Source organism: Aegilops tauschii, chromosome 5 (genome assembly GCF_002575655.3).
Source record: "Aegilops tauschii subsp. strangulata cultivar AL8/78 chromosome 5, Aet v6.0, whole genome shotgun sequence".
Taxonomy (NCBI): Eukaryota; Viridiplantae; Streptophyta; class Magnoliopsida; order Poales; family Poaceae; genus Aegilops; species Aegilops tauschii.
This window is the reverse complement of record NC_053039.3, coordinates 157,241,640-157,313,728: the sequence shown is the minus strand read 5'-3', so window position 1 is coordinate 157,313,728 and position 72,089 is coordinate 157,241,640.

The following is a 72,089-nucleotide window of genomic DNA, read 5'->3' as shown; positions in this document are numbered from 1 at the left end:
TGTGGGGGAATCATAGTCTCCATCATCCTTTCCTCACATCGGACAATGCTCTAATAATGATGATCATCACACTTTTATTACTTACAACTCAAGAATTACAACTCAATACTTAGAACAAAGTATGACTCTATGCGAATGCCTCCGGCGGTGTACCAGGATATACAATGAATCAAGAGTTACATGTATGAAAAATTATGAATGGTGGCTTTGCCACAAATACGATGTCAACTACATGATCATGCAAAGCAATATGACAATGATGGAGCGTGTCATAATAAACGGAACGGTGGAAAGTTGCATGGCAATATATCTCGGAATGGCTATGGAAATGCCATGATAGGTAGGTATGGTGGCTGTTTTTAGGAAGATATAAGGAGGTTTATGTGTGATAGAGCGTATCATATCACGGGGTTTGGATGCACCGACGAAGTTTGCACCAACTCTCAAGGCGAGAAAGGGCAATGCACGGTACCGTAGAGGCTAGAAAATTGTGGAAGGTTGAGAGTGCGTATAATCCATGGACTCACATTAGTCATAAAGAACTCATATACTTATTGCAAAATTTTATTAGCCCTCGAAGCAAAGTACTACTACGCATGCCCCTAGAGGGATAGATTGGTAGGAAAAGACCATCGCTCGTCCCCGACCGCCACTCACAAGGAAAGCAATAAAAGAACACCTTATGTGTCAAAATTGTCACGCAACCTTTACCATACGTGCATGCTACGGGACTTGCCAACCTTAACACAAGTATTTCTCAATTTCACAATTACTCAACTAGCACACTCTAATATTACCACCTTTATATCTCAAAACACTTATCAAGTATCAAACTTCTCATGATATTCAATGAACTCAATATGGAAGTTTTTATTATGCTCATCTTGGATGCCTATCACATTCGGATTAATTTCACAAATTAAAGCAAATTACCATGCTGTTTAAGACTCTCAAAATAATATAAGTGAAGCATGAGAGATCAATAATTTCTATAAAATAAAACCACCACCGTGCTCTAAGATATAAGTGAAGTACTAGAGCAAAAACTATATAGCTCAAAGGATATAAGTGAACACATAGATTATTCTAACAAATTCCGAATCATGTGTGTCTCTCTCAAAAGGTCTATTCAGCGAGGATGATTGTGGTAAACGATAGACAAAGACGAAAGAGGGGATGCCTTCCGTGGCATCCCCAAGCTTAAGCTCTTGGTTGTTCTTGAATTTTACCTTGGGGTGCCTTGGGCATCCCCAAGCTTAGGCTCCTTCCAATCCTTGTTCCATAATCCATCAAATCTTTACCCAAAACTTGAAAACTTCACAACACAAAACTTAACAGAAAATCTCGTGAGCTCCGTTAGCGAAAGAAAACAAAACACCACTTCAAGGTACTGTAATGAACTCATTCTTTATTTATATTGGTGTTAAACCTACTGCATTCCAACTTTTCTATGGTTCATAAACTCCATTACTAGCCATAGATTCATCAAAATAAGCAAACAACACGCGAAAAACAGAATCTGTCAAAAACAGAACAGTCTGTAGTAATCTGTAACTAACGCAAACTTCTGGAACTCGAAAAATTCTAAAATAAATTTCTGGACGTGAGGAATTTATCTATTAATCATATTCAAAAAGAATCAACTAAATAGCACTCTCCAGTAAAAAGTTGTAGCTAATCTCGTGAGCACTAAAGTTTCTGTTTTTTACAGCAAGATCGCAAAGACTTTCCCCAAGTCTTCCCAAAGGTTCTACTTGGCACAAACACTAATTAAAACACAAAACCACATCTAAACAGAATCCATATGGATTATTTATTCCTAAACAGAACCAAAAAGCAAAAAACTAAAATAAAATTGGGTTGCCTCCCAACAAGCGCTATCGTTTAACGCCCCTAGCTAGGCATTGAGATTTCAATGATGCTCACATGAAAGACAAGAATTGAAGCACAAATAGAGCATCATAAAACATGTGAAAATCACATCTAAGTCTAACATACTTCCTATGCATAGGCATTTTATAGGAAAACAAATTAGCAAGACAAGCCAGATCAAGCATATGCAAGGAAGAAGAAAGAAACAATAGCAATCTCAACATAACGAGAGGAAATTTAGTGACATGAAAACTTCTACAACTATATTTTCGTCTCTCATAATAATTACATGTAGTATCATAATCAAATTCAACAATATAGCTCTCACATAATATTGTCTCTACATGATCCATATGCATGCAAAGTTGACACTCTTCCAAAATAGTGGGAATATCATTAACTAAAGTCATGACCTCTCCAAACCCACTTTTATCAAAAACTTCATAAGATTGAACATTCTCAAAATATGTGGGATCTAAAGTTGACACTCTTCCAAACCCACTTTCAATAATATTGCAAACACTATTATTAATCTCATATTTATCATGGGGCTTAAATAAATTTTCAAGATCATAAGAAGAATCACCCCAATCATGATCATTGCAACAAGTCGTGGACATAGCAAAACTAGCATCCCCAAGCTTAGGGTTTTGCATATTATTAGCACAATTGACATTAATAGAATTTATAATAACATCATTGCAATCATACTTTTTATTCAAAGATCTATCGTGAATCACTTCATAAGTTTCTTCTTTCAACACTTCATCACAATTTTCAGATTCACGAATTTCAAGCAAAACCTCATAAAGATAATCTAGTGCACAAAACTGACTAGCAATAGGTTCATCAAAATTGGATCTCTTAAAGAGATTAGCAAGTGGATGAGGATCCATAAATTTTTAGCAAGCGAAGATGCAAGCAAAAAGAAGGCACATGGTAACATGAGCAAACAGAAGGACGAACGGAAGAGGGGCAAATAAAACGGCAAGGGTGAAGTGGGGGAGAGGAAAACAAGAGGCAAATGGCGAATAATGTAATGCGAGGGATAAGAGTTTTTGATGGGCACTTGGTATGTCTTGACTTGTGCGTAGACTCCCCGGCAACGGCGCCAGAAATCCTTCTTGCTACCTCTTGAGCACTGCGTTGGTTTTCCCTTGGAGAGGAAAGGGTGATGCAGAAAAGTAGCGTAAGTATTTCCCTCAGTTTTTTAGAACCAAGGTATCAATCCAGTAGGAGGCCACGCTCAAGTCCCTTGTACCTACACAAACAAATAAGAACCTTGCAACCAACGTGATAAAGCGTTGTCAATCCCTTCATGGCCACCTGCAAAAGTGAGATCTGATAGAGATGATAAGATAATATTTTTGGTATTTTTATGATAAAGATTAAGAGTAAAGATTGCAAAATAAACGGCGACAGAAATAAGTTGTTGACGGGAGATTAATATGATGGAAGATAGACCCGAGGGCCATAGGTTTCACTAGTGGCTTCTCTCAAGATAGCATAAGTATTATGGTGGGTGAACAAATTACTGTCGAGCAATTGATAGAATTGAGCATAGTTATGAGAATATCTAGGTATGATCATGTACATAGGCATCACATCCGTGACAAGTAGACCGACTCCTGCCTGCATCTACTACTATTACTCCACACATCGACCGCTATCCAGCATGCATCTAGAGTATTAAGTTCATAAGAACGGATTAACGCTTTAAGCAAGATGACATGATGTAGAGGGATAAACTCAAGCAATATGATATAAACCCCATCTTTTTATCCTCGATGGCAACAATACAATATGTGTCATTTCCCCTACTGTCACTGGGATCGAGCACCGCAAGATTGAACCCAAAGCTAAGCACTTCTCCCATTGTAAGAAAGATCAATCTAGTAGGCCAAACCAAACTGATAATTCGAAGATACTTGCAAAGATAACCAATCATACATAAAAGAATTCAGAGGAGATTCAAATATTGTTCATAGATAATCTTGATCATAAACCCACAATTGATCGGATCTCGACAAACACACCGCAAAAGAAGATTACATCGAATAGATCTCAGAGAATCGAGGAGAACTTTGTATTGAGATCCAAAGAGAGAGAAGAAGCCATCTAGCTAATAACTATGGACCCAAAGGTCTGAGGTAAACTACTCACACATCATCGGAGAGGCTATGGTGTTGATGTAGAAGCCCTCCGTGATCAATGCCCCCTCCGGCAGAGCGCCGGAAAAGGCCCCAAGATGGGATCTCACGGGTACAGAGAGTTGCGGCGGTGGAAATAGGGTTTTGGCTCCTGTTCTGATGTTTCCAGGGTATATGAGTATATATAGGCGAAAGAGGTCGGTCAGGAGAGCTACGAGGGGCCCACGATGGTGGGGGCGTGCCCAGGGGGCAAGCGCGCCTCCCTGCCTCGTGGCCTCCTTGTTGATTTCTTGACGTCCACTCCAAGTCCTCTGGATCACGTTTGTTCGGAAAATCACGTTCCCGAAGGTTTCATTCTGTTTGGACTCCGTTTGATATTCCTTTCCTTCAAAACACTGAAATAGGCAAAAAAACACTAATTTGGGTTGGGCCTCTGGTTAATAGGTTAGTCCCAAAAATAATATAAAAGTGTATAATAAAGCCCATTGAACATCCAAAACAGATAATATAATAGCATGGAACAATCAAAAGTTATAGATACGTTGGAGACGTATCAATACTTAATGCTATGGTTGGGTTTCACGACCTTAATGATCTTTAGTAGTTGCGGATGCATGCTAGAGTTCCAATCATAAGTGCATATGATCCAAGTATAGAAATTATGTTAGCTCATGCCTCTCCCTCATATAAAATTACAAGAATGATTACCGGTACTTCTTATCGATTGCCTAGGGACAAATATTTTTCTTGCTGACAAAACCTCTCTACTAAAATTAACTTAGTGTTGTCTTTATCTAAACAGCCCCTAGATTTTATTTACGTGCTCTTTATTATCTTGCAAACCTATCTTATCACACCTACAAAGTACTTCTACTTTCATACTTGTTTCCGGTAAAGCAAACGTCAAGTGTGCGTAGAGTTGTATCGGTGGTCGATAGAACTAGAGGGAATATTTGTTCTACCTTTAGCTCCTCGTTGGGTTCGACACTCTTATTTATCAAAGAAGGCTACAAACGATCCCCTATACTCATGGGTTATCAGTGGCCTGGGTCCAAAGTAGTAGAAGTAGCACAAAAACATTTTTTGAGTGTAGGCCTTTCCCTGCTCAAGCCTGCCAACTAGAATCGCCAGTGCTTGAAAGGAAAAGTGAAGGAAAAAATAGGAATTAGAAAGTTTCCTATGGTACTACTATTCATGCATTTGGTTCAAAGGAATGGAGCAAAGGAAAACTATAGGATTTTTTCCTTTAGTGTCTCGTTGAAAGAAAAACTGTAGGAATTTTAATATCCACTTGTCCTCCTTTTCAAATTCCTATCCATGAAGCACAAGACTAAGAGAAGTAGCATAATAGCATTATAACCGTACATTTTCTTGTGGTTTGACTTAATCTCACCATGCTTCTTTGCATTCTGTGATCTTCCAATTCTTGTGAACCAAACACCCAGATTGGCAGAAATCCTGTGTTTTTTAATTCTCTATTTTGCACATGCATTCCTATCCTATTCCTGTGTAATTCCTATCCGTGCATTGTTAGAATCCTCAAATTCAAACAACCCCTTGCACAATTACTTCTGTTAGAGATATGTGTCAAAGAAAACCTTGTGTGGTTTGTCCCGCTCCTACTGCGTTGTGTTCCACCCCAGCTCAACTGCTCCAACGATGGAAGGGTTCACCACAGCAGGGATCCGCTCTCCAGACTGTCTTTTGCCGCCTCAGATCTTCTTACCCATCGCCGGCAGCCACGACAACTGCATTACCATCATCAACTGAGCAAATGACCTTGAGACTACACGGGTCCGCAAGAGAGGTCGCAATCTTTCGTATCTGCTTACGTTATGCATCGCTTAATATGATGACATGCTACTTTATCATCGTGTTCACCTATTAGACTACGTGTCAGGTCCAAACTAATGCTGAAACTTGAGTTTTTAAATGGTTGTGGGGTACATATTGGGGCAAAAATCAGTACTACCTGTCTACTATCTGGTTAATCTCGGGTGTCTACTATGAGTTTCATGTTGGGTGCAAACAAACATTAAAAGAGACATTATTTGTATTTTTTAACTAAAGCTATTATCTGCCTGCTATCATTAGTTTTGGATCTATCCACAGTTTGCTACCATCACTCTGGATTTGTGCATGCACTCCTTACATAATCTCACTATGTTTTATTCCTATGCATGTCAGTTATTGTACACAATGGAACTGAACATGTAGAGCAAAAGAGACGAGCCTTGCGTGGGAATAAAATTTCATGCAGACGTCGCTCCATGGTGGGCGCAAAGGAAGGCCCCCCCCCACCCATTTCGGATTGTAATCAAGAGGAAGATAACTGTTTAGGGATTCAGAAGGAGAAGAACACTCCTATTTACCCCCTGAGGTCTTCACTCAAACTTGGCATGCTGATGTTGGTAATATCACGTATATGGTGCCTTGCATTTCTTACTTTATACATCAAATATGTCACCTGCTTAGTTTATACATGCTTTGTGTGAATGCCATCTATTTAGTTTCTTTATCGTATATGTGAATCATGCAATGCCATCTTGTTTAGCCAGGCATCATATATGTGAATTTTGCAATGCCACCCTGGTTAGTCAGTCATCTTAATGTGAATTATATCGTGCCATCATATTTTTATTACATATTAAATTTGTAAACAATTTTAGTACATTCAACTACTCTTCCTGTGCATCAGCCATTCGACACGGTCATGGAAAAATCTGGAGCGAAAACAAGGTCTTCAGAGCAGACAATGCTATCTGGCGAAGCACATGTCTTGCTGGTTACAAATAGCTCCTTAGAGGAGGATTCAGAGATAGATGACCAGTCCTATCCCCCCCTGAGGTGCATGCTCTAACTTGGCAGGGTTATCTTGCTCATATCGTGCGATTGGTGTCTTGCATTGCTAAGTCATTTGCTTAGTTTAGACATGTTGTGTGTGAATGCCACCTGTTTAGTGTCTAATTACCATATATGTGAAGTATGCAATGCCATCTTGTTGCAAGACTTTATATATGTGAATTATGCAATGCTATCTTGTTGCAAGGCATTATATATGTGAATTATGCAATGCCATGTTGTTTAGCCAAGCGTCATATATGTGAATTATATCATGACGTCCTTTTTTGTATTTCTCATTGCATTTGTCGACAATGTTTGTATATTCAACTGCTCTTCCGGTGCATTAGCCATTTGAATTGGTGATGGAGAAATTTGGAGTGAAAACAAGGTCTTCAGAGCAGACAATGCTACTTGCTAAAGCAGTTATATTGTTGGTTACAGATAGCTCCTCAGAGGAGGATTTAGAGGAAGATGACCAGTCCTATTATCCCCCTGAGGTGTATGCTCAAACTTGGCAGGGTTATATTACTCATATCATGCATATGTTGTATTGCAATGCTTAGTTTTTACACCATATACACAATATTGAATGCCATCTCCTTAGTTGACACATCATATATGCGATTGCCCTCTGCTTACTTGCTTAGTATATAAATCATATATTTGAATTATATCATGCCATGATGTTTACATAGACAACATGTATCTGAATTATGGCATGCCAACCCATTTTCTAAAGACATAATATAGTTATATCATCTCAGCTTGTTTACATAGTCATCATATTTTGAATTTTGACATTCTATCTGTGAATTATATCATGCCATCATGTTTCCATCAATGGCATGTTTGTGAATTATGGCATGCCAACCACTTTAATGGACACATCATATAGTTATATCATGTCATCCTGTTTACATAGTCATCATATTTTGAAGTATGTCATTCTATCCTGTTTAGTTAGCCATCATACATGTGAAATTGTGTCATGCTATCCTGTTTAATTAGCCATCATATATGTGAAATTATGTCATGCTATTCTGTTTGCTTAGACAACAAAAATGTGAATTATTTCATGCCCTGTTTTCTTCCCTACTATCGATTGCACCTGTCTATTCAATTACTTTTCTTGTTTATTAGCCATTTGAATTGGAGGGTGTGATGGTAGTATCTGTGGGAGTAAAAACACGGTCTTCAGAAAAGATTGTGCTACCTGTCGATGCAGATAGAACCACGGTTGTACTTGCCCAAGAACCAGCCCCACCACCCATAACCCAGACTCATGCAGATTGTACCCCTACCCAGTTGGACAGAGAACCAGCTACACCCCTTCTAACCCCAACCCCAGCAGATAGTTACCCAGTTCCAGTTGACACAGCACCATCTCCACCACAGAGCACCCAAACACGAGCAGTTAGTAAGGCAACTGCAGTGCCCAAAGCACGAGGACCACCACTCCAAACCCCAAGTCAATGCTTAAAGAAGAAGAAGAATTGTTCTCAGGTCAGGTTTCGTAGCTATGGTTCATAATCCTTTGCTCTTGCATCACTGTATTTACTCATACCAACTAATTTCAAATTTAAATGATGCAATTGAAACTCCAACGGTGCAACAGGTATGTTTTAAACCTGTTTTTTTAACGTGTTTGCTGTTCTAACTTGCTCTATGTTGATTTCAGTATCAATTGAATAAACAGTTATGTTCTCATGCCATGCACATTACAAGTGTTGTTATTGCTATGTAGTTTCCCACACATATTATGTCTATGCTGCTTTGTCTTAAATAGATATGATTTGAGCTGTCTCTATCTTGATTTGGCAACATAAACTAGAATGATATAGACCATATAGTGACCATACTACATAGATATATGTTTGTTTCATGTTGTTATCCTGTCCACCTTACTACTAAACTGGTTTACCAAAATGAGTTTCGTATACAACATGGTAAACCTATGATGTGTTTGTTTGTTTTTCTTTTAGAACGCGGATAAAATATTGGAGAAGAGTACCCCGTTATGCAATGGTAAAGGAAGTAATGCAGATAGGGTTCAAGATAGTGAGACATACCTGTTGGTCTCCATGAAAGCTGATAAAAAATATATTGAAGACACCGAGATAACCTCAAAGTCTTGTCTTGATGTAGTGTTCGAGTTACTAGCTACTACTGCTGGCAACCAGCTCTTCAAACTCGCTGCCTGAATCAATTCGGCTTCTTGAGTCTCAACTTCAAGTTGAAAGACATCGATCAGATGTTATGTGACAGGAAGCTAAAGGACTGAGGAAGTCCCTGCAGAATTCAGATGCATACTTTCTGGTGCAATCGCAAGTGCAGGAGGATTTAAGCGCCAAACAAGAGAAAGTTAATAAGCTTGCAAAGCATCTTGCCTTCATTATGGGTACCCAGGATATTGTTTCTTGAGCTCTTCTGAAGTGGTTTCAGTTCTGGACTTGTTTTGCTGCAGCGTTTATTTGCACTGGTCGCCAACTTTGACAACCAGTGTATGTGATATGCTGCTTTGTTCCCTATATTTGCACTGGTGGCAAACTTTGATGCCCAGTGGATGTAATATGTGTAATAGTCGTGATAGCCTAGCGTAAGTTGCTTGCTTATTTATTTCCTTGTTGTCTTGTTTATTTTTTTGCTTGTAGTCATTGCAGTTCTTTTTCCGCGGTTTGCTAGTGGCCGCAATAACCTATTTTTTAAAACTAGGCTACAATAACCATGGGCTACATATTTACTATAGTGACCCTGGGCCTCCTACGGGCCATAGAAACAATGGGCCTTCTACGGGCCGTAGAAACAATGGGCCTTCTACGGGGCGTAACATCAATTGGCCTTCTACGGGCCGTATGATCGATCAGCCAAGCATGGGCCAATAACAGACCGCATCATGGGCCGTAAACGGGATAGAGTTGGAATTGTCCGTTCATGGGCCGCCATAACGGGCCGTCGTTAATCGGCCGTATTTGATGACACTATGAAAACGGCTCAACAGATTAACGGTCCGCAAACGGGCCGATTGTAACCACAGGCTGAATTTGGCCCACAAGCAGAAAAGGCCAGTAACGGGTCGTAAGTAACTGAATGCTGGAAATGAGCCCAAGAATAAATTGGCCCTGAGAAGGCCGAAAGAATACACGGGATGGAAACGGCCCAATGGAATAATGGGCCATTAATGGGTATAAAGCGGCGTACTATTCATTACGGGTCAGTTTCACCACGGGCCGTTAATGGGCCAAGAGTTAGAAAGGGCCTCATATGGGCCAAAAGAGATCATGGGCCATACATGGGTCAGAAGTTACAACGGGCTGGAATCATATTGGACGGCCCAGATGAAGCTACTGGGCTAAATTCCGATAGGCCATAACGGGCCATGAGTTAGCAGGTCGTAAATGGGCTATATACGAACAGGTCGTTAATAGGCTTTCCATGGGCCGGCCCGTTACCTTTTGACCAAGTCAAACGGGTCGGCCTTTTCACCGGAATGGGCCACTGTTGGGCCGTGCCACGTGTCGACCTATCATAGGCGCCTCCTGTCCAATGAGTGGATGACATATGTCCCAACGGTGAGCCAACATGTGTTTCCTCCGGCCAATGAGAATTTTACACGTGGAAAATCCCCATTGGTCCGGCTGTTAATGGATTATTGGATCCAAACCGGAACCCGATAGCTTAACGGCGACCCGTTAGGGTGGATGCCACGTGTCGGTCACCCTTGACGAAAGCACTTCTGTGACGCGCAATTTATCATCATGGAAGTGGACACTTCCATGATGATAATTTTGGTAATGTCATGGAACACTTCTACGACAGCACAGTTATGACTATCTTGATTCTGTCATAAAATCGTCATGGAAGTACATGCATGACAGAAAACGCGACCTACTGTGACAAACACGTATCATCACGGAAGTTTATTTTTTTGTAGTGTTTGTCCCCGGGAAGGCCTGCTGGTGGTGATGAAGGGGAACCACAGATCTGCGCTGATAGGCGGGAAGTGGTGGCAAGAAAGAAGATGGTGCAGCGACCAGTTTACTTTGTCTGCTCCCTCTTGCAGTGGGCTAGGTCAAGGTACTCTGGAGTCCAAAAATTGATCTTCAGTCTCCTCATGGCCTCAAGGAAGCTGCGCCATTACTTTCAAGCGCACGAGATCTCCGTTGTGACTCGACTCCCACTACAGTGAATCTTGAGGAACCCCGAAGCCACCGACAGGATAGTAGAATGGGCTTTCGAGCTATCAAGTTTTTCTTTGCAATTTGAGAGCACGGCAACAATCCAAAGCAGGGAACTGGAAGAATTGATAGCAGAGTGGATGCCAACGCCTGATGAAGAGACTGTGGAAACTGCCCTCCCCGACAAGGAGGCCCCTATGGAATGGGTCATGTACTTTGACAGCCTTTCGCGCTCCAAGGTGCTGGCGCAGGAGTATTACTCATTGCGCCCACCAGAGAGCACCTCAAGTATATCATCCAAATGCATTTCCCAGGGAAGATGCCACCAATAACACAGTAGAATATGAAGGGCTCCTTGCCAGGCTCCGGTTTGCTATAGAGTTGGGAGTCAAGAAGTTAAATCATAAGTGGCGACTACCAGCTCGTTGTAAAGCAGGTTAACAAGGAATATCAGAGCCCGCTGATGGAAGCTTACGTGGAAGAGGTGAGGAAGCTGGAGGAACACTTCGACGGGGTGCAAACAAAGCACGTACCTCATGCAGAAAATAGCATTGCTGATCACCTGTCGAAGTGCGCTACACAGAAGCTTCCTGTGGAACCAGGTACATTTGTGCTTCACCTCACCGAACCAACAGTTTCTCCGTCAGCCTTGGCCAGAAAAAGAAGAAAACTCAACACCGGCAAACATTTTCCGGCAGAGCTCCCTGGAGCAGCTGGTGAGAAGGTTGCCGGAGCAGATCCTACGCTGACTGGCGAGCCACGCTCTCAAGCAAAATCTCAAATTCTTCTCATTGAAGAAAGTGCTCCCACGGCTGAAGAAATGCCTCTAGTCCTTGTCATCGAGCCTCAGTCTCTGACATGGGCCCAACACATAGTCCAATTCTTGCAAATTGGAGAACTTCCTAACGATCTAGAGGAATCTGAGAAAGTTGCCCGACAATCAAGTATGTATCAGTCTGTGGACAACATTCTATACAGAAAGAGGCCCAACGACATGAAGCTGACGTGTATCAGTCAAGAGAATGGACTAGTGTTGTTGGCAGAGATACATGGAGGCGTGCGTGGCTCTCATCATGGATCAAGAGCACTTGTCGGGAAAGCTTTCCGGCAAGGATTCTACTGGGCTACCGCCCTCCAGGATGCTACTGAGCTCGTCATCGAGTGTGAAGCATGCCAGCTCCATTCCAAGAATATCCATCAACTAGCTCAAGCCTTACAGACCATCCCTTTATCCTGGCCCTTCGCAGTCTGGGGGCTCAACATCTTGGGCCCCTTACCCCGTGCTACTTGGGGCTTTGAATTCTTGTACATGGCAATCCACAAGTTTATAAAGTGGCCCGAAGTGGAACCAGTGAGAAAGGTGACAGCACAGTCAGTTGTCAAGTTCTTCAAGGGACTGGTGTGTCGTTTTGGGGTACCCAACAGAGTAATCACCAACAATGGCACCCGGTTCACAAGTCGCGCCTTCATGCAGTACATCCAGGGCCTTGGAAACAAGGTCTCTTTTGCCTCTGTTGCTCATCCAAGGAGCAACAAACATGCAGAAAGGATGAACGCAGAAGTGCTGCGAGGGCTGAAAACAGGAACTTTTGATAGATTGTGGAAATGGGGCAAGCACTGGATTGATGAGTTGTCGGTGGTTCTTTCGTCAATCAGGACGACACCAAATCGAGCTACTGGCCAGACTCCCTTCTCCCTGATATATGGGGCAGAAGCAATGCTCCCCATGGAACTCATATACGCGTCGCCTCGCGTACTTGCCTACGATGAAGTAGCGCAAGAGCAGCTACGGCATGATGATGACATGCTCCTCGAGGAGGACTGATACGTCTCCAACGTATCTATAATTTTTTATTGTTCCATGCTATTATATTATCTATCTAGGATGTTTTATATGCATTTATATGCTATTTTATATGATTTTTGGGACTAACCTATTAACCTAGAGCCCAGTGCCAGTTTCTGTTTTTTCCTTGTTTTTCAGTATCGCTGAAAAGGAAAACCAAACGGAGTCCAATTGACCTGAAACTTCACGGAACTTATTTTTGGACCAGAAGAAGGCCATGGAGTAAAAGAGTTGGGCCAGAAGAGTCATGGGCTGCCCACGAGGGTGGGGTGCACGCCCACCCCCCTGGGCGCGCCTCCCTACCTCGTGGACAGCCCGGAGACCCCCTGACTTGTTCTCGACGCGAAAACCTCTTATATATACCCAAACTTCCAGAAAGAAACCTAGATTGGGAGTTCCGCCGCCGCAAGCCTCTGTAGCCACCGAAAACCAATCTAGACCCGTTCCGGCACCCTGCCGGAGGGGGGAACCCTCACCGGTGGCCATCTTCATCATCTCGGCACTCTCCATGACGAGGAGGGAGTAGTTCACCCTCGGGGCTGAGGGTATGTACCAGTAGCTATGTGTTTGATCTCTCTCTCTCTCTCGGGTTCTTGAGGTGGTACGATCTTGATGTATCGCGAGCTTTGCTATTATAGTTGGATCTTATGATGTTTCTCCCCCTCTACTCTCTTGTAATGGATTGAGTTTTCCCTTTGAAGTTATCTTGTCGGATTGAGTCTTTAAGGATTTGAGAACAGTTGATGTATGTCTTGCATGTGCTTATCTCTGGTGACAATGGGATATCACGTGATCTACTTGATGTATGTTTTGGTGATCAACTTGCGGGTTCCATGACCTCGTGAACTTATGCATAGGGGTTCACACACGTTTTCGTCTTGACTCTCCGGTAGAAACTTTTGGGCACTCTTTGAAGTACTTTGTGTTGGTTTGAATAGATGAATCTGAGATTGTGTGATGCATATCGTATAATCATACCCATGGATACTTGAGGTGACATTGGAGTATCTAGGTGACATTAGGGTTTTGGTTGCTTTTGTGTCTTAAGGTGTTATTCTAGTACGAACTCTATGGTAGATCGAACGGAAAGAATAGCTTCGTGTTATTTTACTACAGACTCTTGAATAGACCAATCAGAAAGAATAACTTTGAGGTGGTTTCGTACCCTACCATAATCTCTTCGTTTGTTCTCCGCTATTAGTGACTTTGGAGTGACTCTTTGTTGCATGTTGAGGGTTTTTATATGATCTAATTATGTTATCCTTGTTGAGAGAACTTGCACTAGTGAAAGTATGAACCCTAGGCCTTGTTTCAACGCATTGCAATACCGTTTGTGCTCACTTTTATCATTAGTTACCTTGCTGTTTTTATATTTTCAGATTACAAAAACCTATATCTATCATCCATATTGCACTTGTATCACCATCTCTTCGCCGAACTAGTGCACCTATACAATTTACCATTGTATTGGGTGTGTTGGGGACACAAGAGACTCTTTGTTATTTGGTTGCAGGGTTGCTTGAGAGAGACCATCTTCATCCTACGCCTCCCACAGATTGATAAACCTTAGGTCATCCACTTGAGGGAAATTTGCTACTGTCCTACAAACCTCTGCACTTGGAGGCCCAACAACGTCTACAAGAAGAAGGTTGCGTACTAGACATCAAGCAGTTTCTGGCGCCGTTGCCGGAGGTTAGTGCTTGAAATTATATCTTTAGATCTTGCAATCGAATCTTTTAGTTTCTTGTTTTATCACTAGTTTAGTTTATAAAAGAAAACTACAAAAAAATGAAATTGAGAGTGCCTCATATGCTTCATTTTTTAATATCTTTCATGAAAATGAGGATTCCGATAATTGTGCTCAATTGCTAGAGGAAGAATGCATTAGAATGTTTGGCACTAAATCTTTGAATGATGAGCATGATTGCAATGTTGTTAGTATGAACTCTTTGAATATCCATAGTACTAATGATGATTGCACTAGTCATGATGAAAATGTCTCTTATAAGCATGTCAATTTTTGTGGAGTGCATAGAGTTTGCAAGTACACACCAAATAGGGAAGATAGATTTTGTAAGAGGCATAAATATTTAGAAACTAAATGGTTGCAAGAGAGGCTAGATGCTTGTGCTGAAAATTTAAAATTTCTTTGCCGTCCTTGTGAACTTTGCAATGAACGTCATCATTTAAATCCCCAATGCAAATTGTTTTATGATCGTATCATGTCCAAAAATTGTGATGACTTGATTTCCCTTGCACATCATAATGAACTTAGTTTGCTTTTGGGTTATGAAGAAATGAAACGTATAACTAAGGATATGCCAGAATTTGTCCTTGATAAATTTCTTGATTTTGATCTAGAAGAAATTTTTCTGTATTGTGCGGTGAATTGCATTGAAAATCCTTATATTCCCAATTACAGAAAGAAAAGAAAACAAATAGAAGATGAAGAGAATACTAATGAAAAGGAAGAGATTTCCCAATATCCTCCTATTATTTATTATGATGAATCAGGTAACGAGGAGGAGGTTTCTATTCAACCAATTTCATTAATAAGGAGCTCGAAAAAGAGGGTTAAATCCACACATGATGTGAAGAGGAAAAAGATAAGACGGAGAAGCAAAGGTGAAAAGGTATCCCTCTCAAATGATGTCGCTCCTATTACTCATTGTGATGATGATAATTGCTATATTATTGGTGCTATCCATACTATTAATGATGAGAGTGATTATGCTTATGATATGAAAAGGCCCAAGCTTGGGGATGCTACGTTTGATGAGAATGACATGTTTGAGAATATATTTGCTGCAATTAATGTTTGTCCCAAGCTTGGGGATGCTATGTTTTATGAAGATGATATGTTTAGCCTCCCAAGTTTTGATGAGCAAATTTATTATGATGATAGCATGCCTCCTATTTATGATGGTTATATTGATGAAAGTGGGTTTGGAAGAGTGTCAACTTTAGGAAGTAATGATCTCACTATTTTGGAGGGTGTTTAATCTTATTGTGACAATTATGAAAGTGGATTTGGAGATGTCATGACTTTATTTAGTAATGATTCCACTATCTTGGAAGAGGTTTCAATCGATTATGATGAGAACAAAGTTGCTACTTATGATGATTATTGTGATGACACTTATGCTATAAAAAGTAGGGGTGATTATATTTATAAAACTTGTCATGATTATGATTACCCTTTTTCTGAACATTACTCTTTTAACGTGGAAACAATTTATAGTATCCGAGTCTCTTATGATACTCCCACTATTCCGATTGAGAAGAATTTTGCTTATGTAGAGAGTAGTAAATTTTCTATGCTTGTAGATCATGAAAAGAATTCTTTAGGTTCTGGTTATATTGTTGAATTCATTCATTATGCTACTGAAAATTGTTATGAGGGAGGAACATATGCTTGTAGGGACTGCAATAATATCAAGTTTCCTCTCTATGTGTTGAAAATCTTGAAGCTATGCTTGTTTTGCCTTCCTATGCTAGTTGATTATTGTTCCTATAAGTTGTTTGCTCACAAAATCCCTATGCATAGGAAGTGGGTTAGACTTAAATGTGCTAGTCATATTCTTCATGATTCTCTCTTTATGTTTCAATTCTTATCTTTTATGTGAGCATCATTGAAATCATTTTGCCTAGCAAGGGGCGTTAAACGTTAGCGCTTGTTGGGAGGCAACCCAATTTTATTTTTGTTCTTTGCTTTTTGCTCCTGTTTAGTAATAAATATTTCATCTAGCCTCTGTTTAGATGTGGTTTTATGTTTTAATTAGTGTTTGTGCCAAGTAGAACCTTTGGGAAGACTTGGGTGAAGTCTTTGTGATCTTGCTGTAAAAAACAGAAACTTTAGCGCTCACGAGATTAGCTGCCATGTTTTACTGGAGAGTGATTTTAGGTTGATTCTTTTTGAAGATGATTAACAGACAAATTCTTCAGGTCCACCAATTTATTTCAGAATTTTTGGAGTTCCAGATGTATACGTTTGATACAGATTACTACAGACTGTTCTGTTTTTGACAGATTCTGTTTGCTATGTGTTGTTTTCTTATTTTGACGAATCTATGAGTAGTATCGGAGGGTATGAACCATAGAGAAGTTTATATACAGTAGATATTACACCAATATGAATTTATAATTAGTTCACAACAGTACCTAAGTGGTGATTTATTTTCTTATACTAACGGAGCTTACGAGTTTTCTGTTGAGTTCTGTGTTGTGAAGTTTTCAAGTTTTGGGTAAATATTCGATGGACTATGGAATAAGGAGTGGCAAGAGCCTAAGCTTGGGGATGCCCAAGGCACCCCAAGGTAATATTCAAGGATAAACAAGAGCCTAAGCTTGGGGATGCCCCGGATGGCATCCCCTCTTTCTTCTTCGTTCATCGGTAACTTTACTTGGAGCTATATTTTTATTCACCACATAATATGTGTTTTTCTTGGAGCGTCATTTTATTTTCTTTTGTTTTGCTTGCTGTTTGAATAAAATACCAAGATCTGAAATTCTTAAATGTTATAGAGTCTTCACATAGCTACATAATTATTCAACTACTTATTGATCTTCACTTACATCTTTCGGAGTAGTTTTGTCGTTTGCTCTAGTGCTTCACTTATATCCTTTTAGAGCACGGCGGTGGTTTTATTTTGAAGAAATAGATGAACTCTCGTGCTTCACTTATATTATTTTGAGAGTCTTTTAGAACAGCATGGTTATTTGCTTTGGTTATGAATTTAGTCCTAATATGATGGGTATCCAAGAGGGATATAATAAAAACTTCCATATAGAGTGCATTGAATACTATGAGAAGTTTGATACTTGATGTTTGTTTTGAGATATGAAGATGGTAATATAAGAGTCATGCTAGTTGAGTAGTTGTGAATTTGAGAAATACTTGTGTTGAAGTTTGCAAGTCCCGTAGCATGCACGTATGGTAAACGTTGTGTGACAAATTTGAAGCATGAGGTGTTCTTTGATTGCCTTCCTTATGAGTGGCGGTCGGGGACGAGCGATGGTCTTTTCCTACCAATCTATCCCCCTAGGAGCATGCGCGTAGTGCTTGGTTTTTGATGACTTGTTGATTTTTGCAATAAGTATGTGAGTACTTTATGACTAATGTTGAGTCCACAGATTATGCGCACTCTCACCTTTCCATCATTGCTAGCCTCTTCGGTACCGTGCATTCTCCTTTCTCACCTTGAGAGTTGGTGCAAACTTCGCTGGTGCATCCAAACCCCATGTTACGATACGCTCTATCACAGATAAACCTCCTTATATCTTCCTCAAAACAGCCACCATACCTACCTATTATGGCATTTCCATAGCCATTCCGAGATATATTGCCATGCAACTTTCCACCGTTCCGTTTTTTATGACGCGCTTCATCATTGTCATATTGCCTTGCATGATCATGTAGTTGACATCGTATTTGTGGCAAAGCCACCATGCATAATTTATCATACATGTCACTCTTGATTCATTGCCCATCCCGGTACCCCGCCGGAGGCATTCATATAGAGTCATACTTTGTTCTAGTATCGAGTTGTAATCTTTGAGTTGTAAATAAATAAAAGTGTGGTGATCATCTTTAATAGAGCATTGTCCCGAAAAAAAAGAGAAAGGCCAAAAAAAGAAAGGCCAAATAAAAAAAGAAAAAAAGGCCAATTAAAAAAAAGGGCCAATATATATATATATATATATATAAAGACAAATAAAAGGGACAATGCTACTATCCTTTTTCCACACTTGTGCTTCAAAGTAGCACCATGATCTTCATGATAGAGAGTCTCTTATATTGTCACTTTCGTATACTAGTAGGAATTTTTCATTATAGAACTTGGCTTGTATATTCCAACGATGGGCTTCGTCAAATGCCCTGGGTCTTCATGAGCAAGTAAGTTGGATGCACACCCACTTAGTTTCTTTTGTTGAGCTTTCATACATTTATAGCTCTAGTGCATCCGTTGCATGGCAATCCCTACTCCTCGCATTGACATCAATTGATGGGCATCTCCCTAGCCCGTTGATTAGTCGCGTCAATGTGAGACTTTCTCCTTTTTTGTCTTCTCCACACAACCCCCATCATTATATTCTGTTCCACCCATAGTGCTATGTCCATGGCTCACGCTCATGTATTGCATGAAAGTTGAAAAAAGTTTGAGAATGCTAAAGTATGAAGCAATTGCTTGGCTTGTCATCGGGGTTGTGCATGATGAGAGCATGTTGTGTGACGAAGATGGAGCATAGCCAAACTACATGATTTTGTAGGGATCAGCTTTCTTTGGCTATGTTATTTTGAGAAGACATAATTGCTTGGTTAGTATGCTTGAAGTATTATTATTTTGATGTCAATATTAAACTTTTGTCTTGAATCTTTCGGATCTGAATATTCTTGCCACAATAAATAAGATTACATTGAAAATATGTTAGGCAGCATTCCACATCAAAAATTCTGTTTTTATCATTTACCTACTCGAGGACGAGCAGGAATTAAGCTTGGGGATGCTTGATACGTTTCCAACGTATCTATAATTTCTGATTGTTCCATGCTATTATATTATCCATCTAGTATGTTTTATATGCATTTATATGCTATTTTGTATGATTTTTGGGACTAACCTATTAACCTAGAGCCCAGTGCTACTTTCTGTTTTTTCCTTGTTTTTGAGTATCGCAGAAAAGGAAAACCAAACGGAGTCCAATTGACCTGAAACTTCACGGAACTTATTTTTGGACCAGAAGAAGGCCATGGAGTAAAAGAGTTGGGCCAGAAGAGTCCCGAGATGCCCATGAGGGTGGGGGCCACGCCCACCCCCCTGGGCACGCCTCCCTACCTCGTGGACAGCCTGGAGACCCCCCCTGACTTGTTCTCGAAGCCAAAACCTCTTATATATACCCAAACTTCTAGAAAGAAACCTAGATCGGGAGTTCCACCGCCGCAAGCCTCTGTAGCCACCAAAAATCAATCTAGACCCGTTCCGGCACCCTGCCGGAGGGGGAAACCCTCACCGGTGGCCATCTTCATCATCTCGGCACTCTCCATGACGAGGAGGGTGTAGTTCACCCTCGAGGCTGAGGGTATGTACCAGTAGCTATGTGTTTGATCTCTCTCTCTCTCTCTCTCTCGTGTTCTTGAGGTGGTACGATCTTGATTTATCGCGAGCTTTGCTATTATAGTTGGATCTTATGATGTTTCTCCCCCTCTAATCTCTTGTAATGGATTGAGTTTTCCCTTTGAAGTTATCTTATCGGATTGAGTCTTTAAGGATTTGAGAACACTTGATGTATGTCTTGCATGTGCTTATCTGTGGTGACAATGGGATATCATGTGATCTACTTGATGTATGTTTTGGTGATCAACTTGCGGGTTCCGTGACCTCGTGAACTTATGAATAAGGGTTGGCACACGTTTTCGTCTTGACTCTCCGGTAGAAACTTTGGGGCACTCTTTGAAGTACTTTGTGTTAGCTTGAATAGATGAATCTGAGATTGTGTGATGCATATCGTATAATCATACCCATGGATACTTGAGGTGACATTGGAGTATCTAGGTGACATTAGGGTTTTGGTTCATTTGTGTCTTAAGGTGTTATTCTAGTACGAACTCTATGATAGATCGAACGGAAAGAATAGCTTCGTGTTATTTTACTACAGACTCTTGAATAGATCGATCAGAAAGAATAAATTTGAGGTGGTTTCGTACCCTACCATAATCTCTTCGTTTGTTCTCCGCTATTAGTGACTTTGGAGTGACTCTTTGTTGCATGTTGAGGGACTGTTATATGATCTAATTATGTTATCCTTGTTAGAGAACTTGCACTAGTGAAAGTATGAACCCTAGGCCATGTTTCAACGCATTGCAATACCGTTTGTTCTCACTTTTATCATTAGCTACCTTGCTGTTTTTATATTTTTCAGATTACAAAAACCTATATCTATCATCCATATTGCACTTGTATCACCATCACTTCGCCGAACTAGTGCACCTATACAATTTACCATTGTATTGGGTGTGTTGAGGAAACCAGAGACTCTTTGTTATTTGGTTGCAGGGTTGCTTGAGAGAGACCATCTTCATCCTACGCCTCCCACGGATTGATAAACCTTAGGTCATCCACTTGAGGGAAGTTTGCTACTGTCCTACAAACCTCTGCACTTGGAGGCCCAACAACGTCTACAAGAAGAAGGTTGCGTAGTAGACATCAAGGACTGTCTCCAGGCAACTATACGTGCTGCACGATACCAGCAAACCCTACACTGCTATCAGAGCTGCAAAGTTCACACCCGGAGCCTTGAGGAAGGTGACCGTGCCCTTAGGCGTGTTTATGTCCTTGTAGCTTGATACTACTTGGGTCGTACGTTGATGACCGACACGTTCATTGTTGGGTTACATATGTCTGCCCCTGTAAGTTTGTGCCACCTTGGGTTTACGACTGGTCATGTCGGCCTGGGTTCTCTATCATATGGATGCTAGCGACACAATCATATATGTGAACCAAAAGGCACAAACGGTCCCGGCCAAGGTAAGGCTGTAGTCATGGGAATACTGTGTGTGAGGCCGCCAAGTAATATGATGTGTTACATGCTACACCGGAGTGACTTAGGATCGGGGTCCCAACAACGTTGGTACTAGAGCCTGACTGACTGTAGGATTACCAACCTAACTGGTCGAACTCGAGTCTAGAAATGCTTTAGTTATGTAGGGGAATTGATTGTGGAAGGAAACATAACGCCTTTTTTACTCCTTATACCTTATGTCCTTCTGATCTGAGTCACCCTCTCCTTTTCTAGGCTTTCTCTTCTGCCTATCAGGATCAGGAGTTACTATTCCGTAGACTTATAGGAATGGTGGATCAGAGTCGTATTCTAGTTTTTGGGTACTTCCGATGTAGTTGTCTAGTACTATCACAGAACCTTGAGTGAAGATGTCGAGTTGTTGCACTATCTCCTTTATCCCACGGGATGTCTCATTTTTTGAGCATCTTACTGCCGTTATGATGCCCAACTTATCCTAGAATCTTAGAGTTACTAATGTGTTTACATTATTGATATGTCGCCAATGTATCTATAATTTTTATTCTTCCATGCTATTATATTATCTGTTCTGGATGTATTATATGCATTAATATGTTATTTTATATTATTTTCAGGACTAACCTATTAACCTAGAGCCTAGTGCCAGTTTCTGTTTTTTTTCCTTGTTTTTGAGTTTCGAAGAAAAGGAATACCAAACGGAGTCCAAACGGAATAAAACCTTCGCGATGATTTTTCTTGGACCAGAAGACACCCAGGAGACTTGGAGTGCAAGTTAGAAGAGCCACGAGGCGGCCACAAGGGTGGAGGGCACGCCTAGGGGGGTAGGGCATGCCCTCCTACCTTGTGGGCCCCTCGATGACCCCCTGACCTAGATCTCCTCCTATATATTCACATATATTCCCAAACCACCATAAGTATCAACGAAAACACTTTTCCACTACCGCAACCTTCTCTTCCCATGAGATCCCATATAGGGGCCTTTTCCGCCATCTTGCCGGAGGGGGATTCGATCATCGAGCGCTTCTATATCAACTCTATTTCCCTTCCGATGAAGCGTGAGTAGTTTACCACAGACCTACAGGTCCATAGCTAGTAGCTAGATGGCTTCTTCTCTCTCTTTGATTCTCAATACCATGTTCTCCTCGGTGTTCTTGGAGATCTATCCGATGCAATCTTGTTTTGCAGTGTGTTTGTCGAGATCCGATGAATTGTGGATATATGATCAGCTTATCTATGAATATTATTTGAATCTTGTCTGAATTTTTTTATGCATGATTTGGTATCTTTGTAATTCTCTTCGAACTATCGATTTGGTTTGGCTAACTGGATTGGTTCAACCTTGCAGTGTCCTTTCCCAGTGACAGTAGGGGTAGCAGGCACGTATTGTATTGTTGCCATCGAGGATAAAAATATGGGGTTTACATCATATGGCTTGAGTTTATTCCTCTACATCGTGTCATCTTACTTAATGCATTACTCTGTTCTTCATGAACTTAATACTCTAGATGCAGGCAGGAGTCGGTCGAAGTGTGGAGTAATAGTAGTAGATGCAGAATCATTTCGGTCTACTTGACACGGACGTGATGCCTATATTTCATAATCATTGCCTGTCGGCGTTCTGGGACCGGGGGTCCCGTCCAAATGATGAGCTGTATCGAAAACGACCAAACGATGTTTCCTTGCAATGCATCTCTAGGGAGCAGGGGCGCGAGCTGTTAGCCGACATACATGGAGGGGATTGCGGACATCACTCGTCAATGCGCACCTTGGTGGGCAAGGCGTTCCGCAGCGGATTCTACTGGCCCATGGCACTCAACGACGCAACCGAGCTGGTGAGATCCTGCGAAGCCTACCAGTTCCATGCCAAGCAAATCCACCAGCCTCCTCAGGGCCTCCAGACTATCCCACTCTCGTGGCCATTTGTGGTCTTGGGGTTGGACATCTTGGGACCGTTCCCTCGAGTGCCCCGGGGCTACCGCAACCTCTACATCACCATCGACAAGTTCACCAAGTGGGCGGAGGTGGAGCCAGTCCATGCCATCCCGGCCGGCTCGGCTGTCAAGTTCATCAAGGGCCTCGTGAGCCGGTTTGGAGTCCCTAATCGCATCATCACCGACAACGGCTTGTAGTTCACTAGCAACCTTTTCAAAACATACTGTGCTAACCTTGGAACACAGTTATGCTACGCCTCGGTGCCACACCCCAGGAGCAATGGGCAAGCCGAGCGCGCAAACCCAAAGGTCCTGAGAGGTCTCAAGGCAAGGACTTTCAAGAAGAAGCTCAAAGCCTGCGGTAGGGGCTGGCTGGACGAGATCCAGTCCGTGCTATGGTCCATCCGCAAAACCGCGACCATGCCGACCGGTGAAACCCTCATTCTTCCTCGTCTACGGAGCTGAAGCGGTTCTCCCGCACGAGGTCGGGCATCGCTCCGCGCGGGTCTTGGTGTTTGACGAGGCACGCTAGGATGCCACGCGGGGGATGGATCTCCTGCTGGGAGAGGAACACCGCCATCAAGCCTCGCTCTGAGCGGCAAGGTACCAGCAGGCCTTCCGGTGGTACCACGGTCGCAGCGTCCGCTCCAGGACGCTCAAGGTGGGTGATCTCGTCCTACGGCGGGTGCTCTCCAGGGAAGGGCTGCATAAGCTCCCACCCATGTGGGAGGGCCCGTTTAGGGTCACCCGCGACTCCAGGCCTAGCGCCGCGTGCCTGGAGACGCAGGATGGTATCCCCATCCAGAACACCTGGAACATCCAGCACCTCCGGAAGTTCTACCCATGAAGCAAGGCCCAGTGCCTATGAAGGTCTCCGCTCGTGACACTCTCATGTAATAATGAGTGGGGCTCTACATGCCCCGGAGTCTCCAGAGTGCCGCCCTGCAGCCTCGGGGGCTCCCTCCCACGTCCTAGTGGCAGCAATTAGTTGCGCGCTGGTGAGTAGACTAGACAAGGTGCCGGACGCGGTTGTTCATTTGCTTTCAGTAGCTGGTGTGCAACCCTTTTTAATGATATTTGAAGTTTTGGCGTTTCTCGATTGCCTGGTTGAGTTTCCCCCTTTTTACTTTGTTTGCTTCTTTGTCTTGCATCAGGGAGGACGGCAGTTGCCCGACGCTCTCCCTCGCGCGCCTCGCGCGGGGGCTGGGCAGGTGTGTGCATGCGCTGGGCTAGCCTAGATCGTGCGCACACCTCGCCAAAGCCCAGTCGCCACAGAGCTTCGGCTCCCTTGATCTTCGCGAGGCACCCTCGAATGAGCTCATAGTTGCATAGTTGGCGCACCCCTCCTAAAGTCTTTGCCCCCCGGGTACCGCGAAATGGTGCGCTAAGCCATGATTAGCCCATGCCTGAGGCCTCGCGCAAGGAGGAACAAGGCATCCAATGAATTTCCTAACAAACTCTACAGCTATATGATGCCTCCCGAGGTCAGCAGTTCCCGAGTCAGCAACAAGGAGGCCTCACCAGGTGCCAAAAGGCGCGCCCTCACGGGACGGGAAACCGGGCGTAACAAGCTAAGTTACCCCCTTACATCTACGCGAACCATGAGCAACATAGCATAAGACCATAGTTCATTACACGCCCTCGCAGGGCCCCATGCTTGTTTTTTAGATGCAGGAGGAAAGGAAAGGATAATAAAAAGTGGCACACACAACCGTAGCAGCTCGCGAAGGTCGGCCCCAAGCGCCCCCCCCCCCCCCCCGGGACTTAGACGGGGCCTTCCTCGCGCTTCATCGGATCACGGCGACGGGACGACCCGCCACCGTCCTCAAAATGAGCCCGGTGACCTGGCGGCTATTCGTAGCCGCCGCTGCTAGAGCTTTGACCGGAGGAGGAGCAGCTGCCGCTGGACGAGCCACGGCTGTCGCCGAGGGGAAGCTCGCCTTCCATGCCGTAGCGGCCGTCGTCAAGGCCGAGCCCACCATCGTCATCGCTGTCCACGGGGCAGCACCCTAAGTGGCGACCATCTTCCCCAAACACCCTCACGTAGAGGGTCACGACGCCGTTGTATTTGAAGTGGAGGGTGCACCTCCTGCTCAGGCCGCGAACGTCTGCCAGCCGCAGGCCAGGACTGTGTTGCCCGCGGCAGAAACCTCCACCGTGGCCCACGAGGCCTTGCTGCAGCAGGCGTCGGCTTGCAGCCAGGAGCCGCCGAGACCCGTGGCCTGTAGCTCGCCGTCAAAGGAGTGTGGGAGCTAGAGCCAGGTGCCAGCCGGCCTCGCCGCCCACACGACGAACTTCGGGAGCACCTCGGCCTAATGAAAGCGCAGCCGAGGAGCCCGTGCGACCACGACGCTCCTTCGTCCGGCACAGGGGCTGCCCCGCCTTGGGTGGCGCCCACCGCGTGATGAAGCACCGCTGCAACCACCAAGGACAACACCGGTCCTCAAAGGAGCATGCCCGCGCCCCCGAGGAGCCACAGCAGGGTCGTGGCGTGCTTGCAGGGGCGGCCCCGCCCCCACTTGGGTGGCGACGAGTCGGGCCCCTCCTGGCGAGCCTTCCCCTTCTCCATGGCCGAGAACCTCTTCGTCCGCTCCATGGGAGTCGCAACAAGGTGGCGAGGCTAGAAGGAAGAAGGGCAAGCAGCAAAAAGACAAAGATGACCGAGGGGGCTCTGCCCCTCCCCTCATTTATAGCTAGGAGGGAGGCCGAACGCCGGCCTCCACGATCGTGTGTAATGATGGTGTTTCTTTTGCGTGCAGCAGGGTGTCGTCAAGTCGAACGGTTGCTGAGGCAGCGTGGGGAAGCAGAGGCGCCCATGTCCCATCAATTGCCACGTGTCAATCAAGGCCGTAGGCGCTTGGGGCCCGCGGCGCTCCGCACTTGCCCTTTGGCTTCGCCTCGAAGCCAAGTTCGAGCGCGCCTTGGGCCCGGGGGCTTCTGTCGGCGTTCTAGGACTGGGGTGCCCAGACTTGCCTACCTGCGGCCCATGGCGTGGCTCCATCGGCGGCACGGTATGGCCCAACTTCAGCAGCAACAACTCAAGACCCTCGCAAGGGGCCAAGCCTCGCGAGGAGGACGATGCCAAGACCTCGCTGGGGGCAGCCTCAGTAGGCTGGCTCCCGAGGAGCGGAGTTATCTATGCAAGGTGCACCTCGCGAGGTTCACATGACGTGAGCCATGACGACCAAGGCCAGCCGGGTGCCAGTGGGCGCAGTGTACCATTTTTCTCTTTGGTGCTAAGGAGACGAGCGCAGGCGCGGGGTCCCGAGGCATCAGGCAAAGGTTTCCATATCGGTGCAACAAGACCAAGACCGCCAAGATGGTAGGACGGAGGTCATCGCGGAGGCCACGGCAGCGTCACCACCAGAGCCTTTTGCAGGCGAAGACTACTTTTGTCAGGATAGCTTGTACTAGTTGTCCCCCTTCAAACTTGGCCGTTGTGGGATCCCTTCCCGCTAAAAATTTGGGAAGAGGACCAAGGCCATTATAAATATGACCTAGCCACCACCTTAGAGAGGGACGGATCATTCAGATTATCCGCACACCCACCAGCTCTTCGAGCCAGAGAACACCTCACCTCCTGAGGCTGTTCATCCACTTTACAAGTTCATCCTCAGCCCCTTGAGGAAATCCACCACAAAGCTGGAGTAGGGTATTACACCGCAAGGTGGCCCGGACAAGGATAAATCTCTGTGTCTCTCGTTCTTTGGGTCCGACGAGCTAGGCTGTGGGACTGTTTAGCGAGCGAGCTAGGGAGAGAGTGTTCTTCGTGCGCACCCCAGAGTTCGAACCTCCCAGGTAGGGGTGCACCGAAACCTCTCTTCCGTCAACCGACGCACCGCCACTCCACCGCTTCCATGGCTGACGCTCGTCGAGCCCGAGCTGAGCACCGAGCCGCTCTCAACGCTCACGTCACCCAGACGGCTCCCGTTGGCGGGCCTCCCCGCCGCTCTCCATCACCCGGTGCCAACGCCGCCACCGGCCCGGCGGGGAACGAGCAGCAAGCTTTGTCCCTACACCCCTCCATGCGGATGGAAGAACGCACCGCCACCCCGTCGTTGACTCCGGCCGGCTCGTCCTCCCACACTCGCCTCCGACCCGCAGATGCGCGGGCTGCGCTGCTCATGGCGTGCGAGCTCCTGTGTTACCTCCCAGTCGATGACCTCTACGAAGACTGGTTGGACCACATCGCCGAGCTCGCCAGCTCCGCTAGGGGCTCTCCTGCACCGTCCCTCTCGCTGCCTCGTACGCCCCTGCTACGAGCGACGTAGCCCATGGAGCGCCTCCACCACCTCCCCGTCAAGACGTCGTCCCCGGACCAAGGTGCACGGCCCCGCGGCGCGACCCCCACCCCCCGCGTAGGGCACCCCCACGCGAAGAAGAAAGCTGCCAGGAGGTCCAACGGCCGCAAGAGGACGATCCTGCACTCCCGGCACCACCGTGTCAAGACCGGCACCGCCTGCGGCGGCGGCGCGTGGATACCAAGACCAGGCTCCACCTCCACGACGGGCTCCAGTGACCTCAGCGGGCTGCCGAGCCTTCACCCTTGAGCTGCGCAGCGTTGTCTGGCCAGGCAAGTTCAAGCCCGACCTGCCTCCGCGCTACGACGGCACCCCCGACCCTACTGAGTTCCTGCAGCTTTACGAGCTGAGCATCGAGGCGGCCAACGGCGACGAGAAACATGACGAACTGGTTCCCCATGGCCCTCAAGGACGGCGCACGCTCATGGATCCTAAACCTACCCGCGGGATCGATCTCCTCCTGGGGAGAGATGCGCGAGCGCTTCATCACCAACTACCAAGGCACTAGCGACCGCCCGCCTACCGCTGGTGACCTGCGGCGCATCAAGCAGCAGCCAGGGGAGACCCTGCAGAAGTACATCCAGCGTTTCAACAGCGTTCGCCTCAAGATCCCCAAGGTGATGGACGAGGCCATCATCTCAGTATTCCCCAATGGCGTCTGTGATGTCAGGATGAAGGAGGAGCTCGCCATACATGAGGACATGTGCACGGCTCTAGAGATGTTCAACATGGCGACCAAGTGCGCGAGAGCTGAGGAGGGACGCCTCCCTCCTCAAGCTTCTAGCTGCCGACCCAGAAGACAAGAAGGCCAAGACCAACGAAGTGAAGCGCAAGGGGGTGGCCGTGCTCGCGGCTGAGCCAGAAATGAAGCGCGGCTGCAACTAGCCCGAGTCATCCAAGGGCAGCCGCCCGTTCTGTGCCTTCCACAACGTGCACAGCCACAACACCAATGACTGTCAGGAGCTCAGGGCCATCCACGACGGACAATTTGGTCGATGCCCCAAGTGCAACAACCGAGGCTAGGGCCGCAGAGGAGGCAGAAGTGGAGGGGGCTGGGATGACCGCGGCCCCCGCCAGGAGTGGCGTGACCGGCCTCGTGATGACCACTGGCAGGACCAACCTTGCGAGGGCGCCTGGAGGGACCAGCCTCATGAGGACCGTCCTTAGGGTAAGGCCGGGTACTCTCCATTGCCGTCCCAGGACAAGCTCTACTACGCCGTGCAGCTCTGCTTCCAGCGGGGCGAGAAGGTCTCCAACAACATCGCAGAGTACAAGGGCTTGATTGCCGGTCTCAAGGCTGCGGCGGCCTTGGGAGTGAAGCGCCTCACCATCATGGGTGACTCCCAGCTCCTCGTCAACTTCTCCAACAAACTATACAGGCCGAAGGACGAGCACATGGAGGCATACCTCGCGGAGGTACGCAAAATGGAGAAGCAGTTCTTGGGCCTGGAGCTGTAGTATGTGCCCCGCGGCACGAACAAGGAAGCGGACGATATCGCCAAGAGGGCGTCCAGGCGCCTGCCCCAGGAACTTGGCGTTTTCGAGGAACGACTCTTGAAGCCTTCGGCAGCCCCTCCGGCTGCGGAGCCAGCACCACCTCAGGAGGAGCTTCCCCCACCACCAACCTTGGGAGCCCCCGCCTGCGGCCCGACCTCAAGAGCCCGTCTGCTCCTCACGCTCGAGCCTCAGGAGGGGTGCTAGACCGAAGAGTTCAAGGCCTACCTGCTGCAGGGAGCCCTGCCTGAGAAGGAGGAAGATGCGGAGCGCATGGCTCGGCAGGCCACAGCCTACTGCATACAGGTCCGTGAGCTATATCAAAAACGACCAAACGATGTTTCCTTGCGATGCATCTCCAGGGAGCGGGGGTGCGAGCTGTTAGCCGACATACATGGAGGGGATTGCGGACATCACTCGTCATCGCGCACCTTGGTGGGCAAGGCATTCTGCAGCGGATTCTACTGGCCCACGGCACTCAACGACGCAACCGAGCTAGTGAGATCCTACAAAGCCTGCCAGTTCCATGCCAAGCAAATCCACCAGCCTGCTCAGGGCCTCCATACTATCGCACTCTCGTGGCCGTTTGCGGTCTGGGGGTTGGACATCTTCGGACCGTTCCCTCGAGCGCCCAGGGCTAGTGCTACCTCTACGTCACCATCGACAAGTTCACTAAGTGGGCGGAGGTGGAGCCAGTCTGTGCCATCCTGGCCGGCTCGGTGGTAAAGTTCATCAAGGGCCTCGTGGGCCGGTTCAGAGTCCCTAATCGCATCATCACCGACAATGGCTCGCAGTTCACCAGCAGCCTTTTCAAAACAATTGTGCAAACCTTGGAACGCAGATATGCCACGCCTCAGTGGCACACCCCAGGAGTAATGGGCAAGCCGAGCGCGCAAACGCAGAGGACCTGAGAGGTCTCAAGGCAAGTACTTTCAAGAAGATGCTCGAAACCTATGGCAGAGGCTGGCTGGACGAGCTCCAGTCCGTGCTATGGTCCATCTGCACCATCGCGACCAAGCCGACCGGCGAAACCCCATTCTTCCTCGCCTACGGAGCTTAAGCGGTTCTCCCGTGCGAGGTCAGGCATCACTCCGCGCGGGTCTTGGCGTTTGACGAGGCACGCCAGGATGCCACGTGGGGGATGGCTCTCATGTTGGGAGAGGAACGCCGCCATCAAGCCTCGCTCCGAGCGGCAAGGTACCAGCAGGCGCTGCGGCGGTACCACTGCCGCAGGGTCCGCTCCGGGATGCTCGAGGTGGGTGATCTCGTCCTACGGCGGGTGCTCTCTAGGGAAGGGCTGCATAAGCTCTCACCCATGTGGGAGGGCCCGTTTAGGGTCGCCCGCGTCTCCAGGCCTGGCGCCGCGTGCCTGGAGACGCAGGACGGGATCCCCATCCAGAATGCCTGGAACATCCAGCACCTCCGGAGGTTCTACCCATGAAGCAAGGCCCAGTGCCTATGAAGGTCTCTGCTCGTGACACTCTCACGTAATAATGAGTGGGGCTGTACACGCCCCGGAGTCTCTAGAGTGCCGCCCACTGGCCTCCGGGCTCCCTCCATGTCCTAGTGGCAGCACTTAGCTCCGCGCTAGTGAGAAGACTAGACTAGGTGCCGGACGCGGCTGTTCATTTGCTCTCTGTAGCTGGTTTGCAACCCTTTTTAATGAAATTTGAAGTTTTGGCGTTTCTCGATTGCCTGGTTAAGTTTCCCCCTTTTTACTTCGCTTGCTTCTTTGTCTTGCGTCAGGGAGGACGACATTTGCCCGACGCTCTCCCTCGCGCGCCTCGCGCAGGGGCTGGGCAGGTGTGTGCGTGCATTGGACTAGCCTAGACAGCGCACACACCTCGCCAAAGCCCTGTCGCCACAGAGCTTCGGCTCCCTTGATCTTCGCGATGCACCCTCGAATGAGCTCATAGTTGCGTAGTTGGCGCACCCCTCCTAAAGTCCGTGCCCCCCGGGTACCGTGACGCGATGCGCTAAGCCACGATTAGCCCATGCCTGAGGCCTCGCGCAAGGAGGAGCAAGGCACCCAACGAATTTCCTAACAAACTCTGCAGCTCTATGACGCCTCCCGAGGTCAGCAGTTCCCGAGTCAGCAACAAGGAGGCCTCACCAGGTGCCAAAAGGCGCGCCGTCACGAGACAGGAAACTACAACGGGCGTATCAAGCTGAGTTACCCCCTTACATCTACGCAAAGCACGAGCAACATAGCATAACAACGTAGCAATAAGTATAACATAGCAGCATAAAGACCATAGTTCATTACACGCCCTCACAGGGCCCCATGCTTGTTTTTTAGATGCAGGAAGAAAGGAGAGGATAAGCAAAAGCGGCACACACAACCGCAACAGCTCGCGAAGGTCGGCCCCAAGCGCCCCCCAGGACTCAGCCGCAGCCTTCCTCGCGCTTCACCTGAGCACGGCGACGGGACGACCCGCCACCATCCACAAAGCGAGCCCGGCGAAGTGGCAGCTGGTCGTAGCCGCCGCTGCTGGAGCTCTCGCTGGAGGAGGAGCCGCCGCCGCTGGACGAGCCACGGCCGTCGCCGAGAGGAAGCTCGCCCTCCGCGTCGTAGCGGCCGTCGTCAAGGCCGAGCCCACCGACGCCATCATTGTCCTTGGGGCAGCACCCTGCGCAGCGACCATCTTCCCCAAACACCCTCACGTAGAGGGTCGCGGCACCGTCGTATTTGAAGTGGAGGGTGCACCTCCTGCTCAGGCCGCGCGCGGGGGCGAATGTCTGCCAGCCGCGGGCCAGGACTGCATTGCCCGCGGCAGAAACCTCCACCGCGGACCACGAGGCCTTGCTGCAGTACTCATCGGCTTGCGGCCACAAGCTGCCGAGACCCGTGGCCTGCAGCTCACTGGCAAAGGAGCGCGGGAGCTGGAGCCAGGTGCCATCCTGCCTCTCCGACCACACGACGAACTCCGGGAGCACCTCGGCCGAACGACCAGCTGAGAATGAAAGAGCAGTCAAGTCAAACGGTTGCCGAGGCGACGTGGGGAAGCGGAGGCGCCCACGTCCCATCAATCGCCATGCGTCAATCAAGGACGCAGGCGGTTGGGGCCCGCGACACTCCGCACCTGCCCTTTGGCTTCGCCTTGAAGCCAAGTTCGAGCGCGCCTTGGGCCCGGGGGTGCCCAGACTTGCCTGCTTGCGGCCCATGGCATGGCTCCATCGGTGGCCCGGTACGGCCCAGCTTCAGCAGCAACAACTCAAGACCCTCATGAGGGGCCAAGCCTCACGAGGCGGATGATGCGAAGACCTCCCTGGGGGCAGCCTCACTAGGCTGGCTCCCGAGTAGCGGATATATCTATGCAAGGTGCACTTCGCGAGGTTCACATGACATGAGCCATGACGACCAAGGCCAGGCGGGCGCCAGCGGGTGTAGTGTACCATTTTCCTCTTTGGTGCTAAGCAGGCGAGCGCAGGCACGGGGTCCCGAGGCATCAGGCAAAGGTTTCCAAATCAATGCAACAAGACCAAGACCACCAAGACGGCAGGACGAGGTCATCGCAGAGCCCACGGCAGCGTCACCACCAGAGCCTTTTGCAGGCGAAGACTACTTTTGTCAGCATAGCTTGTACTAGTTGTCCCCCTTCATACTTGGCTGTTGTGGGATCCCTTCTCGCCTAACATTTGGGAAGAGGACGAAGGCCATTATAAATAGGACCTAGCCACGACCTTAGAGAGGGACGGATCATACAGATCATGCTCATACCCACCAGCTCATCGAGCCCAGGAACACCTCACCTCCTGAGGTTGTTCGTCCACTGTACAAGTTCATCCTCAACCCTCGAGGCAATCCACCACAAAGCTGGAGTAGCGTATTACACCGCAAGGTGGCCCGAACCAGGATAAATCTCTGCGTCTCTCGTTCTTTGGGTCCGACGAGCTAGGCCATGGGATTATTTAGCAAGCGAGCTAGGGAGAGGGTGTTCTTCATGCGCACCCCAGAGTTCAAACCTCTCAAGGGTCTGCGGAACCTGTAATCCGACATTGCCTTAGATATTGTGATAACATTGCACTTTTCTATCAATTGCTCGACAGTAATTTGTTCACCCACCATATTATTTGCTATCTTGAGAGAAGCCTCTAGTGAAACCTATGGCCCCGGGGTCTATTTTCCATTATAAGTTTTCGATCTACTATTTTGCAATCTTTTACTTTCTGATCTATAAAGCAAAAACCAAAAAATATTTACTTTACCTTTTGTTTAATTTAATCTACCTCTATCAGATCTCACTTTTGCAAGTAACCGTGAAGTGATTGACAACCCCATTATCGTGTTGGGTGCTAGTTGTTTGATTGTTTGTGCAGGTATTGGTGATTTGTGCATTGTCTCCTACTGGATTGATACCTTGGTTCTCTAACTGAGGGAAGTACTTATCTCTACTTTGTTGCATCACCCTTTCCTCTTCAAGGGAAAAACCAACGCAAGCTCAGGAAGTAGCAGGAAGAATTTCTGGCGCAGTTGCCGGGGAGATCTACGCCAAGTCAAGACATACCAAGTACCCATCATAAACTATCATCTCTTGCGTTACAGTATTTGCCATTTTCCTCAGATTTTCCTCTCCCCCACTTCTAAAACAATTTTCGAAAAGATTTACCTTTTCTTCGCCCCTCTTCCGTTCGTCTTCTTCATTTGCTTTTTGTGTGCTCGTGTGTTGGATTTCTTGCTTTGTCACGATGGCTCAAGAGAATACCAAATTGTGTGACTTTTCCAACACTAATAACAATGATTTTATTAGTACTCTGATTGCTCCCGCCACTAGTGCGGAATCCTATGAAATTAATGCCGCTTTGCTGAATCTTGTTATGAAAGATCAATTCTCCGGCCTTCCTAGTGAAGATGCCGCATCCCATCTGAATAATTTCGTTGAGTTGTGCGATATGCAAAAGAAAAAAGATGTGCATAGTGGTATTGTTAAATTGAAGCTATTTCCGTTCTCACTTCGAGATCGTGCTAAAACTTGGTTTTCATCTTTGCCGAAAAATAGTATTGATTCATGGAATAAGTGTAAAGATGCTTTTATTTCCAAGTATTTTCCTCCCGCTAAGATCATCTCCGTTAGGAACGATATTATCAATTTTAAGCAACTTGATCATGAAATGTTGCACAATCTTGGGAGAGGATGAAATTGATGATACGAAACATGGATAAGCTTATGAAATTATTTGCTAGCAAGAGTGCTTCTATTGATCCTAATGATATGCCTTTGTCTACTTTGATTGAAAATAATGATGAATCTATGGATGTGAATTTTGTTGGTAGGAACAATTTTGGTAATAACGTGTATAGAGGTAATTTCAATCCTAGGCCGTTTCCTAGTAATTCCTCTAATAATTATGGTAATTCCTACAACAATTCTCATGGAAATTATAATAAGATGCCCTCTGATTTTGAGAATAGTGTTAAAGAATTTATCAGTTCACAAAAGAATTTTAATGCTTTGGTTGAAGAAAAATTGCTTAAGATTGATGATTTTGCTAGGAACATGGATAGAATTTCTCTTGATGTTGATTCTTTGAAACTTAGATCTATTCCACCCAACCATGATATCAATGAATCTCTAAAGGCTATGAGAATCTCCATTGATGAGTGCAAAGAAAGACCCGCTAAGATAAGCGAGATTGGTTTATAAAAACGTGTTCTTCTAGTTTCCATGAAAATAATGATGAAGATCTTAAAGTGATTGATGTTAATCCTATTAAATCTTTCTTTTCCAATATAAATCTTGATAAAGATGGGACAGGAGATGAGTCAACTTTAGTTAAAAGGCGTCCCAATGATTCGGAGTTTTTAGATCTTGATGCAAAAATTGATAAAAGTGGGATTGGAGAGGTCAAAACTTTAAGTAGCAATGAACCCACTCTTTTGGATTTCAAGGAATTTAACTATGATAATTGTTCTTTAATAGATTGTATATACTTGTTTCAATCCATGTTGAATTCTCCTCATGCTTATAATCAAAACAAAACTTTTACTAAACATATCGTTGATGCTATGATGCAATCTTTTGAAGAAAAGCTTGAATTGGAAGTTTCTATCCCTAGAAAACTTTATGATGAGTGGGAACCTACTATTAATATTACGATTAAATATTATGAGTGCCATGATTTGTGTGATTTGGGTACTAGCATTTCCATGATTCCAAAAATTTTATGTGATGTGTTAGGTTTCCGTGAATTTGATGATTGTTCTTCAAATTTCCATCTTGCGGATTCCACTGTTAAGAAACCTATGGGAAGGATTAATGATGTTCTTATTGTTGCAAATAGGAATTATGTGCCTGTACATTTCATTGTTCTTGATATAGATTGCAATCCTACATGTCCTATTATTCTTAGTAGACCTTTCCTTAGAACGATTGGTGCAATTATTGATATGAAAGAAGGAAGCATTAGATTTAAATTTCTACTAAGAAAGGGCATGGAACACTTTGCAAGAAAGAAAATTAAATTGCCATATGAATCTATTATGAGGGCTACTTATGGATTGCATACCAAAGATGACACTACCTAGATCTATTTGTGTTTTTATGCCTAGCTAAGGGCGTTAAACAATAGCGCTTGTTGGGAGGCAACCCAATTTTATTTTTGTTGTTTGATTTTTGCTTATTTTTTTTCAATAATAATTATCTAGCCTCTGGTTATATGTGGTTTTGTGTTTTAATTAGTGTTTATGCCAAGTAATATCTTTGGGATGGCTTACGGTGATAGTTGATTTGATCTTGCTGAAAAACAGAAACATTTGCGCTCAGGAAAACAATTGTCATTTTTAACAAATGCGTGATAAAATTCTTATTCTTTTTGAAGAAGATTAATAAACAAATTGCTTAGGCTTTCCTAATTGTTCAGAATTTTTGGAGTTACAGAAGTATGTGAGAGTTACAGATTACTATAGAGTGTTCAGTTTTTTGACAGATTCTGTTTTCTTTGTGTTGTTTCCTTATTTTGATGAATCTATGGGCAGTATCAGGGGGTATGAACCATGCAAATTTTCGAATACAGCAAATATTACACAAATAAAAATAAAGAATGAGTTCACAATAGTACCAAAAGTGGTGATTTATGTTCTTATACTAACAGAGCTCATGAGATTTTCTGTTGAGTTTTGTGTTCTGAAGTTTTCAAGATTTGGGTAAGGATTTGATGGACTATAGAATAAGTAGTGGCAAGAGCCTAAGCTTGTGGATGCCCAAGGCACCCCAATGTAATATTCTAGGACAACCAAGAGCCTGAGCTTGGGGATGCCCAGGAAGGGGCATCCCCTCTTTCGTCTTCGTCTATCGGTAACTTTACTTGAGGCTATATTTTTATTCACCACATGATATGTGTTTTGCTTTGAGCGTCATGTATGATATAAGACTTTGCTTTTTAGTTTGCCACAATCATCCTTGTTGTACACACCTTAGATATCGTCATAACTCTGCGCTTTTCTATTAATTGCTCGACGGTAATTTGTTCACCCATCATATTATTTGCTATCTTGAGAGAAGCCTCTAGTGAACCTATGGCCCCCGTGTCTATTTTCCATCATATAAGTTTCCGATCTACCATTCTGCAATCTTTTACTTTCCGATCTACTATTTTGCAATCTTTTACTTTCCGATCTATAAACCAAAAACCCAAAAATATTTACTTTACCTTTTGTTTAGTTTCATCTATCTCTATCAGATCTCACATTTGCAAGTAACTGTGAAGGGATTGACAACCCCTTTATCGCATTGGGTGCAAGTTGTTTGATTGTTTATGCAAGTATTGGTGATTTGTGCGTTGTCTCCTACTGGATTGATACCTTGGTTCTCTAACTAAGGAAAATACTTATCTCTACTTTGCTGCATCACCCTTTCCTCTTCAAGGGAAAAACCAACGCAAGCTCAAGAAGTAGCAATTATCCTTATTACAGATGACCTCTCGCACTCCTTCGCAGGTGGTCTATTTGACTAGCTTCATCGATGTACCGGGTCACATGGACATGTTAGTTCACCTTATGGATGACGTTGGCTAGCGTTGGTATCCAGAGTATACCGTGGTAGAGCAGTATAGAGATTTTAATCAGAGTCAGTACCTCTGTACCGTCAGGATCGATCCCTCAGACATCGGAGCCAAGAGCCTTCACACTGGTCATTTGGTGTGGTAGTCATGATAGACATGGTTGTGCAGGATGCAGCCTATTCCCTCCAGACTATACTGCAAGCTATTCACCCCTTGCTGCAGAACACAGAGTTCAGGTACGTCCCAGCTTCGCTTCCAGGCAAAGAGGGCTATATCTCACTGGCCTCTATAGTGAGTCTTATTTTGAGGAGCAGCGGGTCCAGACCACCACACAACTACTAGAGGACAAGGGTCGTAAAGTCCGTGCCCTACGCATGGAGCTCTACGCCACCCGAGACCGTCACTAGTTAGCTTTGCTACAGTTTGCACCTGCCGTCCAGTTAGGTTATCGCCATATGGGTGTGATGTACCCACAGCGGACTCACATGCCAGCTCGCGTTGCTTGGCCGGAGGTGGGAGCCATCACCCCTCCGTGTGGACCTCGTTTACCGCCACATGTGGGGCCTAGGCCACACCCGAGCCCATATGGACCCCAGGATCCCCAGGCTGGTCTATTTCCAGATCCCCACGTGCAGCTTCTGGGTTATGGCGTTAACCCTCGCGAGACTTTCTACGAGGTTGACTCAGACCGACTATGGTCTGGAGTAGAGTAGTAGCGGTTGTATCCCCACGGTCCTGCGTGATTTGTGGGATATAACTGAGGTGTGTACTGTGTTCTGGAGGCACAGGTAAATAATATATAGGAGCTTGAATGCCTCTGATGAGATGTATCATCTTTCACCGTAGTTTGTACCTTAGTTTGGGCTTGTACTATGTTATGGTGTGTACGACCAATGGTGTATATATGGGAGTTTGCTTTTTACCGTGTTGTACAAATGTTCATCTCTGCATTCCGTAGTTGTCCATTAAATTCCGTACCCTTATGTTAGAGTTCATGCCATCCTTGTCTAAACCATGGTTTTGTTTCTAGGATGGTTAACACACAAAGCACCCCCGCTGCCACCCATGAGAAGAGTGAGGGTAGTGGGGCCAGGGATGGAACCTTCCCCATCCACCCTCCCTAGCCGAGGTGATGCTCGATGCAGAGAGAAACAAGCGTGAGACTAACCGCTTGTTGGAGCATATTGAGCAGAATACCGCTTTCTAGCGCAATGCGGTGGTGTCTATCCATGACTTTATCAGATTGCAACCACCTATCTTCCATCACTCAGTTGAGCCGCTTGATGTTGATGACTACCTCTATAGCATCACCAACAAACTGCGTTTCGTGAATGTGGCTAAAGGTGACAAGGTCACCTATGCGACCTATCACTTGGAGGGTCCCACCAGTCAGTGGTGGGCCAACTATGAGGCCATGATTCTAGCTGGCCAAATCCCTACCTAGAGAGACTTCAACAAGGCCTTTCGTGAGCATCACATCCCTCAGGCCCTCATGGACCATAAGAGGGAGGACTTCTGTTATCTTGTTCGGGGCAAGATGACTTTCGATGCTTATAGCAGAGAGTTTGGGAACCCCACTTGCTATGCTTTAGAGGAGGTGTCCATCGACGCCAAGAAGTAGGCTAGGTTCAGGAAGGGGCTCAACCCTGAGTTGCACCGTGAGGTTCACTTACATGATTACGTTACCTTCCATCATCTTGTGAACAGGGCCATTAATGCTGAGACATGAAATGATACTTATGAGGCGTCTCACAAGCATTCACGTGATACTGGTTCTTCTTCTGGTTTGGGCTCTCAGAAGCGCCGGATCTGGGTGCCTAATACAGCTCTTGCACCGCGTTACACACGGAGGCCATCATATGTGGCGCCTCGCCCAGTTCAGCAGTATCCACCATCCAGGCAGTATGGTGGACCGCCTGCCAATGTGGGTCCACGTCCTTCCTCTGTTACTTGCTTCAAGTGCGGAGGGCTTCAGGACAGCTCTGCTACACCCCCTTCTGGGAAGTTTATTGGTCATGGTAAGCCAATAGGCAAGGCGTTCTACGTCTAGCCAGGCCGCCACAGGACATGGCCAGGTGAACCACGTTTCAGACAAGGAAGCTTATGATAATAATGAAACTGAAACTGAACTTTCTGAAAAATATCCAGCTTTCTGCTAATGTTAATAATGAAACTGAACTTTCTGAAGAAGGCATGCTGCTATGGAAAAAACACTTTGCAGAGAAACCATTGGAGGACAAGAACATTTTCTCTATCAACATTCCAGTAAGTTGGTTCAATTTTGTTGTTCACCACCTCATGACACCTAATAGATTTGGATGGACTGTGCATATGTTAAAATCTCCTCTGTGGGAATTGCTTTCTGATGTTGAAGGCAATGAACAAGTTATACTCTTCCACATACCTGATAAATGTGCTACTTCTTGTCGTGGTTTAACACGGACACTTATGGGGCCATCGGCCCCTTGTGGTTCGGAAAGGAGTAAGAGCGCGTTGCACAAAGAGCGGAGAGCGTAGAGCAGCATGACAGTGATGACACGGGTAGTCTTTACCCAGGTTCGGGCTGCCGCGAGGCATAAAACCCTACTCCTACTTTGCTGGATTGATGAAAGGACCTTGGTGGACACGCGACACTCTAGCCCGACAAGGTTGCCTCGGGTCGAGAGCAGCCACGTGCGTATGAGTGTACAAGGGTCTGAATCCTTTCTAAGGTTGCCACAACCCTCCTTTTATAGGTGAAGGGGTCACCACAATGGCAAATCAGTCATTATGTGCTGATTAGATAGCAAACATTGCTATCATACCTAACTCTGCAGACAGGACAAGGTGCATTGAATGCACCGCTTAGTGTCACATCATGGGTGTAGCCTGGCAAGCCTTGCCATGTTGTTCAGCCACCTTCTCGCCTGTCTGCGTGACACGTCTTATTGGTGGGTGTCATTTAGGGCTGCTCTTCCTCAGAAATGGCTGCCACGTGCCAAATGACAGCCACTTAATCACCTGGGGGCTCGACACCGCACAGATAGGTGACTTGTATTGATGTGAGATGGAGCGGGGGAGCCTTGGCGGGGTGACCCACCCTCGGCACCCCCGGCAACCTTGCCGGGGGAGTCTTGAGACTTGTCTTCTTGTTGATCTCGACCTTGCCAGGCTCGCCTGCCCAGCAAGGGAGGTTTTTCCTTAATGGTAACTTCCTCATTTAGTTTGTCTTGGTCTTCCTAATCCGCCCTTTGATTTGTCAAAGAGCTATCTCTTCTGCTTGGCCTTGTCTTGGATGCTGCAACCTTGCTCTTGTGCCTGTGTACAGTCCGGTCAACATACACCTGGGTTTGTTGCACCGACAAGAGCCCTTGGGCCTGGCCTAAACGCGCTGCCGAGCGTCGTCAGGGTAGGCCCTGTCTAGTACACAGGCGAAGAGTTTGTGGTAGCTCATCCTTTGAGATTTTCTTTGCTTCTTCATTAACCTGCGCTTGAGACAGCTTCCGGTTTTTTCGCGCGTCATGCAAGACGTTATGGGGTATTTGTGAGCCACGATCCATGGGCTACCCAAGTCCCATGTTCACGGGATGGTAATCGCCATTGCACTAGCTTCCCCGCTTCTGGCGTTTCTGACATGTATACTGCATGCATTGCGCAGGGTTGGTGGCGAACGCGGAGGGCGCAAAAATATGTGACATGGCAGAAAGCTGGACACCATGGATTGGTGCAGGGGGTTGGTATCAATTCCACGAGCCGTTGATGGCGTGGGTGAACCGGATTGGTGGAGCGGGGCGGTTGCCTCCCCTGAGTGAGGAGCCAGCCCTCGGCCTCATTTGCCTATAAAAGGGGGCACGGGCGAGGTGCTGGCTCACACCCATCTCCTCCTCATTTCTTCTGGTACCATTTCTTCATCATGGTGAGGGGAAGAGGACATAGCGGCAAAGAATCAATATACTTTTAATGTCGAATCGGGATTCACTAAGACAGAAATAAAGCATTGGGTTGAACTCTTCTTTGGTGTTAAGGACTAAGAAAATGAGGTCTAATTTACAGAGTCAAGCTGTAATTGGGCTTAGTGCTCCGATTGCGCCTTAGGACTAGGACTGATAGGTAAATGCCCCTTACTCAACCAATGAAGGCGGGTAGGGCTTTTCTTTCGTTTGTTTAGGATTGGCAAGAGGATGGCTGCCTCGACTACAAAGCTGTTAGAGAATGCGCTCTTATCACTACAGGTCTCCAGTAGCGGCGACGAGGGCTTCTTCTCGACAGTGCCTCCCTCCTCCTATTGGGGGTGCGGAGGCGGAGGCCGTCGTGAAGGGAGGCGGGAGAGGACGGGGACGTGGTCGCCGCGGCGCTCCAGGTCGAGGAGGGCGGGGCGGTGCATTGATTGCACCTCCTCCAACCGTTCATGATCCGAACGGAGGCCACGTCGAAGATTAGATGCTCGAGTTCATTGTAAAGTTGCGAGGGCCTCCGCGCAACTGTCTTCAGCTCCCCACTCTATTTGCAAGAGTGATGGAGGTTGAGCAGCCGCCGGGGCTGGGGTTGCACATGAGGGGCTGCTGTAATGGCAGTATGCGGAGGATGTGGAGTTCCCTGCTCCTCCTATCATGCTTCTACGGCGCAGTTGGAAGACTTTTGCTTGTGCCCACAGCTTGGCAGCTGGGCACGTCCTACATTTTAAGTTAATGGATGCCACCCTGCTTTCCGTCAAACTCTTGGGATGCTCGGGTGCTCGCTTAGGGTGTTGCGCGGAGGCTCGACTGACGATGAAAGCTCCTCCTCAAGCGGTAGCAACAAGGAGGACAGTGACGGTGATAACGACGGCACTGACGGGGAGGACGACGGCTCTGACTCCGGCAGAACACCAGCCGCACCATCACTTTTCGGCGGCGCCACCACCATCTGCACCTGCATCTCCTCTCCGGCTAGGCAATTTGCTGAGGAGTTGGATGTGGAGGTGTGGATGGTGTGTCTGGCTCCTCCAGCAGCCTTCTAGCTGGACCCCGGCAGGCTTCCTCGTGGGCTCTGGCTTCGTTCTCCCTGCCGCGTCCTGCTGGCCCTGGTGGCGGTCATCACGGTGCCGTCTCTGCCAATCTCTTCACCATCACCTTTGCTCGTGCCCTCCCAATCTTGTCAGGCTCCTTGCCATGGGGCCTGATGGGGTCAGGCTGGGCTTCTTCCCAGGCACTCCTTTTGCCCTCTTTGTCTCCCACCGCAGTGCCTAGGAGGAGAGGGAAAAGAAAGGGATTACGGGGTACTTTATTTTGTCAGTCTAAAATGTGTAGGCATTTGCCAAATTTTAGTCTAAACTATGTAATCTCCTTTATCCATGTTTGTGTTCTGTAAGATCTATACTTGCTTATCTACATATTAATGAAAAAGACAAGCCTTGTCGGTTACTTGTGCATGTATCATGTGCATGCAGAGGTGAGATACCTCTATACGTTTAAGTAAACAAGTTTTCTCCAGCAAGCTATCTTACCGGTGCCTTCCGTTTGTTGCCGCGGGGCTAGGCCTGCCGGGCACAAAACTATAAAAAGGGATCAACTCCTCGTCGAACTTTCTCCGTCAAAAGCCACTACTACCACCTTGACCGAAGAAACATTCGGGACAAAGGATGGGAGCACCCATGTTTCTAAGATGACAAGGTTTTCATATGCACAAGTTTTCACTTTATAGAACATGTATGGATAAGAAGGAACTAATCTGTTTGGCTCGCCGGGGACCGCTATGTAGGCTCGTCTCCATTTCTTTGCTTCAGGACCAAGTCTGCGGCAAGAACCCTGCAGCTTATTGCAGATGAAAACAGAGCTACATATGACCTTATCTACATGATCATGCTATGCTCATGATATGCTTATGCATGCATCCAAGTTTTTGGGCCCCCGGCGCTTCATTTATTTATCAGCTGCTCAGGGTGTACGCCTGGCTTTGTACAAAGGGTTACATGCAACATCGGCAAGGCTTGTGCAAAAGGGTGGCTGCCGGGCAGGGCCCGACAACCGCGCCTTACGGGTAGAACTTACGGAGATGCTCAATGTTCCATGAGTTTTGCAACTGAATGCCATCTCCAGTCTCAAGACCGACTGCGCCGGGTCTGATGAGTCACACTACCCGGTAAGGGCTTTCCCACTTCGGCGTCAACTTGTTTGCACCCTTGGCGGAATGAACGCGCCTACGGACAAGGTCGCCTTCCTCAAGGCTCCGGGCATGAACCCTGCGGTTGTGATAGCGCCGCAGGGCTTGTTGGTAGCATGCAGCACAGGTAGCAGCCCAGAGATGGTTCTCCTCAAGCAGCACAACATTGTCACGCCTGTGCTGCTCTTGTGCTACTTCATCGTAGGCAAGCACTTGAGGTGACCCGTATATGAGTTCTATGGGGATCACTGCTTCTGCCCCATAGACAAGGGAGAAGGGAGTCTAGCCGGTAGCTCGATTTGGTGTTGTACGGAGGGACCAAAGAACCACCGGCATCTAGTCGATCCATCACCTGCCACACTTCTGTAGCCTATCAAATGTTCATGTCTTGAGTCCTCGCAGCACTTCAGCGTTCGCCCTCTTATCTTGTCCATTGCTTCTGGGATGGGTAACAGAGGCAAACGAGACTTTGCTTTCGGGGGAATGAATGTATTGCATGAAGGCGCGGCATGTGAATTGGGTGCCTTTGTCAGTGATGACTCTGGAGGGTACTCTGAAACGACACACCAATCCTTTCAAGAACTTGATAGCTGACTGTGCGGTCACTTTCCTCACAGGCTCCACTTCCGGCAACTTTGTACACTTGTCGATTGCAACGTACAAGAATTCAAATCCCTGGTAGCATGGGGGAAGGGCCCCAAGATGTCCCCAGATCGAAAATGGCCATGACAAAGGGATATTTTGAAGAGCTTGAGCAGGCTGATGGATATTCTTGGAGTGGAACTGGCAGGCTTCATACTTGGTGACAGGTTCAATTGCATCTTGGAGGGCCATGGGCCAGTAGTAACCTTGCTGGAAAGATTTTCCATCCAGGGCCCTTGATCCAATATGGGAGCCGCACATACCCTTGTGTATCTCTGCCAACAGTTCCCTTCCTCTTCTTGGCAAATGCACTTCAATTTCACACTATTGGGCCTCCTTCTCTATAGTGTGTTGTCAACGAACTGATACATACTAGCCCTCCGAGCTACCCTTTTAGATTCTTCTTCCTCTTCGGGAAGTTCTCCTATTTGGAGGTAATGGACTATGTATCGAGCCCAAGTTGGAGCCTGAGGCTCAACAACAAGGATTAGCGGCACCTCCTCGCTCACGGGAGCGCATGCCTCAACCGCAAAGACTGGTAGTTTGGCTGGACGGTGCTGCTCATCGGGTGAAGTGGAGTTTTTCCTGCCAAGCCCTCTGCCGGGGGCTTCGAGAAGCTCTGCTGGGAGAGGCTTGCCGGAGTCCAGTTTCCTCCTCTTTCTGGCCATTGTTGCCGGGGATACAGAGGGTTGAGTCATATGGAGAACAAAAGTCCCTGGTTCCATAGGGAGTTTTTGTGCAGCGCACTTTGACAGATGATCAGCAATGCTGTTTTCCACACATGGCAGGTGCTCTGTTTGCAATCCATCAAAGTGCTCCTCCAATTTTTTCACTTCCTCCACGTATGCCTCCATCAATGGGCTTTGATAATCCTTGTTCACCTACCTCACCTCAAGTTGCGAGGCTCCGTGGATGATCAACTTCTTGATTCCCAACTTTGTTGCGATCCTAAACCCGGCAAGGAGTCCTTCATATTCTACGGTGTTGTTGATGGCCTTCTCTTGGGTAAAATGCATTTGAACCACGTACTTGAGGTGCTCCCTAGTGGGTGCGTCGAGAAGCATGCCAGCTCCTGCTCCTTGGAGGGAGAAGGCATCATCAAAGTACATGATCCACTCTTCGGGCGCTTCCTTGCTGGGGATAAGTGTCTCCAGCACTTCTTCATTAGGGGTAGGTGTCCACTTAGCAATAAACTCCGCCAGTGCTCTGCTCTAAATAGTTGACGTGCTCTCAAACTTCAAACCAAAGTTGGATAACTCCAAAGCCCATTCCACTATTCTACCAGTGGTCTCAGGGTTCCTCAGTACGCGTTGCAAGGGGAAGCGGGTGACAACCGTGATCTCGTGGGCTTGGAAGTAATGGCGCAATTTCCTTGAGGCCATGATGAGGCCAAAGACACTACAAAAAAGACACATCTGTGACATTTTGGGCCGAACGAAAAAAATTGTTGTCATGCTTATGACACTTCTATGACGATAATTGTGACAAAACCCGGTATCATCATAGATCTGGTGGGCTCCTACTTCTATGACAAAAAATCATGACAGAAAATGGGCTTTTCATCCTGGGCGGGCCGGAGACGCGGCTGCATGACATTCTTTGAGCCGTCCATGACGGAAAAAACCGTGGTACAAGCGAGGGCGAAGAAAATATCGGGGGAGTTCCCGGTTATGGTGGGTGGTCGGGGCCGAGTGATGCATGTTTCTCTCGTATGTACGCGCGTGTGTGCGAGGCGTTGCGCTCTAACTGAACCCGAGCGAGGCGTTGGGCTCTAACTGAACCCGAACGATTGCACTGCAGGCTACGCGTTACTAAATCCAAGTGATCGATCGATCCCTTGTTGTTAACTGAACCTGAGTGATCCTTCGGTACTGCTGCTAACTGAAGCCGATCGAACCCTGCTGCCTCCTTCCCTCGATGAACAGCGAGCGTTTTGGGGGGGGGGGTGGATGAACAGTTCTAAGTGGGGGTTGGATGAACAAGACCCCGTGGTAGTAGAGGCCGTTGCCGCTGGATGAACACGACCCCGATCGAGCCAGTTAGGGGTGGATGAACAGGACCCCGTGGAGGGCTGGATGAACAGGACCCCGTGGAGGACTGGTGTCGGTGTACAAAAGGAGGTGCGCACTTTTGTACCTCTTTACCTGTGCACGGGCAGTCGGAGCCGCACCCACGGTTACACCAAGCAGAACAGGGGAGGTGAGCCAAGGTAAGACCGAAGCCCAAGATAACCAGAGCAACGCCAAGGCCAAGACCACAAAGAGCACAGGGACGAAGCAGGTTCCCCCGGCAAGACCCTTTCCAAGGCAGCCTCAGCGGCCCCGGCAAGACCCTTGCCGGGGCAGCTCGCCCCACACCAACAGAGCGAGCCACCCTTGAGCCCACGGTCTCCAGCATCACGTTGGGCCAGGGCTCGGGAGGCACCTCCATGGTGGCATGCAGATCTTTGTGAAGACAAGGAACACTCAAGATCAGATGAGGATCAGAAGATGACGATCCTCGGCAGGATCCTTGCCGAGGAAGGCCGCCAGGCCCCCGGCAAGGTCCTTGCGGGGACGACAGCGCGCCACGACAAGACCCTTGCCGGGCCACCCGGCAAGGCCCTCACCGAGGGCACCAGCAGGTCCACTACCAGGCCCGCACCAACCGAGTCTCCACAACTATTCACATGCAGCTGCCAGCCCAACCAGCTGGGCGGGCACCTGCGTGGCAACATGCAGCTCCCAGGCCAACTCATCAAACGCCTGCATGGCGGCATGCAGATCTTCGTGGAGGCTCCACCACCGCGCCACCTCAGCTGCCTACCTGCCTACGTGGCGCCGCATGCGTCGCTAGCCAGGGTGCGTGTCGAAGCAAGGAGGAGCGGCGATGGATGGGACGGGCCTCGCCCCCGTCCCCGATAAAGCAAGGGGACACCTAAGCTACGCATTAAATGCGTCTTGTCCTGTAAGACGAGCGATAAGCTCATAGCACTGTGCACCTTTCCACCTCCTGTGTGCCACTGTGGCAACCCCTTTCGACTATAAAAGGAGGCCCATGGCATACTGGAGAAGGATTCGGCTCTTTCGAATCGCACACTCACCACAGCTAGTTCGAGAGCTCAAGAACTCTCTGAAATACATCCAAAGCAGGACTAGGGTTTTACGCATCCTCGCGGCCCAAACCTGGGTAAACGATCCTCGTGCTGGTTACTAATCCTGCTCTTCTCGCAACCCCGTGCCCCGGCAACCGTAGTACGGATTCTTGTGATCCCATAGGTGTCGTTCCACACCGACATCTTTGGCGCGCCAGGTAGGGGGCGCAATTGTGAGAATCTGGTCTAGTAGCTAGCCTAGCAGTTCTTCGTCGCCATGGCTCCCAAGAAGAAGACGACCACGGCAATCGGCTCGTTGGGAGCCGAACGGCCCATGCCAGTGTGGGCCAGCAGTGGGCCAGTCGTGGACAGGACCCGGGCCGCGGTCCATGAACACCAGCATCGCCCTGGAAGTCAGAGCCTGGCGAGCGGCATCGTTCGCGCGCCAGACGACCGGCTGCACGTCGCCAGATCCAAAGACGGAGCTGGACCCCCCGCAGGCGGCGCGGGGCCCTCCAGGAATCTCGTTGTAACACCCCTGGGCGGCGCAGCGACCTCCAAGATGCCCACGCCGGCGACCACTGTGCGCTCTTCCCATGGTGTCCGCGATGAGCAGCGTCACCACGCTGGTGACCCTGGGCACCGCCGTGGGAAGAGCCCTGTATGTCGTCCATGGGATGAAGGAGTTCAGCATGCCCGCCGAAGTGCTGGCGAAAATGGCACGCAGCCGCTGTTTCATAACGGAGCTCCTTCTAACGTGGTTAGAAGTCGAAGCGTGCCGCGATCCACATAGCTGTCACCGCCGCCCACGCCAGCCGAAGCTTTGGCGCGCGCGCAGCTGCTCCTCGACTTCCCTCCTGCTGCAGAGAAGCTCGACGAGTGGAGGGCCACCATCCGGAGCCTCGTTGCCATCGCCAACAAAGACGATCCGCGGCCGGCGGGGCCCTCGGGTCGGCGCTCCACCGAGCCACCACATGCTGGCGCTGGAAGGACGGGGGGAGATGCAGCCACGGTGCACTCTCCTCCTCCTCCTCGCCAGCCACTGCGGGCGTCGGCCCGTCGTGACGACGCTTGTGATAACATCTCTATAGCGTCGTCCGACCCGCGGACCCACCACGACCAGCGCCAAGTTCTTTGAGAACGAGCTCACGAAGATGCTCGGACCACTATTGAGCGCCGGCGTGATACACTCCACCAGTCGGACAAGCGGGTGGGACCCGCTATGGAACACCCAGCACCGGGGGGCTCCGGCGGCCTACCTTACGAGGTGGGCTGACCGGCCTTCACCCGTGAGCTGCGGCAGTTCCAATGGCCGTACTACCGCACGTTCAAGCCCGACGTCGGCGAGAAGTACACTGGCAAAACCCATCCGTCCAATTTCCTTAGCATCTACACCATCGCGATGCAGGCTGCTGGAGCTCACACCGACAAGGTGCTTGCCAACTATTTCCCACTGGCACTGAAGCCCAATGTTATGTCTTGGTTGATGCACTTACCGGAAGGATTGTGGAATGGGCCTTGGAGTTGTCAAGTTTTGGTTTGAAGTTTGAAAGTACCTCGATGATCCAGAGCAGAGTCTTGGCGGAGTTCATTGCAGAATGGACCTCAACGCCTGACGAAGAAATCCAAGAGGCCGCTCTCCCCGGCAAGGAAGCAGACTGCGACTGGATCATGTACTTTGATGGGGCTTTCTCGCTGCAAGGCGCTGGTGCCGGCGTGCTACTCGTCGCGCCCACTGGAGAGCACCTCAAGTACGTGGTCCAGATGCACTTTCCCAGGGAGATGTCCACCAACAACACTGCGGAATACGAAGGGCTGCTTGCCAGTCTCAGGATCGCGGCAGACCTCGGGGTTAAGAAGCTCATCATCAGGGGTGACTCGCAGCTCGTTGTCAGACAAGTCAACAAGGATTATTAGAGCCCACTGATGGAGGCCTACGTAGATGAAGTGAGGAAGCTGGAGGAATGCTTTGACGGTATCCAAGCGGAGCATGTCCCCCGAATGGAGAACGACATCGCCGATTACCTGTCAAAGCATGCTGCATTCAAGCTACCTGTGGAACCAGGTACCTTTTTGCTCCGGTTAACTCAACCATCTGTCGAACCATCAATGGGGCAGAACAAGCGGAGGAAGTCAGGTCCCGGCAAGTACTTTCCTACCGAGCCCCCTGGGGTTGCCAGCAACGGTGCTGCCGCAGACGCTGAGCCTGCCAAAGGGCAACTGGCTCCGGCAGGGCGTCAAGCCCTGGCCATGGAGACAGCCATGCCCGTGGTTGAGGAAATGCCTTTGGTCCTTGCCGTCGAGCCCCAGGCTCCGGCATGGGCACAACATACTATCTGATTCCTCCAAACAGGGGAACTTCCTGAGGAGCAGGAGGAAGCGGAAAAAGTAGCCCGCCGGTCCGCCCTGTACCAGTTCGTCGATGGCGTCCTGTACAGGAGAAGGCCGAATGGCGTGAAATTGAAGTGCATCCCCCGGGAGGAAGGACTGGAGCTATTGGCAGAGATACATGGAGGCATATGTGGCTCCCACATAGGGTCGAGGGCCCTTGACGGAAAGGCGTTCCGGCAAGGTTTCTTCTGGCCCGCCGCCCTCCAGGATGCGACGGCACTAGTAACCAAGTGTGAAGCGTGTCAGTTCCATTGAAAGAAGCTTCATCAACCAGCTCAAGCCCTTCAAACAATCCCTCTCTCCTGGCCATTCTCGGTCTGGGGGCTCGATATACTGGGCCCTTTCCCCGCGCTGTCGGGGGCTTTGAGTACTTGTACGTTGCAATCAACAAGTTCACAAAGTGGCCGGAGGTGGAAGCGGTGAGAAAGGTGACTGCTCAGTCAGCTGTCAAGTTTTTCAAGGGACTGGTCTGCCGTTTCGGTGTGCCAAACAGAGTCATCACCGACAACGGCACGCAGTTCACAAGCCACACCTTCATGCCATACATTCAAGACCTCGGCAGCAAGGTCTGTTTTGCTTCCGTGGCACACCCACGGAGCAACGGCCAAGCGGAGAGGACAGATGCTGAAGTGTTGCGAGGCCTAAGAACAAAGACTTTTGACAAGCTGCGCAAGAGCGGAAGGCGCTGGATTGATGAATTGCCGGTGGTTCTTTGGTCGATCAGGACGACGCCAAATCGAGCCACCAGCCAGACACCTTTTGCCCTGGTATACGGGGCAGAAGCAGTTCTCCCCACGGAACTCATATACAGGTCACCTCGAGTGCTCGCTTATGATGAGCTTGAGCAAGAGCAGTTGCGCCAAGATGACGCGATGCTCCTTGAGGAAGATCGTCTTCGGGCGGCTGTGAGAGCAGCACACTACCAGCAAGCCTTGCGCCGCTACCATAGCCGCAAGGTCCATGCCCGAAGCTTTGAGGAAGGCGACCTTGTTCTTCGGCGCGTTCAGTCGGCCGAGAATTCCAACAAGTTGACGCTGAAGTGGGAAGGCCCTTATCGGGTAATACGAGTCACCAGGCCCGGCGCAGTCCGACTGGAGACCGAAGATGTTGTCCCAGTGAGCAACTCTTGGAACATCGAGCATCTTCGCAGGTTTTACCCATAAGGCGCGGCTTGCCGGGCCTCCCGGCAAGCCACCTTTTGTACAAGCTTTGCCGGCAAGGCATGTAACCCTTTGTACAAAGCCAGGCGTAGACCCTGAGGATAAATAAATGAAGCGTTGGCGCCCTAAGTTATAGCATGCATGCTAGGTCGAGTCTCTTCCTTGGTTAGGGTTGATAGTGCTTAGCGGCGACTAACCCCTAGCCTAGAGGTCGAGTGCGCGTCTATCTGTTTGTTTTCTGTCCTCCTTTGGTTCGCAGGGCACATGAGCACTTCTGCTGAGCTACTTGGAAGAAAGGAAACGGACCGGCGTCCCGACCCCGGCAAACCAGAGTTGCCGGGGGCTGCAAGCACAAGGATCCAACCGCGGCAAGACAAGGTTGCCGGGGGCTGCAGATCCAGATAAGTCTTTCATCCTCTATCATGCATTTCGGAACGGAACTGGGATATGTGAAACCTCGTTTTATTTCTAGGCCACCATGCTCCCCCTTTCTACACCCAAGGATTATCTCCTGGGCCCGTATTTTGGTTGTACTCGCGGTGGAAAGGAGGTAGAACGAGGAGCCTAAACCTGCTTCATCCCTACCTCCGCCAAGGGCGCGAGAATGGTCGAGCGAAGTGGGGGGACGGCAAGGCCTGTTGCCGGGTGAAACCGTTTATCTTCAATTGTAACAAGGATTCGCTCCTTGTCGTGGGGTCTACCCACAAACGAAAAACCCAGCAAACATCCCTTTTTCATTAAAAGCATCCCACACAGGTACAATCCATACGGAATGAAAAACATGAACAAGGGGGATTACAAGCTTTAAATTTAACAAGGCCCGAAGGCTTACAGATTAAAAAAGAGATAAGATACCCGTGATCCCTTTCTTGTCCCTCTCCTCAGGAGGCAGGTCAAGGAGGCGAAAGGGAAAAAGGGGCGCCTAGGCGAGCTATGAGCAGCAGAAAGCACCAAGAGAAGACCTCGGTGGCCGCCCACGGGTGGGCCGGTGATGACGGTGCCGGGAAAGGAGTTGGAAGACGAGGCGGCAGGACCGGCAATACACGATGAAGGCGTCGGTGCCCGCGTACTCCGAGTTGACGGCCTTGCCGCCCGCCCTCTTCCTCTTCCGCAGCGTCCCGACGCCAGCCGCCCAAGGAGACGGCCCCGAGAAGTTCAAGGAGCTGGCCCCTCCCCCGGCAAAGCTCTACCGAAGGAGCGGCCAGGTGCAGATGTTGCTGCTGCTGCACCCGCCCAGGCACGGGGCGTCCGACGCCTAGTCGGACTCGTCCCCGTCATCTGCCCCGCTGTCCTCCTCATCACTCTCGCTCGAGGAAGAGCTTCCATCGTCGGAATCTCCGTCGGAGGAGCTCTCCACGCAGCACTTCAGGCGAGTCCCGAAGTCTCCAAAGACCTTGACGGAGAGCAGGCCGTCCTCCATTAATTTGAAGTAGAGGACGAGCCCCGCCGTCAGGCTGTGAATGCGAGCGAACGTCTTCCATCCACAACGGAGGTACATGACCCGAGGAGCCGGGAAGTCGACGTCGACCCGCGTGCCCCCATTCCCACAGCCCCTCATCTGCAACCTGAGGGATTGGGGCGGGTCACGCTCCATCTCCCAAGCAAACGGGGCGGGAAGATGAAGACGGCGACACGGAGGCCGGCGCAGCCTGATGAAGAACTCACGGGGCTGGTCTCCAACATGGCCTTCCATCGGAAAAGCCATCATTGGCGGGGGCGAAGCCGGCGCGCCGCCCCATCCTCCTCTTCCCCGAGCACTACGACCTCTGCCCCGGCCTCGCCCCCTCCCCCTTCCCCTCGCGGCCGGTTCCACCACCGCGGGCTCAGGAGGGGGAGGGACGCGCTGTCGAGCGGCGACCCTCGCCGCCACCGATGAAGGACCAGGATTCCCTTTCTCCATGGCGAGTGAAAGGAAGAAGCGGAAGCAGGAGGAGATAGATGATAGAAGAGTGCGGGACGCCATCCCCCCTTCCCCCTCCTTATAAAGGGACAGGGTCGGGGCTCGGCCGTCTCGCTCGGCCAATCCGGCCACCAGAAGCACAGGGAATCGGGACCGACCCGCTGCCCCAACCAGCAACGGCCCGGTTTCCCACCTCCACCGCTTGCCACCCCAAGCGCATGGAGGACGCGTGGCGAACGGGCAGAATCGAGGGGACGGGTGAGGCAACCACTCCCCACCCCGTGATTATGGGATGTTGACGCCTCGAGGACCGCGACCCGGCCCCGCGCGGTAAATGAGCCGTGCCTCCACGCCTCGCTCTTTTTATGGGGAAGGCGCGAGCCGCCTCTTTACCATGATGTGACGCATGCATGTGGGAACTGCCCCACGCATGCCGCCCACGTCAAGCGCACCCCTCTACGCCACGCTGCGCCGCGCGCGGGCTGTGGGAAGCGCAGCGCGAAAAGTTTTACCGCGGTAAAAACGGCCCCGCCTGCCCGCGCACCATTTTGGGCCTGGCCCAACAACGTGTCGCGCTTACGTGTGGCCCAGGCCCGGGGGCTCCTGTCGGTGTACAAAAGGAGGGGCGCACTTTTGTACCCCTTTACCTGTGCACGGGCAGTCGGAGCCGCGCCCACGGTCACACCAAGGAGAACAGGGGAGGTGAGCCAAGGTAAGACCGAAGCCCAAGATAACCAGAGCAATGCCAAGGCCAAGACCACAAAGAGCAGAGGGACGAAGCAGGTTCCACCGGCAAGACCCTTGCCGGGGGAGCCTCAGCGGCCCCGGCAAGACCCTTGCCGAGGCAGCTCGCCCCACACCAACAGAGCGAGCCACCCTTGAGCCCACGGTCTCCAGCATCACATTGGGCCAGGGCTCGGGAGGCACCTCCATGGTGGCATGCAGATCTTTGTGAAGACAAGGAACACTCAAGATTAGATGAGGATCAGAAGACGACGATCCTCGGAAGGATCCTTGCCAAGGAAGGCCGCCAGGCCCCCGGCAAGGTCCTTACCGGGGACGACAGCGCGCCATGACAAGACCCTTACCGGGCCACCCGGCAAGGCCCTCACCGAGGGCGCCAGCAGGTCCACTACCAGGCCCGCACCAACCGAGTCTCCACCACCGTTAACATGCAGCTCCCAGCCCAACCAGCTGGGCGGGCACCTGCGTGGCAACCTGCAGCTCCCAGGCCAACTCATCAAACGCCTGCGTGGCGGCATGCAGATCTTCGTGGAGGCTCCACCACCGCGCCACCTCAGCTGCCCGCCTGCCTACGTGGCACCGCATGCATCGCTAGCCAGGGCGCGTGTCGAAGTAAGGAGGAGCGGTGACAGACGGGACGGGCCTCGCCCCAGTCCCCGATAAAGCAAGGGGACACCTAAGCTACGCATTAAATGCGTCTTGTCCTGTAATACGAGCGATATGCTCATAGCACTGTGCGCCTTTCCACCTCATGTGTGTCGCTGTGGCAGCCCCTTTCGACTATAAAAGGAGGCCCATGGCATACTGGAGAAGGATTAGGCTCTTTCGAACCGCACACTCACCACAGCTAGTTAGAGAGCTCAAGAACTCTCTGAAATACACTCACCAAAGCAGGACTAGGGTTTTACGCATCCTCGCGGCCCGAACCTGGGTAAACGATCCTCGTGCTGGTTACTAATCCTGCTCTTCTCGCAATCCCGCGCCCCAGCAACCGTAGTAGGGATTCTTGTGATCCCATAGGTGTCTTTCCACACCGACAACTGGTTGAACAGTAGCCGGTGGAGGGCTAGATGAACAGTGGCCCGTGGAGGGGTGGTTGAATAGGACCCCGTGGAGAGGGTTGGTTGAACAGTAGCCGGTCGAGGAGCGCGCGGTGGAGGCTGGATGAACAGGAGCCTGTGGATGAACAGTCGCAGGTGGAGACTGGAGGAGGTCGATGGTGGAGATGAACAGTATCCCGTGGAGTCCCGTTTTGCGGTACGCCACACCCGTCCCGATCAACGGGACCCCCGTTTCGCCTGTAGAACTCCAGCACAAGTCCGTTTCCTCCGTTTTGCGGTACGCCACACCCCTCCCAATCAACAGGACCCCGTTTCGACCAAGAGAAGTCTGTTTCCTCCGTTTTGCGGTACGCCAGACCCCTCCCGATGAACAGGATCCCGTTTCGACCGTGGCCGGTCGAACACAAGGTCGTTCCTCCGTTCTGCGGTACGCCAGCCTCGTTTCCATCGGCTGTTCCGCCCAAGTCGGTTGGCTCCCGATGAACACGATGACGCATTTCGTTCCGACCTAGCCGGTTGGCTCCCCATGAACACGACGACAATGAAGTTTCTCCGTTCTGACCCAGCCATGTACACGAGCCATGGCCGTACGTATGCACGAGTAGGCGTTCGAGACCCTGCCCGTATGTACGTACATGGTCGTATTTACTTTCTTGCACCCTGGCCGCTGTACATACGTGTACATGCTACGTGCGCGCCTCTACTATGACATGTGCGCGCCTCTACTACGACACGTGTGTGTTGGGTTATGTGGTAGGGTGCGTCGACTGCAAATTAAAAATTCGTATGTGCAGAACAACCAAGAACATGCTACGGGATATGGATCACAGTTCGTTACCACTAGACGCGCAGTGCCGTGGAGCGGAAGAAGAGTTGGGGCAGCGCATCCGCGTGGATCATCTCCTCCTCGTCCGATCTCCCTCGAACAGCCGGTCGTCGGTTCCCACGCACAGGTTCGCCGGAGCGGAACGGTATCCGCGCGTGCGGGAGGAACGTCGTGCGGCGAACCGCTAGGTCCGGTCACACAACCGGCGGCGAGTGGAGGTGTCTATTTGCAACACATGCAAACCCTAGTGACAGCGCCGAAGCGATCAATCGCATGAGTGTGCCGCACCCCACTTTATATAGGCGTCCGCCGCGGGCTCAACACTTGGGCCTCGCACGAACCCTAAAGCCCATAAGTCTACTTGGCCACAATCCGAATATAGCTCAGATCACATCCGACCAGTGTCCCCGGATCTGACCTCGTAGGTTCATTCCCTTAAGCGCGTGACCCCTTAGGTTCAAGCCGGCTTGGTCGCAGTTCGGATCACCTCCGAACTGCACGGTTGGTAGCGGCCTCTAGCAAGGCATGCCGGCCACCAAGCAGACTGTGAAGCTGGTTAGGCGAACCTGTACATCACACTTCCATTCCTTTTGCCACACGATATATGTTGTCAGGCTCAAGGCGAGTCGGTCATCCTTGTGCTAGCCCGACCTCTTTCTCGTTCCAGTGATGTCGACCACTAACCAGATTATCTCATAATCCTTGTCGCATGGCCATGCTTATCCTGGTCGGATCACACGAGGGGCCCAGAGTATATCTCTCCTGATCGGAGGGGCAAATCCCATCTTGCTCGACCATGTCTCGCAGCATGGGTATGGACAAGCCTGAAACCTACCTTTGTAACCACCCAGTCACGGAGTAGCGTTTGGTCGGCCCAAAGAAAGTCTGCCACCATCCCGAGTACATGTGCCAGCTCAGGTCTTAGGACATAGAACGTATGTTGTACTAGAGACTCACATATGACATATCGCTGGGTCTCATAGTTGGGTCTGTCCGACTCGGACCTTATCTCGACTCGGATCCGACTACGTCAAATCCGACCAGATCCTTCCAAGTCCATATTATCCAGTTAGCATACAATGCCCCATGGCTAATGAGACCAAGCCATCGACCATGTCATATGCTAGTCTAGTTGGCTGCGCATCCACACAACCCTTTCGACAAGGGACCTTTTAGGACAGTCATCATGCAATGCATAGTCCCACAAACAAGTCACGCACTTACTGATATACATCATTGATAATGTCCAAGGACTATCTTTATTCATAAACACATAGGAAATATCATCATACATGATTGCATCTAGGGCATATCTCCAACAGTCTCCCACTTGCACTAGAGTCAATCAAATAGACATCGAATGCCCATAGCTCTAACGTGCCCCTCATGCTTGGGTTGTGGAAGAGGCTTAGTCAATGGATTTGCAACATTTGCATCTGTGTGATTTTGCATAACTCTACATCACCATTCTTTACGATCTTTCATATCAGGTGATATTTCCGATCTATGTGTCTGACCTTGTGGTGATTCCTCGGCTCCTTAGCTTGTGCGATGGCACCAGAATTATCCAATAAAGGTCCAACGGTTTTACCAAGGCTGGGAAAATACCAAGATCATCCAAAAAATGCCGGATCCAAACACCTTCCTTTGCAGCTTCACAAGCCGCAATGTATTCGGCTTCTGTGGTAGAATCAGCCACCGTATCTTGCTTGGACCTCATCCCACTCACTGCTCCTCCGTTCATGACATACATGAATCCAGACTGTGATCGACAATCATCTTTGTCGGGTTGGAAACTAGCATCGGCATAACCCCTTACAACGAGCTCTTCCTCACCTCCATAAACTAGGAACATCTCTTTAGTCCTTTTCAGGTACTTCAAAATAGTCTTCACCGCTGCCCAGTGACACTCACCGGGGTTAGCCTGGTATCTGCTTGTTAGGCTTATTGCAAAAGCAACATCAGGCCTTGTACATATCATGGCATACATGATGGATCCGATTGCCGAGGCATACGAAATCCTACTCATACTGCTTCGCTCATCAGATGTCGAAGGACTCTGAGTCTCGCTTAGCCTTATACCATGTGAGAGTGGCAAGAAACCTTTCTTCGCCTCACTCATGTTGAACCGCTTCAACACTTTATCTATGTATGTGCTCTGGCTTAAGCCGAGCAGCCTCCTCGATCTATCTCTATAGATCTTAATGCCTAAAATATACACTTCCTCACCAAGGTGCTTCATCGAAAACTTGCCATTCAATGACTCATTGACCGAGTTCAGCACCGAAACGTCATTTCTGATCAGTAGTATGTCATCCACATACAAGATCAAAAACACTATCGAGCTCCCACTTAACTTCTTGTATAAATAAGCGTCCTCTTCGCTTTTGATGAAACCGAGACCAGTGACGACCTCATCAAAGCGAATGTTCCAACGCCGAGATGCTTGCCTCAACCCATAAATGGATCGCTTGAGCTTGCATACCTTACTAGCGCTAGTCGGATCGACAAAACCCTCGGGCTGTATCATATACACGTCCTCAGATAAATTTCCATGAAGGAAAGCCGTCTTGACATCCATCTGCCATATCTCATAATCGAAATATGCAGCTATAGCTAGCATGATCCTCACCGACTTCAGCATCGCTACCGGCAGTAAGTCTCGTCGTAGTCAATTCCTTGAACTTGTCCATAACCCTTAGCGACAAGCCGAGCTTTGTGGATCTGAACATTTCCATCCACATCGGTTTTCTTCTTAAAGACCCATTTGCAACCGATGGCTGTTACGCCAGGCGGCAGATCAACCAAGTCCCAGACTTGATTCTCATCCATGGACTTCAACTCGGATCTCATGGCCTCCACCCATGCCTCGGAATCTGGGCTCACCATCGCTTCCGCATATGTGGCTGACTCGTTGCTTTCTAGCAACAATACATCACGCACTCTGCGCAATCTTTCTGACCTCCATGGTTCCGGTGCCACTTTCACTATAGGTTCCCTGACTGACTCCAGTATGATCTCATCACCAGCCGAGCCGTCCCCGACTGGTCCTTGAATTTCTTCGAGTCAGACCGTCCTCCCACTGGCCTCCCGACCGAGAAACTCTTTCTCAAGGAAAACCCCGTTCCGAGCAACAAACACTTTGTTCTCTTCCCGGTTGTAGAAGCTATATCCCAAGGTTTCCCTCGGATATCCCACGAATATGCATTTGTCCGACTTGGGTGTAAGCTTGTTTGACATAAGTCTCTTGAAAAATGCTTCACAACCCCAAATCTTTAGAAAAGACAAAATGGGTGTTTTCCCGGTCCACATCTCATGTGATGTCTTATCTACGGATTTTGATGGTACCCTGTTAAGTGTGAAAGCTGCAGTTTCTAGAGCGTATCCCCAGAATGACAAGCGTAAATCCGATTTGCTCATCATAGACCAGACCATGTCCAACAAGGTCCTATTCGTCCGTTCCGACACACCGTTTCTTTGTGGCGTACCCGGAGGTGTGAGCTGAGGTACTATACCTTGGCTTTTCAGATGATCATCAAACTCCTGGCTCATGTACTCACCTCCACGAGCTGATTCTCAACCTCGTTATGAAACTCTTTGAACTTTTCAAAAGTTTATGGCTTGTGCCTCATCAAATAGATATATCCATATCTACTCAAGTCGTCGGTAAAAGTCACGAAGTACTGATAGCCACCTCTGGCGGTTGTGCTCATTGGACAACACACATCACTGTGTATAAGCTCCAACAGCTCAGACGCCCTCTCGCAACTCTTAGCGAAAGGAGACTTAGTCATCTTGCCTAGCAAGCATGATTCACGTGTCTCGAACGACCCAAAGTCGGACGAAGTTAGGAGCCCATCATCATGGAGCTTCTTCATGCGTTTCAGACAAATGTGTCGAAGCCGGCAATGCCAGAAGTATGTCGGATTTACCTCATTAGGCTTATGAACATAATTGGTTTGATGCCAACTATTGGCATTGCCAATATTTGGCAAGCCAACATTTGGCAAGCCAACATTTGGCAAAATCAAAATTTGCCAAGTGTTGGCAACTTTTTGTGAGGTTGAGAAGAAAAGTTGGTAGCCAACCAATCACTAGCCAACATTTGGCATTTGCCAAATATTGGCATGCCAACTTTTGGCATCAAACCAATCATGCTCTATGCCTCTCGACATTCACGTTATAAACCGGTTCCTGTTCCAGATTCAATATAAATAAGCCATCAACAATGGGTGCATAGCCGTGGAACATACCATTCAAATAAAATGAACAACCATTGTCCTTTAAATTGAATTCATAACCTTGACTCATCAAACATGAGGCAGATATAATGTTCCGACTAAGTGCAGGAATGTAATAACAATTATTCAATTCCAAAATAAATCCAGAAGGAAGCTGGAGCTGCATCATGCTGACCTCCAACGCAACAACTCTTGCTTTGTTGCGGACCCTGATGTCAATCTCCCCTTGTGTCACACGCCTAGTCCTTACCAGCCCCTACATCGAGTTGCAAATATGAACAACTGATCCGGTATCAAATACCCAAGAGCTACTAGGTATGTCAGCAAGGTAAATGTCTATAACATATGCAACAAGTGTACCTTTGCCTGAAGAAGCATTTCCGGCCTTCTTGCCATGCACTGCAAGCCACTTGCTACAGATCCTCTTCCAGTGACTGGTCTCCTTACAATGATAGCAAATGGTCTACGAGTCCGGTCCAGACTTCGGCGCGACGGTGGAGGTTACCATCTCCGTGCCCTTTGCCTTATCCTTCTTCTTAGACCAACTCTTCTTGAACTTAGTCGATTTCTGCACCATCAACACTTGATGCGTGCCTTTCTTAATATCCTGCTCTGCCACCTTAAGCTTCCCATGCAATTCAGTGAGCTTCTTATCCATGTTGTGCATATGATAGTTTGAGATGAACGTCCCATAGCTAGGCGGAAGAGAACCCAGAACTGCATCAGTAGCTAGCTCATCCAAGAGCGGGAAGCCCAACCGATCCAAAGCTTGCACATATCCGACCATCTTGATCACATGTGGGCTGAGTGGATCACCTTCCTTCATCTTGTAATCCATCAAGGATCATTAGACGTTGAACCTTTCGGTCCTAGCCTGTGTCTGAAACATGCTCTTGAGACTCTCGATCATATCGTAAGCCTCAACATTTTCGAAATGCTGTTGCAAATCGGGCTCCATAGAAGCCAGCATCAGACAGCTGATCTCCATTGATTCATCAACGAGTTTCTGGTAGGCATTCTTAGTTGTGGTATTAGCATTATCGGCAGGTTCCTCTAGAAGTGGATCCTCTAGAACATGTTCCTTTTTGTCATGCTTGAGAACAATTCTCAGATTTCTATACCAGGTGGTAAAGTTTGTTCCATTTAGTTTATCCTTTTCCAGAGTTGATTTCAATGCAAAGTTGGGTTGAGCAGGTGGTGCCATTGATCTACAACAGAAAATATGCAATCACTAAGCAATGTGTTTATGTAGAGTAATTCTAGCCTTAAACAGAAATACTCCCACTAAAGTCAGCATCCCTCAGCAAAGTTTCAGTGATTCAGGATCCGACTAGCACATGCGACTAGTGAGCTTTAGCATCACTACTAGACAACATGTCTACCTGGTAAGCAACTCCTTGCTAATCGTATTTCTATACGACTCCTGTCGGTCGGGTAGGTATCTTATACCCCAGCTCCCGACCTCCTTTGCCACAAGGCCCAAAACCGTTTTGATAGCCTTGTCAAGTTAACCTAATGCAGTGCATGTTCGTGTCCGACACGAACCCTTCAGTTCAAGGACACCTAGCAGCACCCCAATTTTATGAGCCCACTACTAGACGTACTTGACGTGCGAAGGTGCAACATCGGGAATGGCAAATTTCTTGATATTAACTAGGGATATTTCTACCATTCTAACATGCATAGAAAACAAGAAGCATAACAATCACAAATAAACATATATTGTGAAATCGTATGGCTCCTTCATGGACGTTCTTTCAGGCCGGCTCCGACTCCGATGACCATATAGGAACTCCATCTTGTTTGTCACGCCGGGACGCCAAGCCACCAACCTGATCTCTATAATCCAACTACTACAACTAGTAATGAATTTTACATAGAGTCACAAGTCGACACGCAGGTCGTTATACAATATAATGACAGCACTTTGGCTCCTGCCCGTTGACAAACATGACACACAGGCCATGTATAATTTACACACATGCATCACATACACATGAGCCATACTATTCACATCAAACCCTGCAAAATTAAGTTATGCATAGAATCGCATTCTACCGGTTTGAGTGATCGTGTACGAAATACAAGGCGCTACGCACACGGCACATACGCACACATTTTCGGAAATCACATATCACATCTGAACTCCGATCACGCCGAATTTTCTGATCTGACCGATCTTATCGATCATCGCGAGTCCGATTCGGATTTACGTTTCACTGTTAACCCCGATGGCGGATACCGACCACTAGGGGTAGGTTGTGCACGACATCATCGACTCCGATCATCAGAAAACATAGCCACATCGATCCCCATGTGGAGTTGATCTCATCAACCGTGCACATAGCCGATCTCAATGACAACAGATCTCATCTGCCGCCTCCACATATCTAATATGCATACGATCTGAATCCAAATCCTATAGCAGAGGCTCTGACACCAGTGTTGGGTTATGCGGTAGGGTGCGTCGACTGCAAATTGAAAATTCCTACGCGCAGAACAACCAAGAACATGCTACGGGAGATGGATCACAGTTCGTTACCACTAGACGCGCAGTGTCGTGCAGCGGAAGAAGAGTTGGGGCAGCCCGGCCGCGTGGATCGTCTCCTCCTCGTCCAATTTCCCTTGAACAGTCGGTCGTCGGTTACGACGTATAGGTTCGCTGGAGCGGCACAAGTGCACCGCCTCTAACGGTATCCGCGCGTGCGGGAGGAACGTCGTGCGGGTCCGATCACACAACCGGCGGCGAGTGATCTGACCTATGAGGAGAAACCAGTCAAGATTCTTGAGTTTGCCAGCCGAGTCACGCGCAGCAAGGTTATCAAGTTTTGCAAAGTTCAGTGGAGCCACCATACCGAGGATGAAGCCACCTGGGAACGAGAGGAAGACCTACGCAAAGACCACCCACACCTATTTTCTAGCCAACCCGAATCTTAAGGGGGGTAGGTTTGTAACATCCCAAATTTCCAATTTGGAATGTTATACATAGGTCATTCATGCATATCATATTTTATGGCATTTGGTTTTGCGATCCTCGAAATTCTAAGCAACTCAAGGACCCACGGAGAGAGTTGGGGACTTCACCGTTTTCATATTTGAATTTTCTCAAATATTGAAATAAGGATCATTTTGGTTTTGGTTATTTTTCTCTCTGAAAATATTTCAAATTAAACTATATGAGAGGAGATAATATGACTTCTCCAAAATAAATAAAATATTGGAGGAAAAATATTAAAATCAATAAATAATTTTATTTGGATTTCATTGCTATTTTATTGGAATTAGAAAAATATGCATTATTAGGCCAAGAAAATGTTCACTTTGTTCTAAATATTTTATTTAGACGATGAAATTTTGTTTTGGCATTTTTAGAATTTTATTTTTATTTATTTAGGATTTTTTCGGCGGAATCTGTTTAAAAAAACTATTCGTGGACCGAACTGGGCTGAAGCCCAGCCGGCGCGGCACCGCCCCGCCTTCCCCGTGCCCGCACGCCATGCCCGAGCCGGACTCCGCCGGAGTCCGGGACATTGCCGCCGCCTCGGTTGCCCCCTGCCCAAGCCAAGCCCCCCCTCCACCTTTATATGATGTCGCCGCCGCCGCCTCGACCCCCACCTCGCCCCGCCTCCCGCAGCAGCAGCAGCACGCAGCCGCTCCCGCCGCCGCCGCCTGTGCCACACGCCGCCCGCGCCGCCGCACGCCGCTCGTGCCCCGCGCCGCACCTCACCACCGCCCCGCAGCGCCTCGCCTCGCCAGAGTCGCCGCCGTTCCCCATCTGATCCGGATCCGCCGGTTTTTTCGGTTTAGGTAAAAACCGGTCGTTTTTTTAGAAACCCTAGATGCGTTTTTTGTTATTTTATCGGTTCCGTTTTCTCGGTTTAGTTATTTAGCGGACGTTCGTTCGTTCATTCGTTTTTACGAACGCTATTCACCGGTTAGGTTCAGACAGCGAACGTTCGTTCCTTAGTCTTTTCTTTTTATTTATTTTTCCTCCAGGGACCTATCCGCGATTACTTTTATCATAGAATAGCCCCTGATTTTCAAACCCTCGCCGTTTCTTAACCGTTTGTCCAAATCCAGTGAAACCAAAGCCAAAATCTTCATCTCGAAACCCTCTTTTTGTTTAAAAAACTTGAAAAATGTTTTGACAATTTAAAATTTGGTTTCAAGCAGATTTGAATTCAAAGTTCTTTTGACCGTAGTTTCAGTTCCGTAGCTCCGATTTGGTTGATTCTTTTTGCAGATTGAATCTCTTCAGTTGAGTTTTCAGATTTGATCGTCTTATTTGAGTTTTACCCGTGCATCTTTTCTTGAGTGCTTATGTATGCTATTGTTTGTTTGCGATAGAATTCCCGGAGTGTGAAGCGTGCTACTACGAGTCACTAGGTTTTGCGGATCGTCAGCAAGGCAAGTACCACATTGATCGTACTCTTTTCATACCACTTTTTATGCATTAGTTTCAATCCTCAAACACTGCATGATTAGGATGTGATTAACATGTGGGTATTGGGAACTAGATGATGAGGTAGAACCTATTGCCCTGTTTATTATCAAACCCTGGGAGTTACTTCTATGTTATGCTTATATTGCTATGCTATGCTCGTAGATGTGGTTTGGGTGAGTGAATCCATGACAGATGTGAGATTGTTAATTAATGGTTAACTTAAGGTGGCAACTTTAATACACATCTGGGTGGATTGTTGGTTTTGGGCACCTCGAGAATCCAGTGTTGTCCTAGGATATCCCGGAGAACCCGTGTGATCATCCTATGGTCCGCCACCCGGGCTCAAAGGGATCGTAAGATTATTCATGCTAGCAACTTCTATGTGCAGCCACAAGCTATTATGGGCTCTAACATAGTTGAGTAGGTTGCATGACCTCTTCCAGTGGTAGGCTAGCAGATGTAGGGGATGTAGGTTGGTACTGTCTACCCAGGGTTAGAGTTAATTTTTCTGAAAGACTGTGTCTCGGTCATCCGTTTCTCAAACACCATGTAGTGCAAGAAATCCAACGGAGGAGATCGAGTCTTGTGGGGAAAAGTGCGCAAACCTCTGCAGAGTGTACAAACTAATCATGGTTAGTCGTGTCCCCGGTTATGGACATCTTGAGTATCTGGTTCGTGGATTATCATATGAATCTCATCACTCTAAATTAATTTGTTGGGTTGTTAACTACTTTTAATTGGGCTTGAGTTGGTGGAACCTTCTCAATGTTGTTCAACTACCATGATAGTTAAATAAAATATATTCCTTTGATGTAGGAAAAAATTGGCTTTTGGCAAAAACATATTAACCATAGAGCCTCCACCAGCCATATGCATGTAGTGATAGCATTTATTATGTTCATTGCTCTATTGTGTTACTATGCCAGCATATTCCATGTGCTGGCCCGTTTACGGGGTGCAACGTATCATGTTGCAGACTTTTCAGACGAAGAGTAAGGTGCGCTAGGTCGTTGTCGTGCACTCTGCTATGCCGTTGGAGTTGATGGACTGACTTTATCTTCCAAGCCTTCCGCTGTTATGTTATTTAGATGGCCTTAAGCCATATTTATTGTAATAAGTTCTCTATTGAGACTATCGATGTAATAAGCGTGTGATTGCTACTCTATTATAAATCCATTCAACTACTGTGTGTGTCAGCATTACTGATCCAGGGATGACACTGAAGCACAGAGATTTGTCAGTCTGAGGTCGTGTCACTACAAGCTTGTAACATCCCAAATTTCCAATTTGGAATGTTATACATAGGTCATTCATGCATATCATATTTTATTGCATTTTGTTTTGCGATCCTCGGAATTCTAAGCAACTCAAGGACCCACGGAGAGAGTTGGGGATTCCACCGTTTTCATATTTGTATTTTCTCAAATATCGAAACAAGGATCATTTTGGTTTTAGTTATTTTTCTCTCCGAAAATATTTCAAATTAAACTATATGAGAGGAGATAATATGAATTCTCCAAAATAAATGAAATATTGGAGGAAAATATTAAAATCAAATAAATAATTTTATTTGGATTTTATTGCTATTTTATTTGAATTAGAAAAATATGCATTTTTCAAAATTGCATTAATAGGCCAAGAAAATGTTCACTTTGTTCTAAATATTTTATTTAGACGGTGAAAATTTGTTTTGGCATTTTTAGATTTTTATTTTTTATTTATTTAGGATTTTTTTCGGCGGAATCTGTTTAAAAAAAGTCTTCATGGACCAAACTGGGCCGAAGCCCAGCCGGCCCGGCGCCGCCGCCGCCTTCCCCGCGCCCGCACGCCGTTCCCGAGCCGGACTCCGCCGGAGTCCGGGACACTGCCGCCGCGTCGGTTGCCCCCTGCCCAAGCCGAGCCCCCATCCCCCTTTATATGCTGCCGCCGCCGCCTCGACCCCCCACCTCGCCCCGCCTCCCGCAGCAGCAGCAGCACGCAACTGTGCCCTCCGCCGCCATGGCCGCCGGCGCCGCACGCTGCCCGCGCCCCGCGCCGCACCCCGTCGCCGCCCCGCAGCGCCTTGCCTTACCGGAGTCGCCGCCTCGCCGCCCGAGCCGCCGCCGTTCCCGATCCGATCCGGATCCGTCGGTTTTTTGGTTTAAGTAAAAACCGATCTTTTTTTAGAAACCTTAGATGCGTTTTTTTATTTTATCGGTTCGGTTTTCTCGGTTTAGTTATTTAGCGGACGTTCGTTCGTTCGTTTTTATGAATGCTATTCGCCGGTTAGGTTTAGACAGCGAACGTTCGTTCATTAGTCTTTTCTTTTCTTTTTTTTCGTCCAGGGACCTATCTGTGATTACTTTTATCGCAGAATAGCCCCGGATTTTCAAACCCTCGTTGTTTCTTAACCGTTTGCCCAAATCCAGTGAAACCAACGCCAAAATATTCGTCTCGAAACACTCTTTCTATTTAAACAACTTGAACAAGGTTTTGACAATTTAAAATTTGGTTTCAAAGAGATTTGAATTCGAAGTTCTTTTGACCGTAGTATCAGTTCCGTAGCTCCGATTTGGTTGATTCTTTTTGCAGACCGAATCTCTTCAGTTGAGTTTTCAGATTTGATCGTCTTATTTGAGTTTTACCCGTGCATCTTTTCTTGAGTGCTTATGTATGCTATTGTTTGTTTGCGATAGAATTCCCGGAGTGTGAAGCGTGCTACTACGAGTCACTAGGTTTTGCGGATCGTCAGCAAGGCAAGTACCACATTGATCGTACTCTTTTCATACCACTTTTTATGCATTAGTTTCAATCCTCAAACACTGCATGATTAGGATGTGATTAACATGTGGGTATTGGGAACTAGATGATGAGGTAGAACCTATTGCCCTGTTTATTATCAAACCCTGGGAGTTACTTCTACGTTATGCTTATATTGCTATGCTATGCTCGTAGACGTGGTTTGGGTGAGTGAATCCATGACAGACGTGAGATTGTTAATTAATGGTTAATTTAAGGTGGCAACTTTAATACACATCTGGGTGGATTGTTGGTTTTGGGCACCTGGAGAATCCAGTGTTGTCCTATGATATCCAGGAGTACCCGTGTGATCATCCTATGATCCGCCACCCAGGCTCAAAGGGATCATAAGATTATTCATGCTAGAAACTTCCGTGTGCAGCCACAAGCTATTATGGGCTCTAGCATAGTTGTGTAGGTTGCATGACCTCTTCAAGTGGTAGGCTAGCAGATGTAGGTGGTGTAGGTTGGTACTGTCTACCTAGGGTTAGAGCTAATGCTTCTGAAAGACTGTGTCTCGGTCATCCGTTTCTCAAACACCATGTAGTGCGAGAAATCCAACGGAGGAGATCGAGTCTTGTGGGGAAAATTGCGCAAACCTCTGCAGAGTGTACAATCTAATCATGGTTAGCCGTGTCCCCGGTTATGGACATCTTGAGTATCTGGTTCGTGGATTATCATATAGATCTCATCACTCTAAATTAATTTGTTGGGTTGTTAACTATTATTTAATTGGGATTGAGTTGGAGGAACCTTCTCAATGTTGTTCAACTACCATGATAGTTAAATAAAATATATTCCTTTGATGTAGGGAAAATTGGCTTTTCGCAAAAACATATTAACCATAGAGCCTCCACCAGCCATATGCATGTAGTGATAGCATTTATTATGTTCATTGCTCTATTGTGTTACTCTGCCAGCATATTCCATGTGCTGACCCGTTTTCGGGCTGCAACGTATCATGTTGTAGACTTTTCAGACGAAGAGTATGGTGCGCTAGGTCGTTGTCATGCACTCAGCTATGCCGTTGGAGTTGATGGACTCACTTTATCTTCCAAGCCTTCCGCTGTTATCTTATTTAGATGGCCTTAAGCCATATTTATTGTAGTAAGTTCTCTATTGAGACTATCGATGTAATAAGTGTGTGATTGCTACTCTGTTATAAATCCATTCAAGTACTGTGTGTGTCAGCATTACCAATCCAGGGATGACACTGAAGCACAGAGGTTTGACCGTCTGAGGTCAGATCGCTACAAGATGGTATCAGAGCACACGCTGAATGTAGGACACGACCACTAAGATGAGCCATAGGTCACTCCTCTCTACTCATTTCTGACTCCTCTCCATTTTCTACTCTATAGGATGGCGGACTCAAGGAACAAGTTTGCACAACCGGATGAAGACACACCCTTTGGACAACATTTGAAGGAAGTCACTAGGTACCTGAACATCGGAATACCAAGCTTCACCGGGACCTACACCGCCACTTTACCCAAAGAGGAGCGCTGGATGATTCGAGTTCAAGTTCCAGGAAGGACATTCACGCCAGTCACTTAGCCCATAGAGTTTTCCTTTGATGCACCAACATGGAGTCTAGGCAAGAGCATGGCCGCCCACATTGCTATGGGACGTATCGGGGAAGTCTACAAACAGGAGTTGAAGGACACTATCTACCAGATATGTGGGCGCCGAGACGAGCAATGGGAGATGATCAGCACCAGGAGGGACAGGTCCATTGCAGCTTTCATCCAGGAGTTAAACCAGCACATTCGACGCCAGGAGAACCAGATGTGCGCTAGCATGATAGATCTGAAGAAGCTGATGACCAGGAACATGGAGCTATACGAGGAACTCAAGTCTACAAGCAACGGATACGAGGAGGAAATTGCGATACTAGTGGAGAAGAATGATGACCTAACCAGGAAGCTAGGAGTATTCATGGGAGACCCCGCGCCAGGAGGACATGACGACCAATCCAAGGACATTCATTCTGAAGACTACATCATCATTGACGACACCGACTCCGACCTCGACAGTAGTGATGATGATTATGAAGACGAAGCTGGAGCAGATATCATGGAGTCTTCCACCGATCAAAATTTCTAGTAGACCACCAGATGATCAAGTAGTATTTCCCCATGTAAATAGTATAGTCCGAGCACTGTAACGATAGTTAGATCGATTGTATGCCCTTGCTTGATTGATTGAGTGATATGATATGAATTGATTTGTTTGTCTCATGGGCATATGGGTAGTGATTTTCCCCTTAGACCTCACTCTATTCTAATCTCTTCCCTCTAAACCCATCAGATGCCTCCGAGACGTGACACCGGATTTGCCTTCCCATCGGAGCTCACTCAGTTGATCCAGCAGCAGAATGCCTTGATGCAGTTGTTAGTCCAGAACCAAGGCAACAACAACAACAACCACCCACCGCTGATACGTCTCCGTCGTATCTACTTTTCCAAACACTTTTGCCCTTGTTTTGGACTCTAACTTGCATGATTTGAATGGAACTAACCCGGACTGACGATGTTTTCAGCAGACTTTCCATGGTGTTACGTGCAGAAACAAAAGTTCTCAGAATGACCTGAAACTCCACGGAACATCTATTTGGAAAATAAGAAAAATACTAGTAGAAAAAGCCACGTCAGGGGGCCCACACCCTGTCCACGAGGGTGGAGGGCACGCCTGCCCCCCTAGGGCGCGCCCCCTACCTCGTGGGCCCCCTGACGCTCCACCGACCTCAACTCCAACTCCATATATTCACTTTCGGGGAGAAAAAAAATCAGAGAGAAGGATTCATCACGTTTTACGATACGGAGCCGCCGCCAAGCCCTAAAACCTCTTGGGAGGGCTGATCTGGAGTCCGTTCGGGGCTCCAGAGAGGGAAATCCGTCGCCATCGTCATCATCAACCATCCTCCATCACCAATTTCATGATGCTCACCGCCGTGCGTGAGTAATTCCATCGTAGGCTTGCTGGACGGTGATGGGTCGGATGAGATCTATCATGTAATCGAGTTAGTTTTGTTAGGGTTTGATCCCTAGTATTGACTATGTTCTGAGATTGATGTTGCTATGACTTTGCTATGCTTAATGCTTGTCACTAGGGCCTGAGTGCCATGATTTCAGATCTGAACCTATTATGTTTTCATGAATATATGTGAGTTCTTGATCCTATCTTGCAAGTCTATAGTCACCTACTATGTGTTATGATCCGGCAACCCCGAAGTGACAATATTCGGGACCACTCCCGGTGATGACCATAGTTTGAGGAGTTCATGTATTCACTATGTGCTAATGCTTTGTTCCGGTACTCTATTAAAAGGAGGTCTTATTATCCCTTAGTTTCCATTAGGACCCCGCTGCCACGGGAGGGTAGGACAAAAGATGTCATGCAAGTTCTTTTCCATAAGCACGTATTACTATATTCGGAATACATGCCTACATTACATTGATGAATTGGAGCTAGTTCTGTGTCACCCTATGTTATGGCTGTTATATGATGAACCGCATCCGGCATAATTCTCCATCACCGATCCAATGCCTACGAGCTTTTCACATATTGTTCTTCGCTTATTTACTTTTCCGTTGCTACTATTACAATCACTACAAAATACCAAAAATATGACTTTTGCTACCGTTACCTTTTGTTACCGTTACCACTACTATCATATTACTTTGCTACTAAATACTTTGCTGCAGATACTAAGTTATCCAGGTGTGGTTGAATTGACAACTCAACTGCTAATACTTGAGAAATTCTTTGGCTCCCCTTGTGTCGAATCAATAAATTTGGGTTGAATACTCTACCCTCAAAAACTGTTGCGATCCCCTATACTTGTGGGTTATCAAGACTATTTTCTGGCGCCGTTGCCGGGGAGCATAGCTCTATTCTTTGAGTCACTTGGGATTTATATCTGCTGGTCACTATGAAGAACTTGAAAGACGCTAAGACAACAATTTATCCGTCAACTACGAGGGGAGGTAAGGAACTACTATCTAGCTCTGCACTTGATTCACCTTCTGTTTTGAGTAAGCTTGCGACACCTAAACCTACTTCTGCTATTCGTTCTAATATGTCGCATGTTATTGATGATGCCACTTCTGCTACGCATGATACTTATGATGAAACTACTTCTATGCTTGATACTACTATGCCACTTGGTGAATTTCTTGATCAACAACTTGCTAGGGTTAGAGAGAAAGAAATTATTAAAATTGATAATATTGATGAAAGTGATGATGAAGACTCTCCCCCTAATAAATATGAATTGCCTGTTGTGCCTGAGGGCTATGTTATGGATGAAGCGATTGCTAAAGAAATTTTTGCTTGCAATGATAGAAATGATGTTAAGAAATTATTAGCTAAATGGAAGCAGCAATCTCTTAATGCTAGAATGAAACTTGATCCTGCTTTTGCTGCTTCACCTATCTGTGTTACTGATAAGGATCATGAATTCTCTGTTGATCCTAATATAATTACTTTGGTTGAATCTGATCCTTTTCATGGCTATGAATCTGAAACTGTTGTGGCACATCTTACTAAATTAAATGATATAGCCACCCTGTTCACTAATAATGAGAGAACCCGCTACCTTTATATCCTTAAAATATTTCCGTTCTCATTAAAGGGTGATGCTAAGATATGGTTTAATTCTCTTGATCCTGGTTGTGTGCGTAGTCCCCAGGATATGATTTATTACTTCTCTGCTATATATTTCCCTGCTCATAAGAAACAAGCTGCTTTAAGGGAAATATATAATTTTGTGCAAATTGAAGAAGAGAGTCTCCCACAAGCTTGGCGGGGGCTTCTCCGATTACTTAATCCTTTGCCTGATCATCCTCTTAAGAAAAATGAAATACTTGATATCTTTTATAATGGACTAACCGATGCTTCCAGAGATTACATGGATAGTTGTGCTGGTTCTGTTTTCAGGGAAAGAACACCGGATGAAACTGAAATTCTATTGAATAATATGTTGACAAATGAAAATAATTGGACACTTCCTGAGCCAGCTCCTGAGCCTATTCCTAAACCAACTCCGAAGAAGAGAGGTCTTCTATTTCTCAGTCCTGAAGATATGCAAGAGGCAAAGAAATCTATGAAAGAAAAAGGTATTAAAGCTGAAGATGTTAAGCATTTACCTCCTATTGAAGAAATACATGGTCTTAATTTACCGCCTGTTGAAGAAACATATGACCTTAATCCTTCACCTGTTGAAGAAACACATGGTCTTGATAACCCGACACAGGCATTAGAAGCATAATTACCATAACAATATTCAAGTATGGCAAAATTTTCAGACTTGTAAAGAGTAGCATCATACTATTCAATCAAAGAAGCAATTTCATAAGCACCCTTAAAAGCAACAAATTCTTCAATTTGTTGAACATCATAGTAATTATAAACACCCTTAGCATAAGAAGATACGATTCCATTATCACTAAACAAACATTGGTAGGGAAGGTGTTTCTTAGGGTCTTCAGAACAACAAGTAAAATCATATATTTCGCATAAATTCCAAGCATAGCATTGCAAACGATGAATTTGA